General features: G+C 42.0%; 2 protein-coding genes across 2 annotated transcripts; both read left to right on the top strand.

Annotated features, from left to right (window-relative positions):
* Positions 1-9,293: 9,293 nt before the first annotated feature.
* Positions 9,294-10,771, top strand: LOC100338631 (mas-related G-protein coupled receptor member X2-like). Its single transcript, XM_051828003.2, has one exon. The coding sequence runs from the start codon at positions 9,397-9,399 to the stop codon at positions 10,255-10,257; it is 861 nt and encodes a 286-aa protein (XP_051683963.2). The 5' UTR covers positions 9,294-9,396; the 3' UTR covers positions 10,258-10,771.
* A 5,265-nt stretch (positions 10,772-16,036) lies between these two features.
* LOC100338380 (mas-related G-protein coupled receptor member X2-like) lies at positions 16,037-51,703 on the top strand. The gene is made up of 3 exons (XM_008272144.2): positions 16,037-16,145; positions 37,796-37,889; positions 50,683-51,703. The coding sequence occupies exons 1-3, from the start codon at positions 16,037-16,039 to the stop codon at positions 51,701-51,703; spliced, it is 1,224 nt and encodes a 407-aa protein (XP_008270366.2).
* Positions 51,704-60,948: the final 9,245 nt, after the last annotated feature.

Here is a 60,948-nt window from a genome sequence, read left to right on the forward strand (position 1 = left end):
TATGAGCTTCCTGTACTAGGATTTCTCTGTCCTTCTCCAAACCTGGGAAGTTTTCTGCTAGTATCTCACTAAAAAGGCATTCTAATCCTTTCTCTCTCTCCATGCCTTCAGGAACTCCTAGAACCGAATTTTGTTTTTTTTTTTTTTTTAAATAGTATCCTGTAGATTCCCAACAATATTTTTTAGATTTCTAATTTCCTCTTCTTTTCTTTGGTTTGACTGTATACTTTCCTGTGCTCTGTCTTCTAAGTCTGATATTCTCTCTTCTGCTTCACCCATTCTGTTTTTAAGGCTCTCTAATGTGTTTGTCATTTGATCTATTGAGTTCTTCATTTCATTTTGATCTCATAACTATCACAGTTTGCTGTTCTACTAGTTGCTTCATTTCATTTTTATTCTTCCTTAATATTTCTTTTACGCGCGAGAGATTTTCTATCCTGTCCAGTAATATTTTTTGTATTTTAAGAATTTGTTTTTTAGAACTTCTTAATGTTCTTATCAATTTTTTGAGATTCACTTCTTGCATTTTTTCTATCTCGTCATCTTCATAATCTTGAATTGGGATGTCTTTATCATTTGGGGGCGTTGTAGTGTCTTCCTTGTTCTTGTTACCTTGGTTTCTGCATTTGTTTGGCATTGTGGAGATATTCTTTGGTTTCATCACTGTGGTGTTTTTTTCTAGTTATACTATGACTCTAGATTAAGTGGACTGTCTGCTTTTAATGGATCCTTAGAGGCTGTGATGGGTATGACCAGAGAGCTCTGTTTGGTTCTTCAGGGTTAAGGGTATAACAAAGGTGACTCACCCAGTTTGTTCTCTCTCTCATTCACTCTCTCTCTCTTTTTTTACTCAGAAGGGAAGTAATTCTGTGCAGCTGAGTGGAATTGAGGGTAGTTGATGTATGAAATCTGGCCCCTGTGGGTATTAGTCTGCTCTACCCCAAGGACCACACAGAGGGTCTATGCAGCCCTCAGTGTGGTCTTAAATTTCTCAGCAGTCTCTCACCGGGTTGCCAAGGTTACCGAGTTTGTGCACTCAGTGAGTTCTCTCACCCATTTTTAGATTTTCACAGTCTCAGTTCATTAGCTCCACTTTCACTAGGTTCTAACCTCCAGTTATTTCTCCCCCCATAGTCAGGTTTTTCTGCTTGGCTGATGGCGGGCACTGCTTACGTGTGTCCAAAATGGCACCTGCTCTTTGTCTTGCTCGGTTTTGTAAGGTGCGTGGAGAGAAAGGCTAGTTCCGTGCCGGTTTCCATTATTCGTTTTTTTTTCTCTTGTCCAGTCAGCCTGGTGAACTTTCCCCAGTGGGGCTTCAAGCCTCGTTCTCTCTAGGCTCTTTCTGCCTTTCCCCGCCAATGACTCGGGTTACCAAGGTTTTTGTCTCATCTCCCCTTCCAGCGCTGGCGCACAGACTCTGCAGCTCAGCTTTTGTGGCTTGGCTTCCATGTCTCAGCTTCCGCGACTCGGCTTCCAAGCTGTGAGTGTCCTTGCTCTCCCTGTAGGTCCTCTGTGTCACATCCACTAGATCCAGAAGAGTTTCCTCTGCAATTTTTTCCAAAGCCTTTTCCTGAGACTATAGTAACTCCACTTTTATTAAACTATCTTTTCCCGGACTATCAGTGCGTGCCCTCACTATCCCACCATCTTGGCTCCTCTCTCTCCTCCACTCACCTTACAAAGGTGTGTGAGACAATAGAGCATGTGCCATTTTGGACATACGTAACAGCTGCACTAGTTCGGGGCTGCACCCACGCTCAACCAAGCAGAAAAACCTAACTCTGGTGGAAAGTAATAACAGGAGACCAAGATCTAGTGAATGTGGAGCTTATGAACCGGGACTGTGAAAAAAAAAAAACCTGAAGGTGTGTGGGAGAACTCACAATGTGGCTGAGATGTGAGTAGTCTCGCTGGGAGATGCCACAAGCTCGAGCAGCCTTGGCAACCTGGTGAGAGACATTGCAGGGGAATCTGAGCTTACATTGAGGACTGCACAGATCCTTTGTGATCCTTGGGACAGAGCAGAGAAATATTATACACACTGGGGCTAGTGCTCAGGCACTGATTGCCATCAAGGAGAAGAGCTCAGCTGAGTGGAATTACTTCCCTTCTGAATAAAAGAAAGAGAGAGAGAGAGATTGATTTACCACACCAAACCTGGGTGTTTCACCTTTGGCACACCCTTAACCCTGAAGAACTGAACAGAGCTCTCTGGACACATCCATAACAAGCCTCTAGAGATTCACCAAAAGCAGACAATCCACTTAATCTAGAGTCATAGTATAATGAGAAAAGCTGCCACAGTGAAAAAAAAAGAAGAAACCAAAGAATATCTCCACAATGCCAAACAACAAACACAAAAACCAAGGAAACAAGAACAAGGAAAATATCATAATACTCTCAAATAAACATGACTCTCCAATGCAAGATTATGAAGATGACGAGATAGAAAAAATGCAAGATACGGACTTCAAAAATTTATGATAAGAAAATTTAGAAGTTATCAAAAACAAATTCCTGAAATACAGAAATCCATATTGGACAGGACAAAAAATCTCTCTCCTGAAAATGAAATATTAAGGAGAAATCAAAATGAAATGAGGAATTTAGTAGAAAATGAAATTGTGATACTGAAGAGAAACCAAAATGAAATGAAGAACTCAATAGATCAAATGACAAACACATTAGAGAGCCTTAAAAACAGAATGGGTGAAGCAGAAGAGAGAATATCAGACTTAGAAGACAGAGCACAGGAAAGTATACAGTCAAACCAAAGAAAAGAAGAGGAAATTAGAAATCTAAAAAATATTGTTGGGAATCTACAGGATACTATTTAAAAAAAAAAAAAAAACAAAATTCGGTTCTAGGAGTTCCTGAAGGCATGGAGAGAGAGAAAGGATTAGAATGCCTTTTTAGTGAGATACTAGCAGAAAACTTCCCAGGTTTGGAGAAGGACAGAGAAATCCTAGTACAGGAAGCTCATAGAACCCCCAGTAAACATGACCAGAAGAGATCCTCACCACGACACATTGTAATAAAACTCACCACAGTGAAACAGAAAGAAAAGATTCTACAGTGTGTAAGAGAGAAACGTCAGATTACTCTCAGAGGATCTCCAATTAGACTCACAGCAGACTTCTTATCAGAAACCCAACAGGCTAGGAGGGAATGGTGAGATATAGCCCAAGTACTAAGAGAGAAAAGCTGCCATCCCAGAATATGATATCCTGCAAAGCTCTCATTTGTGAATGAAGGTGAAATAAAGACCTTTCATAGCATACAGAAATTGAAAGAATTTGTCACCACTCGTTCAGCCCTGAAAAAGAAGCTTAAAGATGTGTTACACACAGAAACACGGCCATCAGTATGAAAGAAGGTAAAGGAAGAAAACCTCCCAGTAAAAGATCACAGAAAGTGCAAAGCATATAGTAGAAAATATCTTGGGAAAATGGCAGGGTAAAGTCACTACTTATCAATAGTCACATTGAACATTAATGGCCTCAACTCTCCAGTTAAAAGACACAGACTAGTTGAATGGATTAAAAATCAAAACCCATCCATTTGCTGCTTACAAGAAACACATCTTTCCAACAAAGATGCATGCAGACTGAAAGTGAAAGGCTGGAAAAAGATATACCATGCCAACAGAAATGAAAAAAGAGTGAGCGTAGCCATATTAATATCAGACAAAATAAACTTTACCACAAAAACTGTTAAGAGAGAAAAGAGGGGCATTCTGTAATGATTAAGGGTTCAATTCAACAGGAAGATGTAACTATTATAAATGTATATGCACCTAATTACAGGGCACCGGGTTGTTTAAAAGATATGTTAAGGCACATAAAAGGGAGACTTTAATGCAATACAATACAATAGTATTGGGGGACTTCAATACTCCACTTTCAGCAATATACAGATCAACCAGACAGAAGGTCAACAAGGAAACAGCTGATATAATTGACACTATAGTCCAAATGAATCTAACAGATATCTACAGAACTTTTTATCCTACACTTGAAGAATACACATTCTTCTCAGCACTACTTGGAACCTACTCCAGGATTGACACATACTAGGCCATAAAGCAAGACTCAGCAAATTCAAAAGAATCGAAATCTTACAATGCATCTTCTCAGAGCACAGTGGAATGAAGCTGAAAATTAGCAGTTCAGGTATTGCTAGAGCATATGCAAACAGACGGAGACTGAACAACATGCTTCTGAATGAACAATGGGTCATAGAAGAAATCAAAAGAGAAATCAAAAACTTTCTGGAAGTCAATGAATATAACAACACAACATATCCAAACTTATGTGATACAGCAAAAGCAGTTTTGAGAGGAAAGTTTATAGCAATATGTGCCTACATCAAGAAATTGGAAAGGTACCAAATAAATGAGCCTTCATTGCATCTCAAGGATCTAGAAAAACTGCAGCAAACCAGACCCAAAACTAGTAGGAGAGGAGAAATAATTAAAATCAGAGAAGAAATCAACAGGATTGAATCCAAAACAACATTACAAAAGATCAGCCAAAGAGTTGTTTTTTTGAAAACATAAATAAAATTGACACATCATTGTACCAACTGCCTAAAAAAAGAAGAGGAAAGACCCAAATAAATAAAATAAGAGGTGAAAAAGAAAACGTAACAACAGACACCACAGAAATAAAAGGCGTCATCAGAAATTACTACAAGGACTTGTATGCCACAAACAGGGAAATCTATCAGAAATGGATAGATTCCTGGACACATGCAACCTACCTAAATTGAACCAGGAAGACATCAAAAACCTAAATAGACCCATAACTGAGACAGAAATTGAAACAGTAATAAAGGCCCTCCCAACAAAGAAAAGCCCAGGACCAGATGGATTCACTGCTGAATTCTACCAGACATTTAAAGAAGAACTAACTCCAATTCTTCTCAAACTATTCAGAACAATTGAAAAAGAGGGAGTCCTCCCAAATTCTTTCTATGAAGCCAGCATCACCTCAATCCCTAAGCCAGAAAAAGATGTAGCATTGAAAGAAAATTACAGACCAATATCCCTGATGAACATAGATGCAAAAATCCTCAATAAAATTCTCGCCAATAGGATGCAACAACACATCAGAAAGATCATCCACCCAGACCAAGTGGGATTTATTCCTGGTAGGCAGGGATGGTTCAATGTCTGCAAAACAATCAATGTGATACACCACATTAGCAAACTGCAGAAGAAAAACCATATAATTATCTCAATAGATGCAGAGAAAGCATTCAATAAAATTCAACACCCTTTCATGATGAAAACTCTAAGCAAACTGGGTATGGAAGGAACATTCCTCAATACAATCAAAGCAATTTATGAAAAACCCATGGCCAACATCCTATTGAATGGGGAAAAGTTGGAAGCATTTCCACTGAGATCTGGTACCAGACAGGGATGTCCACTCTCACCACTGCTATTCAATACAGTTCTGGAAGTTTTAGCCAGAGCTATTAGGCAAGAAAAAGAAATTAAAGGGATAAAAATTGGAAAGATGAAGTCAAACTATCCCTCTTTGAGAAGATATGATTCTTTATTTGGGGGATCCAAAGAACTCTACTAAGAGACTACTGGAACTCATAGAAGAGTTTGTCAAAGTAGCAGGATATAAAATCAATGCACAAAAATCAACAGCCTTCGTATAAACAGGCAGTGCCACAGCTGAGAAAGAACTTCTAAGATCAATCCCATTCACAAAAGACACAAAAGCAATCTTGTACAATTAAAAACAAACCCAGAGGCATCACAATACCAGATTTCAGGATATACTACAGAGCAGTTGTAATCAAACAGCACGATACTGGTACAGAAACAGATGGATAGACCAATGGAACAGAATTGAAACACCAGAAATCAACCCAAACATCTACAGCCAACTTATATTTGATCAAGGATCTAAAACTAATTCCTGGAGCAAGGACAGTCTATTCAATAAATGGTGTGGGAAAAACTGGATATCCACATGCAGAAGCATGAAGCAAGACCCCTACCTTACACCTAACACAAAAATCCACTCAAGCTGTATTAAAGATCAAAATCTTTCTTTTTGACTGCTGTATTGTATTCTATAGAGTACATGTCCCATAAGTTCTTTATCCAGTCTACTGTTGATGTGCATTTGGGTTGGTTCCAGGTCTTAGCTATTGTGAATTGAGCTGCAATAAACATTAAGGTGCAGACCACTTTTTTGTTTGCCAATTTAATTTTTGGGTAAATTCCAAGGAGTGGGATGGCTGGGTTGTATGGTAGGGTTATATTCAGGTTTCTGAGGAATCTCCAGACTGACATCCATAGTGGCTTAACCAGTTTGCATTCCCACCAACAGTGGGTTAGTGTCCCTTTTTCCCACATCCTCGCCAGCATCTGTTGTTGGTAGATTTCTGAATGTGAGCCATTCTCACCGGGGTGAGGTGAAACCTCATTGTGGTTTGGATTTGCATTTCCCTGATAGCTAGTGATCTTGAACATTTTTTCATGTGTCTGTTGGCCATTTGGAGTTCCTCTTTTGAAAAATGTCTATTGAGGTCCTTGGCCCATCTCTTAAGTGGGTTGTTACTTTTGTTTCCGTGGAGTTTCTTGATCTTTTTGTAGATTCTGATTTTCAACCCTTTATCTGTTGCATAGTTTGCAAATATTTTTTCCCACTCTGTCAGTTGCCTCTTCACTTTCCTGATGTTTCTTTTGCAGTACAGAAACTTCTCAATTTGATGCAATCCCAAATGTTAATTTTGTATTTGACTGCCTTCGCAACAAATTGGGGGATTCTGGAACACATCATACTGAGTAATTAAGGCAGTCCCAAAGGGACAAATATCATATGTTCTCCCTGATCAGTGAGAACCCACTGAGCACCAAAAAGGAAACCCATTGAAGTGAAATGGACACTATGATAAGCTGTGAGTTGATCAGCCCTTGTCCTGACTGTTGATGTACAATGTAATACTTTATCCATTTTAGTTTTTTTTGTTCTACTTAATACTATTGGTTGAACTCTGTAATTAACACACAATTATTCTCAGGTGTTCAAATTTAACTGAAAAGTGATCCCTGTTAAATATAAGAGTGGGAATAAGAGAAGGAGGAGATGTATAGTTTGGGACATGCTCAAGCTGACTTGCCCCAAATGGTGGAGTTAGAAATGTGCCAGGGGATTCCAATGCAATCCCATCAAGGTGGCATGTACTAATGCCATCTCACTAGTCCAAGTGATCAGTTTCAGTTCACAATGGATCACACTGATAGGTCTAAGAGTCAAAGGGATCATATAGACAAGACTAGTGTCTGCTAATACTGACTGATAGAATAAAAAACGGAGAGAACAATCCAACATGGGAAGTGGGATACACAGCAGATTCATAGAACAGCAGATGTCCTAAACAGCACTCTGGCCTCAGAATCAGCCCTTAAGGCATTCGGATATGGCTGAAGAGCCCAGGAGAGTATTTTAGGCATGGAAAGTCAAGACACTTTGGCAAAAAAAGAGGACCTAAATGAAAGATCTCTGCGAATGAGCTTCAAGTAGAAAGAACGTGGCCATCAAAGAAGGAGGTACCTTTCTCTGAAGGGAGGAGAGAACTTCCACTTTGACTATGACCTTGACTAACTAAGATCGAAGTCAGTGAACTCAAAAGACTTCCACAGCCTTGGCAACTCATGCCTAGAGCCAGGGGGATTACTGATGCCATAAACAAGAGTGTCAAATTGTTAAGTCAACAACAGGAGTCACTGTGTACTTACTCCTCATGTGGGATCTTTGTCCTTAGTGTGTTGTCCAATGTGAATTAATGCTATAACTAGTACTGAAATAGTATTTTTCACTTTATGTTCTGTGTGGGTGCAAACTGTTGAAATCTTTATTTAAAATATACTAAATTGTTCTGTATATAAAGATAATTGTAAATGAATCTTGATGTAAATGGAATGGGAGAAGGTTTTGGGAGGTTTGCGGGTGGAAGGGAAGTTATGGTGGGGAAAAATTCATTGTAATCCATAAACTGTACTTTGGGAATTTATATTTACTAAATAAAAGTTTAAAAAAGAAGAATAAGCTTAACCCTGGATGTCAAAGATATGTACGGTGAAATTTTCTTATTGTAAATTTTAAAATCCAAACTTTTATATTTTATCTGTGATTAGACCTTAGCATTACTTGTTGGGTTTTCTCTCCATGTGTAATAATGCTATACCTTGGCAGGGTGCCTGAAAAGCTGGTTAAGGAGAAGGACTCATACAAAGACCTGTGGATTCAAAGCCAGGCTCTAACACTTGTTTGCCCAATACCTGGATCACATCACTCAAGCTCTTTGTGCTTCTGCCTCTGTACTTGTAAAATGAGAGTAAAAACTGTACTTACTTCATGGGCTCTGAGATGCATTAAGAGTGGTTATGCCTGACAAGGAGTCCATCAGCTGCTGTTACTCCATCAGCTGTGAATGAATCCTCCTTCCCCAAGCAGAAACCACATGAGTATCTGTTATTTCACCCATGCTTTGCAAAATGAACAAATGAGTCCGTTTTCTATTTCCACCAATCCTTACAGAATCCACTTCACAAAAACTGCAATAAGCAAAGCACATTCGACCAAAAATTACCTGGAGTAGACAACAAGTGGATTTATAATGTATGTCTCACAGAAAATTCACTCAAGAAGGCCCTTTCTCTGTTTCCTTGACTCGTCTCCCTCATCTCTAACAGTTTCCTCTCCTCCCCTCCCCTTCCCTCCCTTATCCTCCCCTATCCCCCCTCTCTTCACCTCTCCTATTCCCTACCCTTCCTTCCTTTTCTCTTCCCTTACCTTCTCTGTCTCACTCTGTGTGCTGTGGTGTATGTATGCGAGTGTGTATGTGTGTTGTGTGACTGTTCCTCTCTATTCTTCCAAGCTTCCCATTTACTACTCAGTGTGCAGGAAATTGAATTCACCCCTGAATCCTTTCCCTAACCTATGGGTGCACACTCTTCTAAGTGCTCAAAAGCCATATCCTGTCCCTGCCTGAGTCAAAGACATGACTGCAACTCCATTAGCTTTCTGTGAGGGCTGTGGAATTTTTGAGAGCAGGAAAGAGCTGGATTTCATCCAGGGTCCAGGCCAGTCCATCTTTTGGCTAATTATTTACTTTCTTTAATACTTTTTCTGTCTCCAGTGGCACAAGGACAGTAATTCCCACACCGAAGGGTAGTTTTTAGAATCAAAGTCAGACAGCAGGTTCTCAAATCTTTTTTGTGTTTCCAGGGACACCCCCACCCCTGGTGGGTTTCCGAGCACGAATTCAAGCAGCCCAGACTGGGAGACCGAAACGACAGCACTGGACAGAAGCAATGGGACCACGACTCCAAAGCCTGACAAACTGCTTCTGGTCTCTAGCTGGCTGATGCTCTCCATTGCCCTCGCTGGGCTGGCTGGAAACGCGGCTGTGCTCTGGCTCCTGGGCTTCCGCATGCGCAGAAACGCCTTCTCCGTTTACGTCCTCAACCTGGCAGCAGCGGACTTCTTCTTCCTCTGCGTCAGCGTTGTGCTTTCTCACTTCAGTTTGTTCTCCACCGCAGTCCCTCATTTCTTAACCTCTGTGTGGAATTTTTTCTACCTTACCGGTCTGAGCATAATCAGCGCCATTAGCACCGAGCGCTGCTTGTCCGTCCTGTGGCCCATTTGGTACCGCTGCCACCGGCCCAGACGCCTGTCAGCTGCCATATGTGCCCTGCTCTGGGCCCTGTCCCTGGTGTTGAGCTTCCTGGAAGGGTACAGTTGTGGTTTCCTGTTTAGCGATTGGGAACCTTCTACATGTCGGTCATTTGAATTTCTCGCTGCAGCGTGGCTGATATTATTATTTTTGATCCTCTCTGTGTCCAGTCTGGCCCTGCTGCTCAGGATCCTCTGTGGCTCACAGAGGTTTCCCCTGACCAGGCTGTATGTGACTGTCCTGCTCACAGCTCTGGTCTTTCTCCTATTTGGCATGCCCGATGGCATCCATTGGTATCTCTTATTCTGGATTGCTGGATTTTATAATAATTCCCATGCCTATTTTAACCAGGTTACACAGGTCCTGTCCTGTGTTAACAGTTCTGCCAACCCTATCATTTACTTCTTCGTGGGCTCCTTTAGACAGCAGCGGAGGGGACAGACGCTGAAGCAGGTTCTCCAGAGAGCTCTGCAGGACGCTCCTGAGATGGGTGAAAGTGGAAGCGGGCTTCCCCAGGGAACCCCAGAGATGTCGGGGAGCAGCCTGCTGTAGCGATGGAGACCCCCCTCTGCACTCACGGAGACACGGCTTCCAGAGCCAGTCCTGCTCCTATCACATCAGGAAATTTTCTGTCCTCCTCCAGGCCTTCACCCATCCTAGTGCGAGCTTTGTAATCTCCAGAATCCAGGACTTTCCCCACTTTTGAGGACCCTATCTTTAGTACAAGACTTTAAGCAAGTGCAGGAAAATTTTGAATTCCTTTGGCTATTGTACCTACAGGAATTCAGGAACTCTAAGAATTTTCTATTTTGACAAGTATCTTTTGTTTCTGTCCCATAATTTCTCTCTAAATAAAATTAAGACTATTCCATTTCAATCCATCCCCAAAAGAGAGGTCTTCCTTAATTTTGTCAGTCCTTAAAATATCCCCCTTACTTTAATTAAATATTTATTGAATAAATGACTTGGTTGACAAGTATAAGCTGATGGATTTTTTTCCGGTGACTTTTTTGCTTTTTGCTTTGAACATCAGCATTAAGTGGGTTACTGTACACATCCAAAGGCCCAGCATCTCGGGGTGGGTGGGGTGGGGGGATCACTGAGCGGCACGCCTTGTACCAGAGTCTCACAAGAATGAGATATACAGTGCTACGCTGAGTGGTTAAAAGTACACAAAAAGTAGTTTTAACAATCTATAAATTTTTATACTTAAAACCATGATTGAGTTGAAATCTAAAAAGTACATTTCAATTTCTTAAAAATAATATTGGTTCAGTTACCTCAGGGTGACGGGGGTCAGTACACAGACGCCGGGAAGCAGATGCCACTTCACTGCCATTCCCAGGCTGGGGGCCCCTCCCCGGAGTCCTCCCCCCCTTGAGAGCACCTGTCCTACCCACCTACCACCTCCCCGACCAAAAGCCTCCTCTGCACCTGATTTTTAAGTCAAGCTAGTGGGAAACATCCATTGATTGAACATAGATCATCAATTTTTGGTTTATTGCATTCACGACTTTCAGCTTTTGCAAGCATGAAGTTTTATAACTGCAAAAGTGAACACCATGCATTTTTAAAGTTGGAGGTAGCCTGTCTTCAGGTGGTTTCCTCTCACTTGCCCTCCAACAGTCCCACCTTCTTCCCTCCCCAACCTTTCCCTATGCCTTTGCCCTGTTTCTCCCTCTCTGGGAGCTCTGTCACTCCTCCTGCAGGTTTCCAATGGGCCTTCTTAGTGTTTTATGTTCCCTGAGAGCAGGATCTGTCCAGATTTACCTTTTATTTCAAATAATAACAATGTTTATCATATTAATTTACTATATGCAAATGTTTAAGCTACATGATCTATATCCATATATTGATTTTAAACCTGCATATTTAATAGTTTTTAATTGAGGCATAATTAAGAGAGAGTGAAATGGGAAGGTTGCAAATGTACAGTTGAGGAGGTTGTTGAATTTGGCAAATGAATGCGTCCATGTGACTCAAAAAATGACCTCAACATACAGCATTTTCGATTTCAGTTAGTCTCTTCTGCCTCTCCTAGTATTTCCTACTGTCCCCAGAGTCAATCAAGGCTACTGTTTCATTATCAAGACTAATTTAGTCTGACCTTTGAGAGCATACATTTAGAATTTAGATAAATGTACATTTGTCTTCTCACTCATCTTTCACTGAGAGTAATATTTAGTAGGTTTATCCATGCCATTGCATTGCATCACTGAGCATTTACAAAGCCAGGTATTGTTATATTGTATAAATGTACCACCCTAACCTTTTCATATTGATAAATATGTGTCTTCTTTAATTTCTTGATATTATAAATAAAACTGTAAACATTTGCATTCAAGTCTTTGTGTGGATGTGTCTTATCATTTTGAATGAAAGATCTAGAATGAAATTGCAGAAACACAGGAAGATGTGGGGCTAACTCTATAAGAAATTGCCCAAGTATATTCCATCTTAGTGGTATTTTAGTACATTCTCACCCTACAACACATGAGAGTTCCAGTTGCCTCACAGGCTCCCAGCAAACGTAGTAATGCCAGCCTTTGAGTTCTAACCATTCTAATGAGTGTGGACTAGTATACCATTATGTTTAATGTGTACTTCCCTAATGACATGATTTTGAGCACATGTTCTTGTGCATATTGGCTATTCATGTATTTTTGAAGTGCCACAATAGAGAGCTGGACTGGAAGAGGAGCAACTGGGACTAGAACCCAGCACCCACATGGGATGCTGGCGCTGCAGGCAGAGGATTAGCCAAGTGAGCCATGGCGCCAGCCCTGGATGTGAGTACTTTATTTGGGATATCTTAGTATCTCATTTTTTTGCATGCATTTCTCTATCAATATATCACAATGAGCATTATTTTCCCTAACTTATTAACTTTCTGAGCAGCTTCCTGGATGAGGTGTCTTCAAAGATCCTTTGTCCATTGTGTATTTGGATTGATTGTTTTCTTATTGTAGAGTTTCAAGCGCTATTTTAAAATGTGGAAAAAATCCTTTTCAGTTATCTGTTTTACAAATATTTTACCCTGGTTCATGGCTTATCTTTTAGTTCTGTTAAGAAAATTTTTAAAAATTTCATTTTAACAAACTTCTCTGGGTCCTGTTGGCACTTGTGGCAATTTGGTGTGGAGAATATTGACTTAAGTGCAAGACCTCCAAAAAGCTGGATTGTGTACTTTCGATTGGTTGGTTTGCATGTGAAAGACATGCTCATGGGATTTATTTGCTAAAAATTAGCTAGGTCTAGGAAAGGAAACGTCTCCCAGCTCAGCATGATCCCACAATGTCAAAGGAATACAGAACATGGAAAATTAAAAAGCAAAAACATGCCTAACAGGAACTTTGATCACAATCATTGATGGAAACTAGATGCTCTTCCCACTAACATCTTTGTCTGGTGTTGGTTTTAGGGCACTGCTGACCTGAAAGAATAGGATAGGTAGTGTTTTCCCTGTGTCTACTTTCTGGAAAAGGTTACATAAAAGTATCATTCCTTCTTTCAGTACTTGGCAGAATTCACCAGTGAACTCATGTTGCCACAGGGCTCTCAGTTTTGGAAGGCTTTTAATTGTTTAAAAAATTCTTTAATAAGTATAAAGATCTCTCACAAAGATCTTGGAAAATTGTCATTAAAATATAAATTTATTTTGATGCAAAAATTTTAGAAATCCATTTATAGTTTTTCCTAACAACACTTTTTCCCATGAACTTTTTAAAAAGATTTATTCAGAGAAACGACATTATAGAGACAGAGAGATGGAGAGAGGGAGAGAGAGAGAGATTTTCCATCTGCTGATTCACTCCCCAAATGGTGACAGCCAGAGTTGGGCCAGAGTGAAGTCAGGAGAATGGAACTCCCAAGTGGGTGCAGAACTCCCGGCACTTGGGCCACCTTCCATTGCTTTCCCAAGTGCATTGGCAGGAGTTAGATCAGAAGTTGGGCAGTTGGACTAGAACCAGTGTACATAGGGGATGCTGGCCTTGCAGGTGATGGCTTAATCTTCTGCACCACAACAATGGCCCCTCCCATGAGCTTTTTGAACATGTCTTTTATAAGACCACTGCAGGAGAGATCTAACGTAGGCGAAAAGGGGAAAGATATGCTGATTTTGACCACAAGAAGACACCAGAAGAACAGAGGAGGAACTGTGTTCCCAGGGGACAGTTAGACGGACGTCTGTAGGGTCTACAGAAAGAAAAGAGACTCATGTCACAGAGGAGATGATATAACCACACAACAACTAGTGGGACATCACCAGTGAATACTGAAGTGGGCAGCTAGTGGGGACACCACCAACTCTGCATGAGGTGAGAGGAACATGCAGCAGCCCTCATGCCACCATCGATATTGTCTGAGGGAGAACCTCATGGTCCCCACTGATTTTGAGTCTGGTTGAGTTCTGGCAGGGGACAGCCTTGTTTTTCTCCCCTCCTGAAACCAAGGAATCCAGCATCCATGCAAGACAAAGCCTCATCTTAATAATGCAAGTGGTGCTGCTGCAGCCTTTGCACCACTGGTGGATTTTGTCAGAGGGATAAATCTGCAGTCCCCACTGACTCTGAGTCTGAACTGGAGTGTTGGTGAGTGGCAGGGTGCCCACTTTGATCCATGAAGTTAGCATACATTTCTCCCCTGCTTCCACCAAGGCACAGGACTCAGATTGCCAAGGCAGAGAGCACTGACCTCTGTTGGGCAGGCAGTTGGCTTTGGGAGCAGGGTGGCCCATTTTGAGGATGGGGAAGCTCATATGGCAGAGAGTGGATGCCATACTCCCTGTGACTTGAGCCCTGAGACTGTGCAGTGGGGTGTGGGGTGTTGCTGGGTCTTTGGATACTCATTTGGTTCAGCTCCAGAGGCTCAGAGTTCCCTGAGTACTGGGGAGGGTCATCACAAAGGGCTCCATACTCACACTGAGAAATCAAATATCTTCTATGTATACCATGAGCCCAAGTGGGTGGGGTGCGCAGGCCTCGTGGGCTCACCCTGGGCTTTCTGTTCATGTTGGCAGAGAGGGGCTGGAACTTTGAATAAACCAGCCAGTGTGTTCCTAACAGCTCCCTTGCTGATGATGGAGGAGATCTACCATGACCAACTTGGGTGTCACTCTGAACTCCTGCCCCACCCTTGAGCACTGACTGGAAGTCTCTGGCCCCATGCAGCATACACTTCTGGGTATCCGCAGAAGGAACAGACATTTCACTGAGACCTCGAGGCACATTTCAAAGAACAAAGCCCTTAGAGGAGAAAACTAACAAATGGTTCCATAGATGCCTAAAAAATATAAAAATACTAGACACATGAACAATGAAGACAATATGACTCCCCAAAAGGAGCACAATACCAGCTCAATATTAGAAAGCAAAGATGAAGAGACTGATGAAATGCTTTAAAAGGAATTCAAACGAATGATTATAAGATTACTTAAAAACAGAGAAGCAAATACATGAGTTAAAGAAATCCATAAGTAACACAGATGAGAAATTCTGCCTAGCAGATAGAGATATTGAAGAGAAATCAAACTGAAATATTAGGAAGAATTCAATATGTCAAATTAAAACTACAATGAAACCATTAACAACACACTTGGTGAAGCAGAAGAATAAATATCCAAGCTAGAAGGAAAATCTTTGGGAATAGCTCAATCAGACAAAAAAAAAAAAAAAAAAAAAAAAAAAAAAAAAAAAAAAAAAAAACAGAAAATAGTGTCAAGATTTATGGGGTATCATCAACTGGACAAATATGTGTGTCCTAGGAATTCCTGAAGGTATGGAAAGATAGAATGGATTATAGTGAAATAATGAAAATGTCCCTAATTAGGGGAAAGTTATGGACATTTAAGTACAGGAAATATATAGACTTCATGATAGACATGAAAAAAATCTTCACCATAATATATTTTAGTCAAACTATCAAATGTAAGCAATAAAGTAAATATCCTAAAATGTGCAACGTAGAAATGCCAGATTACCCTCAAAGTATCTTCAATTAGGTTGACATCTGACTTCTCATTGGAAACCTTACAGGTTAGGAAAGAATGAAGAGACAGAGTCCAAGTCCTAAAAGAAAAAAACTGTCAATGCGATACACAGCACCCAGTGATGCTCTCGTTTAGAATGAATGTGAGGAGGGATTCCAAGATGACAGAATATGGACAGGGCAGACTGCTCTAGGCTAGGATAAACAGTTTTAAAAAGGGCAGGGGGAGAGAAAGTGAGTTCTCAGGGGAGAGTTGGAGGGCAAACTGCAGTGGAGATTTTGTGGAAGGAGGAGAGACACAATGGAGCTGTGCGGAAGGTGCAGCTGCACAGCATGAACAAGCATGAGCACAACATACAAGCCCAGCAGCCCTGAGCCTCAGAAAGAGCCAGCTTTGGAGTGCAATCTGAGGTCACACTGCATGGCCCATGCCACTGGTGATGCAGCCAGAGGTAGAGGCTAGCAGACTACACTATGATTCTGGCCCAGAGCCCCAAAGGAAATAGCGTGCCTGATCACCCAGAGAAAAAAAGGGGGGCATGTTTCTCTCTCTGCATGTTCCCCACAATGGCACCCAGCAGCTGGCTGAGAGAGCACACATGCATTTTGGACATGAGTAGCGAACAGCTGCATCAGTTCTTAGGCACAAACCCAGCAACTGGCGGGGATCAGGCACCATCTTGTCATCAGAGGCAACTGGAGCAGCTTGGGTGCACATAACCGCTGACAAAGTGCAGGGAGAAGGAACCATTCTGACTCGAGTAATGGCCACAGAGACTCTTTTTTTTTAAAGATTTATTTATTTATTTATTTGAAAGTCAGTTGGAAGCATACCAGGGGATTCCAATTCAATCCCATCGAGGTGGCATGTACCAATGCCATCTCACTGTTCCAGGTGATCAGTTTCAGTTCACAGTTGGTCATGGTGAAGGGACTGGGAGTCAAAGGGAGCACATAGACAAGTCTAGTACCTGCTAACGCTAACTGATGGAGTAAATAAAGGGGAGAGTGATCCAACATGGGAAGTGAGATACTCAGCAGACTCATAGAATGGCAGATGTCCTAAATAGCACTCTGGCCTCAGAATCAGCCCTAAAGGCATTCGGAGCTGGCTGAAAAGCTCATGAGAGTATTTCAGGCATGGAAAGCCAAGACACTCTGGCAAAAGATCTCTGCGAGTGAGATCCCAGTGGAAAGAACAGGCCATCAAAGAAGGAGGTACCTTTCTCTGAAGGGAGGAGAGAACCTCCACTTTGACTATGAGCTTGTCTAAACAAGATAAGAATCGGAGAACTCAGAGGGCTTCCATAGCCTTGGAAACTCATGACTGGAGCATAGGGAGATTACTGATGCCATAGACAGGAGTGTCAATTGGTAAAGTCAACAACAGGAGTCACTGTGCACTTACTCCTCATGTAGGATCTCTATCCTTAATGTGCTGTACATTGAGATTTAATGCTATAACGAGTACTCAAACAATATATTTCACTTTGTGTTTCTATGGGGGTGCAAACTGTTGAAATCCTTACTTAATGCATACTAAACTGATCCTCTGTAAAAAAAAAAAAAAAATTATCAATTCCCAACTTGACTCTCACTGGGATTAAACATGACAATAGGTCTGCTCTGATTTCATCATCATTTTAAAAAATCATCTATTATTTTTCACTTTATGTTTCTGTGTGGGAGCAACCTGTTGAAATCCATACTTAATGTATACTAAGCTGATCTTCTGTATATTAAGATAATTGAAAATGAATCTTGATGTGAATGGAAGGGGAGGGGGAGTGGGAAAGGGGAGGGTTGTGGGTGGGAGGGACGGTATGGGGGGAAAGCCATTGTAATCCATAAGTCGTACTTTGGAAATTTATATTCATTAAATAAAAGTTTAAAAAAAAAAAAAAGAAAGTCAGTTATACAGAGAGAGGAGAGGCAGAGAGAGAGAGGTCTTCCATTCGATGGTCCACTCCCCAGTTGGCCGCAACAGCCAGAGCTGCATCTATCTGAAGCCAGGAGCCAGGAGCTTCCTCTGGGTCTCCCATGTGGGTGCAGGGGCCCAAGGACTTGGGCCATCTTCCACTGCTTTCCCAGGCCATAGCAGAGCTATGGATTGGAAATGGAGCAGCGGGGACTAGAACCGGTGCCCATATGGGATGCCGGCGCTTCAGGCCAGGGCGTTAACCCACTGCGCTACAGTGCCGGCCCCTGCAGAGACTCTTGTACACACCCAGCAACTGGTGGAGAGAAGGCACAGTTGTGAAACAAGTAGGGTTCAGGCTATTGTGCACAGATGCGATCCAGGAATTTTACTAGAGAGAAAAATCCATATTTCCCAACGACTTTGCATCTAGCTGGGAAGATTGACAGGGGGCTAGGCACCCTCGTATGACTGTAAGGTGACCACAGCCTCTCAACATATCACAGGTTCTGGGACTCAAATCGTTTAGGTGGAGCACCCTCAGGCAGCTGGCTCTGGGAATGTCTCTGCCTCTCAGTTGACAGGACAAGCTAGGGGACAGAGTGGATCCTATGTACCCCAGGATTGTAGGAGCCCTGTGTGCTGAAACTGTGGGAACATTGTGACTGCATGAGAGGGTGCAGGCTGTAGCTGTGAATCTGGGCACTGTGTGTGACTCCACATACCCAGAGCTCCCTGATTGCCTGGGTTGGGTTATTACAGAGGGTTCCAGGCTCACACTGAGGACTGCACAGATCATTTTTTGCAGTTTATGTGGAAGTACAGAAGTGAATTACACCCACAGAAGGCTAACACCAGGTATTGATCACCTTGGAAGAGAGGATGTGAGGGTGTAATTAAACCAACAGAGGTGACCATACACCCCTTCTATTAACAAGAGATCTACCACACCCAACTTGGGTGTCACCCTGGATACTCACCCCATCCTGGAGCACTGACCAGAGCTCCCTGGCCACATCTGACACACACCTCTGAGTAGTCACTGAAGATGTAACATTCCACTAAGCCACAGAAGCATAGTTCAAAGATAAAAGCTATCAGAGTAAACAACCAAAAAGTAGTCCCAAAAATTCCTGAAAATAAACACAGATATTCAAGAAACAAGATTATGGAAGACAAGAAACCAGCCCAAAGGAACACAAAAACACTTCAACATTCCAATGGGAAGATGAAGAGATTGATGAAATGCCTGAAATGAAATTCAAAAGATTAATTGTAGGATTACTCAGAAGACATAAGAAGCAAATCCATGAATTAAAGACATCCATACATGATGTGAGTGAAAAATTTTACCATGAAATTGACATTTTAAAGAGAATTCAAAATAAAATATTGGAAATGAAGAATTCAATAGATCAAATTAAAAATGCAGTGGAAAACCTTAACAACAGGCTTGGTGAGGCAGAAGAACGAATATCCAAGCTAGAGGACAAACCTTTGGAAAATTTTCAGTCAGACCAAGAAAAAAAAAAAAGAAAAAGGTAGAAAAACTGAAAACAGTGTTGGAGATTTATGGGACACTATCAAATAACCCAACATACAGGTCTTAAGAGTTCCTGAAGGTATGGAAAGAGAGATTGGATTAGAAGGCTTATTTAGTGAAATTATTAAAGAAAACTTCCCCAATTTGGAGAAAGAAATGGACATCCAAGTACAGGGAGCTCATAGAACAGCTAATAGACATGACCGGAAAAGATCTTCACCATGACACATTGTACACAAACATTCAACAATAAAACATTAAGAAAATATTCTAGAATGTACATGAGAGAAACACCAGATTCCTTTCAGAGGATTTCCAATTCCCTTCCATTCATGTTCTAATTTGTTTTCTTTCCATAACACAAAATATTTTAAAACCCATATTCTATACTTATTGTCTTCATTTCAACTCCAACACTCTCTCCTCTGTCTCAATCCCTTGCTTTCACAATTCATACCTTCTCATATCTCTCCCCTTTTTTAGATAGATCGTTAAATTTATTTGCCTCGTATTAAAGTTTGTTTTTGAAATTGCAATACACCACTTCTTTAAATACATACATTGATAATCAACATTACTACTCCAAATTCAGTTGTTTATGTATTCTCCTTAAAGACAAGCACATTAAAGAACTTTTCTGATACTTGAAATGGTTTCTAATGTAATGACATTTAAAAAATGACAACTAGCCTAATGTGGCTGTGGCTTGAAGCATAGGAAGAAAAATCAAGGAAATAAGACCTAAAATATTCAACATTTACACCAAACAAACATAAATAACAAACTTCATGAAGTGGAAGGAGAAAGAATGATACACTAAGCATTTCCAAAAATGCACACTTTTAAGTGAGGTAAGTTGATCCACTTGTTAATATTAATAAATTAAAAACATAAATATAAATTTACTATTCAGAACTAATAATAATACAATAAATAGGAATGAACAGGATAGCAAGGGGTGGCTTCTGGGGGTTGGAAGTCAACAGACCTAAAACTTTTATTTATTCTTCTATCATTCGGGGTGAAAACATATGTGCAATGTATTACTGCTTTTTTTTTTAACTTTTATTTAATGAATATAAATTTCCAAAGTACGATTTATGGATTACAATGGCTTCCCCCACATACCGTCCCTCCCACCCACTACCCTCCCCTTTCCCACTCCCTCGCCCCTTCCATTCACATCAAGATTCATTTTCGATTATCTTAATATACAGAAGATCAGCTTAGGATACATTAAGTAAGGATTTCAACAGTTTGCTCTCACACAGAAACATAAAGTGAAAAATAATAGATGATTTTTTTTAAATGATGATGAAATCAGATCAGACCTATTGTCAGGTTTAACCCCAGTGAGAGTCAATTTGGGAGTTGATAATTTCTCTTTTTTTTTCTTTTTTCTTTTTTTTTTACAGAGGATCAGTTTAGTATACATTAAGTAAAGATTTCAACAGTTTGCACCCCCATAAAAACACAAAGTGAAATATATTGTTTGAGTACTCATTATAGCATTAAATCTCAATACACAGCACATTAAGGACAGAGATCCTACATGAGGAGTAAGTGCACAGTGACTCCTGTTGTTGACTTTACCAATTGACACTCCTGTCTATGGCATCAGTAGTCTCCCTATGCTCCGGTCATGAGTTTCCAAGGCTATGGAAGCCCTCTGAGTTCTCCGACTCTTATCTTGTTTAGACAAGGTCATAGTCAAAGTGGAGGTTCTCTCCTCCCTTCAGAGAAAGGTACCTCCTTCTTTGAAGACCTGTTCTTTCCACTGGGATCTCACTCGCAGAGATCTTTTGCCAGAGTGTCTTGGCTTTCCATGCCTGAAATACTCTCATGGGCTTTTCAGCCAGCTCCGAATGCCTTTAGGGCTGATTCTGAGGCCAGAGTGCTATTTAGGACATCTGCCATTCTATGAGTCTGCTGAGATTCTCACTTCCCATGTTGGATCACTCTCCCCTTTATTTATTCCATCCGTTAGTGTTAGCAGGTACTAGACTTGTTTATTTGCTCCCTTTGACTCTTAGTCCTTTCATTATGATCAATTGTGAACTGAAATTGATCACTTGGACTAGTGAGATGGCATTGGTACATGCCACCTTGATGGGATTGAATTGGAATCCCCTGGTATGTTTTTAACTCTACCATTTGGGGCAAGTCAGCTTGAGCATGTCCCAAATTATACATCTCTTCCCTCTCTTATTCCCACTCTTATGTTTAACAGGGATCACATTTCAGTTAATTTTCAACACTTAAGAATAACTGTGTATTAATTACAGAATTAAACCAGTCATATTAAGTAGAACAGACAAAAAAAAACTACTAAGAGGGATAATGTATTAAGTTGTTAATTAACAGTCAGGGCTATGCTGATCAAGTCACCATTTCCCATAGTGTCCGTTTCACTTCAGGAGGTTTCCTTTTTGGTGTTCAGTCAGTTGTCACCGATCAGGGAGAACATATGGTATTTGTCCCTTTGGGACTGGCTTATTTCACTCAGCATGATGTGTTCCAGATTCCTCCATTTTGTTGCAAATGACTGGATTTCGTTGTTTCTTACTGCGGTATAGTATTCCAAAGAGTACATATCCCATAATTTCTTTATCCAGTCTATCGTTGATGGGCATTTAGGTTGGTTCCAGGTCTTAGCTATTGTGAATTGAGCTGCAATAAACATTAGGGTGCAGACCGCTTTTTTGTTTGCCAATTTAAATTCCTTTGGGTAAATTCCAAGGAGTGGGATGGCTGGGTCGAACGGTAGGGTTATCTTCAGGTTTCTGAGGAATCTCCAGACTGACTTCCATAGTGGCTTGACCAGTTTGCATTCCCACCAACAGTGGGTTAGTGTCCCTTTTTCCCCACATCCTCGCCAGCATCTGTTGTTGGTAGATTTCTGCATGTGAGCCATTCTAACCGGGGTGAGGTGAAACCTCATTGTGGTTTTGATTTGCATTTCCCTGATTGCTAGTTATCTTGAACATTTTTTCATGTGCCTGTTGGCCATTTGGATTTCCTCTTTTGAAAAATGTCTATTGAGGTCCTTGGCCCATCTCTTAATTGGGTTGTTGGTTTTGTTTTTGTGGAGTTTCTTGATCTCTTTGTAGATTCTGGTTATTAACCCTTTGTCTGTTGCATAGTTTGCAAATATTTTTTCCCATTCTGTCGGTTGTCTCTTCACTCTCCTGACTGTTTCTTTTGCAGTACAGAAACTTCTCAATTTGATGCAATCCCAATAGTTAATTTTGGCTTTGACTGCCTGTGCCTCCTGGGTCTTTTCCAGAAACTCTTTGCCTGTGCCAATATCTTGAAGGGTTTCTCCAATGTTCTCTAGTAACTTGATGGTGTCAGGTCGTAGATTTAGGTCTTTAATCCATGTTGAGTGGATTTTTGTGTAAGGCGTAAGGTAGGGGTCTTGCTTCATGCTTCTGCACGTGGAAATCCAATTTTCCCAGCACCATTTATTGAATAGACTGTCCTTGCTCCAGGAATTAGTTTTAGATCCTTTATCAAATATAAGTTGGCTGTAGATGTTTGCGTGTTTCAATTCTGTTCCATTGGTCTATCCATCTGTTTCTGTACCAGTATCATGCTGTTTTGATTACAACTGCCCTGTAGTATGTCCTGAAATCTGGTATTGTGATGCCTCCGGCTTTGTTTTTGTTGTACAAGATTGCTTTAGCTATTCGAGGTCTCTTGTGCCTCCATATAAATTTCAGCACCAATTTTTCCAGATCTGAGAAGAAGGTCTTCGGTATCTTGATTGGTATTGCATTGAATTTATAAATTGCTTTTGGGAGAATGGACATTTTGATGATATTGATTCTTCCAATCCATGAGCATGGAAGATTTTTCCATTTCTTGGTATCCTCTTCTATTTCTTTCTTTAAGGTTTTGTAATTTGCATCGTAGAGATCTTTAACGTCCTTGGTTAAGTTTACTCCAAGGTATTTGATTGTTTTTGTAGCTATTGTGAATGGGATTGATCTTAGAAGTTCTTCCTCAGCCATGGCATTGTCTGTGTATACAAAGGCTGTTGATTTTTGTGCATTGATTTTATACCCTGCTACTTTGCCAAAATCTTCTATGAGTTCCAATAGTCTCTTAGTAGAGTTCTTTGGGTCCCCTAAATAAAGAATCATGTCTTCTGCAATGAGGGATAGTTTGAGTTCTTCCTTCCCAATTTGTATCCCTTTAATTTCTTTTTCTTGCCTAATAGCTCTGGCTAGAACCTCCAGAACTATATTGAATAGCAGTGGTGAGAGTGGACATCCCTGTCTGGTACCAGATCTCAGTGGAAATGCTTCCAACTTTTCCCCATTCAATAGGATGTTGGCTGTGGGTTTTTCATAGATTGCTTTGATTGTATTGAGGAATGTTCCTTCCAAACCCAGTTTGCTTAGAGTTTTCATCATGAATGGGTGTTGTATTTTATCAAATGCTTTCTCGGCATCTATTGAGATAATCATATGGTTTTTCTTCTGCAGTCTGTTAATGTGGTGTATCACATTGATTGTCTTGCGCACATTAAACCATACCTGCATACCAGGGTTAAATCCCACTTGGTCTGTGTGGATGATCTTTCTGATGTGTTGTTGCATTCTATTGGCGAGAATTTTATTGAGGATTTTTGCATCTATGTTCATCAGGGATATTGGTCTGTAATTCTCTTTCAGTGCTGCATCTTTTTCCGGCTTAGGGGTTAAGGTGATGCTGGCTTCCTAGAAAGAATTTGGGAGGATTCCCTCTTCTTCGATTGTTCTGAATAGTTTGAGAAGAATTGGAGTTAGTTCTTCTTTAAACGTCTGGTAGAATTCAGCAGTGAATCCATCTGGTCCTGGGCTTTTCTTTGTTGGGAGGGCCTTTATTACTGTTTCAATTTCTGTCTCAGTTATGGGTCTGTTTAGGTTTTCGATGTCTTCCTGATTCAATTTAGGTAGGTTGCATGTGTCCAGGAATCTATCCATTTCTGATAGGTTTCCCTGTTTGCTGGCATACAAGTCCTTGTAGTAATTTCTGATGATTCTTTTTATTTCTGTGGTGTCTGTTGTTACGTTTCCTTTTTCATCTCTGATTTTATTAATTTGGGTCTTTTCTCTTCTTTTTTTAGTTAGTTGGGCCAATGTGGTGTCAATTTTGTTTATTTTTTCAAAAAACCAGCTCTTCGTTTGGCTGATTTTTTGTAATTTTTTTGGATTCAATCCTGTTGATTTCTTCTCTGATTTTAATTATTTCTCTTCTCCTACTAGATTTGGGTCTGGTTTGCTGTAGGTTTTCTAGATCCTTGAGGTGAATTGAAAGCTCATCTATTTGGTGCCTTTCCAGTTTCTTGATGTAGGCACCTATTGATATAAACTTTCCTCTTAACACTGCTTTTGCTGCGTCCCATAAGTTTTGGTATGTTGTGCTGTTATCCTCATTTACTTCCAGAAAGTTTTTGATTTCTCTTTTGATTTCTTCTATGACCCATTGTTCATTCAGGAGCATGTTGTTCAATCTCCATGTGTTTGCATATGCTCTAGGGATTCCTGAGTTGCTAATTTCCAACTTCATTCCTTTATGGTCTGAGAAGCTGCATGGTATGATTCTCATTCTTTTGAATTTACCAAGACTTGCTTTATGGCCTAGTATGTGGTCAATCCTAGAGAAGGTTCCATGTACTGCTGAGAAGAATGTAAAATCTTTAGCTGTAGGATTGAAAGTTCTGTATATATCTGATAGATCCATTTGGGCTATAGTGTCGTTTAAATCTACTGTATCCTTGTTGATCTTCCGTCCTATTGATCTGTCTATTTCTGAGAGTGGAGTATTGAAGTCCCCCAGTACTATTGTATTGGGGCCTAAGTCTCCCTTTAAGTCCGTTAACAAATCTTTTAGATAAACCGGTGCCCTGTAGTTAGGTGCATATACATTGATAATTGTTATATCTTCCTGTTGAATTGATCCCTTAATCATTATGTAGTGTCCCTCTTTGTCTCTCTTAATGGTTTTTGTGGTAAAGTTTATGTTGTCTGAAATTAAGATGGCTACGCCTGCTCTTTTTTCATTTCTGTTGGCATGGTATATCTTTTTCCAGCCTTTCACTTTCAGTCTGTATGGATCTTTGTTGGAAAGATGTGTTTCTTGTAAGCAGCAAATAGATGGGTTTTGTTCCTTAACCCAATCAGCCAATCGGCGTCTTTTAACCGGACAGTTAAGGCCATTCACGTTCAATGTGACTAATGATAAGTGGTAACTTTGCCCTACCATTTGCCAAAGATAAGTTCTAATATATGCTTTGAATTCCCTGTGATCTTTTGCTGTGAGGTTTCCTTCCTTGGTTTCCTTCCTTTACCTTCTTTCATATTGATGACCATGTTTCTTTGTTTCTGTGTGTAACACATCTTTAAGCATCTTTTGCAGGGCTGGACGAGTGGCAACAAATTCTTTCAATTTCTGTTTGCAATGAAAAGTCTTTATTTCACCTTCATTCACAAATGATAGCTTTGCAGGATATAATATTCTGGGCTGGCAGTTTTTCTCTCTTAGTACCTGGGCTATATCTCGCCATTCCCTCCTAGCTTGTAGGGTTTCTGATGAGAAGTCAGCTGTGAGTCTGATTGGAGATCCTCTGAGAGTAATCTGACGTTTCTCTCTTGCACATTTTAGGATCTTTTCTTTATGTTTCACTGTGGAGAGTTTAATTACAACGTGTCGTGGTGAGGATCTCTTTTGGTCGTGTTTATTAGGGGTTCTGTGGGCTTCCTGTACTAGGATTTCTCTGTCCTTCTCCAAACCTGGGAAATTTTCTGCTAATATCTCACTAAAAAGGCCTTCTAATCCTTTCTCCCTCTCCATGCCTTCAGGAACTCCTAGAACCCGGATGTTGGGTTTTTTAATAGTATCCTGAAGATTCCCGACAATATGTTTCAGATTTCTAATTTCCTCTTCTTTTCTTTGGTCTGACTGTATCCTTTCCTGTTCTCTGTCTTCTAAGTCCGATATTCTCTCTTCTGCTTCACCCATTCTGTTTGTAAGGCTCTCTATTGTGTTTTTCATTTGATCTATTGAATTCTTCACTTCAGTCACTATCCCAGTTTCCTGTTGTACTAGTTGTTTATTAATAAATTTACTATTCAGAACTAATAATAATACAATAAATAGGAATGAACAGGATAGCAAGGGGTGGCTTCTGGGGGTTGGAAGTCAACAGACCTAAAACTTTTATTTATTCTTCTATCATTCGGGGTGAAAACATATGTGCCATGTATTACTGCTTTTTAAAGATAAATGAAAAAAGCCGGTGCCACGGCTCACTAGGCTAATCCTCTGCCTTGAGGCGCCGGCACACTGGGTTCTAGTCCCGGTCGGGGCCCCGGATTCTGTCCCGGTTGCTCCTCTTCCAGTCCAACTCTCTGCTGTGGCCTGGGAGTGCAGTGGAGGATGGTCCAAGTGCTTGGGCCCTGCACCCCATGGGAGACCAGGAGAAGCACCTGGCTCCTGCCATCGGATCAGCACGGTGCGCCAGCCGCAGCGCGCCTGCCGCGGCGGCCATTGGAGGGTGAACCAACGGCAAAGGTAGACCTTTCTCTCTGCCTCTCTCTCTCAGTGTCCACTCTGCCTGTCAAAAAAATAAAAATAAATGAAAAAAAATGGTAGTCAAGGCATGGGAAACCTCAAATGGCCTTATAAAATGCTTTATTCTTTTTCTACAAAGCACCACCATGAAGGCTTATGTTGCTTGATGTCACTGCTTAGGCTTCAAAACAGCAATTACTTAAAGGGATTACTTAAAGCACTTACAATGTGCTACTTGGCAACTAAAGTTTCCAGCACAGTAATTATTATAGAGAAATGGACCAAAGGGGACAGGATGGATGAGAAAGGCTAATATGTGAGTGGAAATGGAGCAGATGCAGAAAAACATCTCCGTGCGGGATTGTGTCTCAAAGGGATCTGGTCTTTCAGTTTCCTGCAGTTTCTGTAAAGGAAATCACAGACGCTCTCCAGGACTGTGTCCAGTCTGTGGTCACCAATTTCCACTGAATCTCCTGGAGGCTCTTCCCAAATGAGAGGACAGAGAAGGGTCCTGTGGAGTGTCAGTCTCAGAAACTCTCCTCTCCAGCAGAATTCAGTTCTCTAACTCTGGGGAAAACAATAGAGGCAGGTGAAGGCACATCCCAAGAGCTGTCTTATTTACAGTTAGAGTTTGTGTGCTAAGTTTAAAAAAAAAAAAAAAACCTTATGCTTCCACTTGGGATGCTGCAAGCAGTTAATCATGGAACTTCCTTGAGGAAAAGGCAGGAGACATGAAGATTGCTTCACAAATCTGAGTGCTGCCAGCCCTCAAATGTTGGATTTCTGATTGGGATCCACCAGATACTTCCCCCTTGTGAGCCATCTCCTCATATTGTTCTGTTTATCCTTGCCATTAAGATCTGATGTGGGAAGAATGGTTTCCCTAACATTTATTTAAGAAGGAAGGTGCTATGCAGGAATTCTTTCCCAGGGCGGAACTGATGAAAACCCAGGTTTCATGTTTAGTTGATCTCAATGTTATTTTCATTTTTTTATTTGGAAAGTTCTCAACAGGAAAGAGATGTCCCAAACTTGAAAATTAATATGCGCTATGTAATGAGACTATGTACAAATACGGACAGATTTTTTTTTTTTTGATAGGCAGAGTGGACAGTGAGAGAGAGAAAGAAAGGTCTTCCTTTTTCCGTTGGTTCACCCCCTCAATGGCCGCTGCAGCCAGCGCACTGCAGCCGGCGCACCACACTGATCCGAAGCCAGGAGCCAGGTGCTTCTCTTTGTCTCCCACGCGGGTGCAGGGCCCCAGGACTTGGGCCATCCTCCACTGCACTCCCTGGCCACAGCAGAGAGCTGGACTGGAAGAGGAGCAACCAGGACAGAATCCGGCTCCCCGACCAGAACTGGAACCAAGAGTGCCGGCGCTGCAGGCAGAGGATTAGCCTATTGAGCCGCGGTGCCAGCCAAATATGGACAGATTTAAAGGAATGTGGCAATGCATCAAGAAACACCTGACGGCAAAAAAAAACAAAAACAAACAAAACAAAACAACGAGTGAAGCACTATTTCCACCCTTAGGCTTAAAGGGCCAGGAAAGGAAGAGCTACAAAGGAAATTGTAGCCATAGTTGTCGAGGCACAAGAGGATTGCCTGATGGAGGAAGAGCCATTGTTCCTATTAACACAGGGCATGACAGTGAGGTATCCAGGGGCTAGTAATAAGAATTTTTAAAAGTACACTCCTTTTGACCGCCAGGATCTAGATAAGGGCTTTCATGGGAAACAAAAATAAAAGAATTCTACTCATCAGGAACCTAGTAGTCACCCTTTGGGATACCATATGGGACAGAGAAGGATGAAATGGAAATTGTCATGGCAAATGAGAGTACCACTGGTACCTTTTAAAAAAAGATTTATTTATGTATTTGTATTTGAAAGGCAGACTCAACAGAGACAGAGAGTTAAATTCACTTCCCAATTGGCCACAATGGCTGGGGCTGGGCAGATCTGAAACCAGGATGCAAGAGCTTCTTCTTTGTTTCCCACTTGAGTGCAGGAACCCAAGCACTTGGGCCATCTTCTACAGCTTTCCCAGGTACATTAGCAGGGATCATACATGGTTTAGCTGGGACTTGAACCGGTCCCAATATGAGATGCTGATGCCATAGGAAGTGGCTTTACCCACTATGCCTTAGCACCACCCCACCCTATACCTTTTTATATCTTCCTATTTCTTGAGTTTTTCTCTATCTCTATGTCTTGGAACCAAACCAGTGCCCATATGTGATGCAAGTGCTGCAGGCTATGGCTTAACCCACTGAGCCACAGAGCTGGCCACTCCTTCTTTTATTAGCTTTTTTCCTCTCTGTTTCTGGAAATTACTAAGGTCATATATAATGTTAATCCAGAATTTGACCGCCATCTTGGATTTTCTTTAAATATATATTTTATTTACTTGAAAGACAGAGTTACAGAGAGAGGTAGAAACACAGAGAGGTCTTCCATCCGCTGGTTCACTCCCCAGATGGCTGCAACGGATGGAGCTGCGCTGATCCGAAGCCAGGAGCCAGGAGCTTCTTTGGGTCTCCCATGTGGGTGCAGGGGCCCAAGGACTTGGGCCATCTTCTACTGCTTTCTCAGGTCATAGCAAAGAGCTGGATATGAAGAGGAGCAGCCGGGACTAGAACCGGCACCCAAATGGGATGCCGGTCTTCAGGCCAGGGCTTTCACCCGCTGCACCACAGCGCCGGCCCCACCATCTTGGATTTAACCTGGGAATTACTTCTCTGCTTCTCTGCTTTCTTCACCCATTCACCCATATGTAATTGACACAAAGTGGCCATAGGTCTGATGGTTTGCTCAAAAGTGTGGACTCTGAAAAAGTCTCTCCAGATTAGAATCCACACTGTGTGAGACCAGAGACAAATTATCATTCTTACTGGGTTCCAATGGTATCCTCATCAGAAAAATACTCAATTTAACTCACAGGATAAAAAGATTGAAAGAGGAAAAAACTGGTAACTCTCACTCACCTGCTTTAAGTCAACTGGATGTGAGTTGGTATTCTGTCTAGCTGATGTCTGCATGAGCATCACTCTCTATATATTAAGTCCTAGATCTTTTCTACTTTTCCTCATAAACACTTCTCTCAAAGGCCTTCAACTGCAAAGGAAGCTCCACTGAAGGTCTCCTGGGAAACAGAATAGAATAAATTTATATTGTATACATGATAGCACACCACTTAGTACTCCTCCATAAACATCCCAGTATTTCTAATACTTCTTTCCAGTGGCACTCAGACCTCACCCACATTTACTCTCTCCTCTTGAGATCGATGAGAAATTCAGCTAGTGCTTTTCCCACAATGTGCTCTCAATATGCTTCTAGGTGTTCATCAAACCCATACTGAGTCATCACTTCAAAGACACATCAGTATTAAAGTTCAGTTATTTAGACACACAGGAGCAGTTCTTCTAAACACACACAAATCTGTTTACATACAAAAAATTAAGTTGAGTACAATTTTCTTCACCTCATTATACATGACTCTTCTCATAGCTTTAGTTGTGTTTTCATTTTTATTTTCCATTTAATCCAAATTTTCCACCTCTCTTAGGATCATTATTCATGCATTCATTCCTGGAGTAAATACTGAGAGCACAGGGTACTACACACACAGTTTGGCAATGGGGATATTTTTGAAAATGCTCCTGTCTTCCATGGCACACAGAGCAATTGTTTGGTCATGTGACCAATGATCCTCCTAATTGGCCTAGCACAGGGTCACGATTCCCTCGTGTTCCTCAGGCAAGGTCTTTTTTCTCTTCCTTTAGTGCAGAACTCCAGTCATGAGGGTGCCAAAATTTCCTCTTATCTGTCTAAATTTTTGCACCTGAAAATTTCTTGCCCAGGACAGAATAACACTTGAGTGCGTAGCCCAAGCCTTCCGAATTGAGGTGTTGGGACCATAGAACATTTTCATGGTATTAGAGCACATGGATTGAAGTAGAGAGAGGCTAGGCTTTAAGTAACATGAACTGGGTTTGAATTCGGATTCCAGGACTCCCCAGTTCTTAACAAATTACTTATTCTCCACAAGAATCTGTTTCCCTCCCCTGTAACTGAAGCACAGTAATCCCCACTTAACAAGGCAATCCTGAGAATCAGTGACCGTACAGCACATGCTCAGGCCTTACTTATATCCCAGGAACATCTTTGTGGGATGGATGTGCATAAATTTTCCTTGGAAGATGAAATTTGCACCAAGGAATGGAAATGAAATGAAACTTCTCCAACTTCATGGTGCAAAGACTCTTATCCTTAACTTGCTGAAAACCATCCTGGATGTAGCTAGGCTGATGGACTGATGGTAATGAAATGGGCTTAAATCAAGCTACTTACTATCTCCGTAACCACACTTACCTTTTATTTTATATGACAGGACATTTGAGATATACTATTACTTATTTTGAAATATACACACCATTACAATTTGCTATAGTTTAATTGATATATAGTAGATCTCAAAAGCTATTCCTCCTGTCAATCTGAAATTCTAAACTCTTTGATCAACAAATTCCTGTTCCTTTTCTCCCCAGCCATTGTTCTACTCTCTGCTTCCGTGAATTCAACTTTACTGGGTTCCACATATAATATAGATCATGAGATATTTGCCTTTCTGTCCCCGATCTATTTCACTTAACATTCTTCTTTTTAAAAAATATTTATTGATTTATTTTAAAGGCAGGTTTACAGGGTAGTGGTAGAGAGAGACAGAAAGAGACAGAGACAGAGACAGAGGTCGATCTTCCATCTGTTGGTTCACTCCACAATGTGGGTTGGGCCATTCTGATTCTTCCTGAAGAATTGAAGCCAGTCTGATTCTTCTGCATCTCCCACGTGGGTACAGGAGCACAAGCACGTGGACCATCTTCCATTTTCTTTTATAAAATATTTTTAAAGGAATAACATAAAAAGTTCCCATCTTGGCTGCCATAGAGATCTTTAAAAGTTTAGTAAAAGTGAGATTTCCCAAAACAAAGGATTGTGTCTCAATTTATTTTTTAATGTAAATTGTTTGATTCTGGTATTTTTGTTTTTTCTCTTTTTTGAGATAATGTATTTTTAATTTAACTGTAGTCAATAAGAAGGAACAGAGCAGAAATAAATGAAATTGAAACTAGAAAAATACAAAAGACCAATAAAGCAAGAAGTTGAGTTTTTGAGAAGATAAACAAAATAGACAAACCTCTAGCCAGATTAACAAAGAAGAAATAAAGAAAGAAATCGGGCCGGCGCCGTGGCTCACTAGGCTAATCCTCCGCCTGGCGGCGCCGGCACACCGGGTTCTAGTCCCGGTCGGGGCGCTGTATTCTGTCCCAGTTGCCCCTCTTCCAGGCCAGCTCTCTGCTGTGGCCAGGGAGTGCAGTGGAGGATGGCCCAGGTGCTTGGGCCCTGCATCCCATGGGAGACCAGGAAAAGCACCGGGCTCCTGGCTCCTGCCATCGGATCAGCGCAGTGCGCCAGCCGCAACGCGCCGGCCGCGGCGGCCATTGGAGGGTGAACCAACGGCAAAGGAAGACCTTTCTCTCTGTCTCTCTCTCTCACTGTCCACTCTGCCTGTCAAAAAAAAAAAAGAAAGAAATCAAACTGTTTCTTCAGTACTGTGAAACTCTCATCTCACTCCCTTCATACTTCAAAGGTTTCGACTGAGGTTTTGAAAATAAATGAATTGAGACCCTTTTATATGTTGTTTCTTTTCTCTTGCATCTTTTGGAATATTCTCATTATTTTCAATCTCAGTGAGATGAATTATAGCATGTTTTGGGTAGACTTGACTGAATTTAATCTGACTGGTGATCTCTGGCTTCCCTGTACCTAGACATTCATATCTTGCCCTACATTATGGAAATTTTCTGGTATTATCTCTTTGAGTATGCTTTCTACCCCTTGGGCATTCTAAAGTCCCTACTGAATCCCAATTGATCAGACACGTGCCCTTTGATGCTGTCCTAATGTTCCCATAGGCTTTTTTCATTCCTCTCGATTCTGTTTTTTTCCTCTCCTCCAAATGTTTATTTTCAAGAAGCCTTCCTTTGAGCTCATAGATTCTTTCTTCTGTTTGATCTACTCTGTTGTCAATGCCTTTTGTGAATTTTTAATTTGAAGAAAGTACGTTCAATTTTTAAAAATAAACTCTGTCTCTCTGTGAAGTCTCTCCATTTCAATATGAAGTCATTTCTCTGTTATATTGAAGTTTGTTGGGTTTCTTTCTTTCTTTTTTTTATTACAGAGTTAGTGAGAGAGAGAGACAGAGTAAAAGGTCTTCCTTCTTTGGTTCACCCTCCAAATGGTTCCCACGGCCAGAGCAGTGCCTATCCGAAGCCAGGAGCCAGGTGCTTCTTCCTGGTCTCCCCTGCGGGTGCAGGTGTCCAAGCTCTTGGGCCATCCTCCACTGCCTTCCGAGGCCACAGCAGAGAGCTGGACTGGAAGAGGAGCAGCCAGGACTAGAACCCGGTGCCCATATGGGATGCCATCACCGCAGGCAGAGGATTAGCCAAGTAAGCCATGGCACCGGCTGTTGGGTTTCTTTTAAAAATACATAAATTCTTCATCCAAGAATTTGAAAACATCAGATCCTAAGTGCTTCATTGCTGGCACTTATTTTGCTCATTATGTGAGGCCACGATTCCCTGACAGCTCTTAATATTTGTTAGTACATGATAGCATCTGCACACTGAAATATTCATTATTCTTTTCCAGTCTTCTTAACCTGACCTCATTTGTAGCTGTTCTTCCAGAAATTTAAAGCAGTCTGGTTATTTTCTCTGAGCCTGTAGACACTTCCACCACTTAAGCACAGGTGGCACCTTAAGTTAAGGTCTTTCTTTTTCTTTCTTTCTTTCTTTCTTTCTTTCTTTCTTTCTTTCTTTCTTTTTCAGGCAGAGTGGACAGTGAGAGACAGAGAAACAGAGAGAAAGGTCTTCCTTTACCGTTGGTTCACCCTCCAATGGCCACTGCAGCTGGTGCATTGCGGCTGGCACACCACGCTGATCCGAAGCTGGGAGCCAGCTGCTTCTCCTGGTCTCCCATGTGGGTGCAGGGCCCAAGCACTTGGGCCATCCTCCACTGCACTCCCGGGCCACAGCAGAGACCTGGACTGGAAGAGGTGCAACAGGGACAGAATCTGGTGCCCTGACTGGGACTAGAACCTGGTGTGCCGGCGTAGCAAGGTGGAGGATTAGCCTATTGAGCCGCAGCGCGAGCCAAAGTTAAGTTTTTTCTATAAATCTGCTGCCAGTGCACTGTCACCAAATGCTCTGGGCTCAAGTTTGTCCCAAATTCACAGTTGATGTGTGACTCCAAATGAATCAGCAGGTTTCTGAAAGAGGGAGTCTTGACCACAAGTCTCTTCTCTGGGCTGTAGCAGGGTCAGGTACCTAGTCTTGAGATCATGAATAGTACAGTGCTCTTAAACATCCAGATATCACAGGCCACTGAGACTAGCACAGCACGGCACCAAAGTCCATGCTGCTATAGTCTGTATGTAGATGAGATGGGACAACAGCCCAGGACACAAGTGATATTATCTTAAATGATGGAAATCTGTACTATTTGGGTATTTGGCCTCCAACCAGCACTTGAGCAGGTTCAAAGGCTCCATCCACAGGAACTTGTCTAGGGATAAAGACGGCTTGTATCTTCCGCATGTTGTATTGTTTTTTTGTTTTGTTTTGTTTTGTTTTTACAGGCAGAGTGGACAGTGAGATAGAGAGACAAACAGAAAGGTCTTCCTTTTGGCATTGGTTCACCCTCCAATGGCTGCCGTGGCCGGTGTGCTGTGGCCGGTGCAACGCGCTGATCCGATGGCAGGAGCCAGGTGCTTCTCCTGGTCTCCCATGGGGTACAGGGCCCAAGCACTTGGGCCATCCTGCACTGCACTCCCTGGCCACAGCAGAGAGCTGGCCTGGAAGAGGGGCAACCGGGACAGAATCCGGCACCCCGACCGGGTCTAGAACCTGGTGTGCCAGCGCCGCAAGGCGGAGGATTAGCCTAGTGAGCTGCGGTGCCGGCTTGTATTGTTTTTTATGATTTATTTATTTGAAAGGCAGAGTTACAGAGAGGCAAAGGCAGTGAGACAGAGAGATCTTCCATCCACTGGTTCACTCTCCAAATGGCTGCAATGGCTGGAGCAGGATCAATCTGAAGCCAGGAGCCAGGAGTTTCTTCAAGGACTTGAACCATCCTCTACTGCTTTCCCAGGCCATGGAAGAGAGCTGGATTGGAAGTGGAGCAGCTAGGTCTTGAACCGGTGCCCATGTGGGGTTGGTGGCACCACAGGCAGTGGCTTCACCCACTACACCACAGTGCTAACCTCTTCGCCCCCATCGCCGTGTTGGATCTTAACAGCTCTGTACTCACTATCTACAGCTGGGGAGGGGTGATAAATGCAGCCTTGTCTGCTCAAGCTGACAGAAAGCTGTGACCTGAGTATCAGAGTTACCCATTTCTTTCTAATTGTGACATATTTGATCCATTAATCAGTTTCTCTGTGTATGCTATACTGGCTCCCACAGACATCTCTCAGATCTCTCTTTTCAATTGTTATTTACTTTCTGAGGGAGCTCATTGAGCTTCCAAGGGTAAGTCCTAAAAGTCCATTTTCTAGTTTTGTTCGTACTGAAACTCAAAAGCCTGAGATAATATCTGGATATAGTCAGTTCTATTAGTCTACGAGAGCTTTAGGAACAAACTATTACCGACTCAGTGATACAAGCAAAAAAGTTTCTATTGACAATTATGAATGATGGAAGTCAGAGATTAAAGTGTTATCAAGGTTAGTTTTATCTGCAACTTCTCTCCTTGGCTTATACATGGGATCATCTCTTTTGTGCCTTTATGTGTTCTTCCTTCTATGTCTCAATCTGCTCTTCTTATGCAGACACAAGTCATATTGCATTAACTAAATCACCTTTTTGTAGACAAACCCAATGCAAGAACCACCATATTCTGAGATATTAGAGGTTAGGACTTCCATGTATGAATTTGGAGAGAACATGTTGGGAGCAAGCAAGAACTGAACAATCAAGTTCACCAACCAAAAATAGCTCAATAGTCTACTATTGCAGAGATTTTTAAATGATTTTATGTTACTAGCTATTTTGAGTTCAATAAAAAAGATCAAGATATAATAATAATAATAATTATAAAGAGTTCCAGGAATCAAGTCCTGCCTCCAATTTCCATCCAACTTTCTGCTAAGGCATACATTGGGAGACAGCAGACAAAGGCGTTGGTATATGATTCCCTGCCATTTGTGTGGCAGACCTGGATGGATTTCCTGGGTCCTGGATCCAGCTTTGCCAGCCCCAACTCTTGAAAGATGTTGAGTGAAGCAGCAAATGGAAGACCTTAAAAGCTCAAATGATATCTGTTAAAAATGACAAGTAGCCTAATATGAGTGTAGCATGAGGTTCATGAAGGGAAGTCATGAGGGATAATACTCAGTATTTTGAATAATGACACAAATAAATCAAAATTTCATGAAGTGGAGGGAGATACACAGAATATACTATGTGTGATAAACTTATTATATTTATATTCAGATAATAAAAGAAATAAGAACATTGAATATCAAGTGTATGCTTTATGAAAATGAGAGTCAGGGAAACTTTCATCCTGGGTACACTTTTTGATCATTTGGAATCAAAGCAATGAGTTCATTGCTACAATGTAAAGAAAATTTGCAAAAGACAAAAGAAGAGTCGGATCATGTTGAGCCTTCAATGTCTTATAGTAAATTTATTAAACCCCAAAATTCAAGTAATGCTTACATTGCTTGAAATTGCTTCTTAGGCTTGTGGTTGGCAATGGAGGTCCAGAACAGCAATTACTCCCAAGAAAAGTGGACCTAATGGGATGGGATGAGAGGGGAGAGGCTCATATGTGAGTGTAAACAGGGCAGGTGCTGAGAAATATCTTGGTGAGGGTTGTGACACAAAGGGCTCTGGTCTCCAATTTGCTCTAGGTCCCTGTACAAGAAACCAGGAAGTGCTCCAGAATCTTGATCAGCCTCACTTTGTCACCTGTTTTGATACCAACTCCTGTAGGAATCTCCTGATTTAGAGGACAGAGAACGATCCCTATCAACAGAGCTCTTCAAACTACAGAGAGAAAAAAGGAAGAAAGGTAAGAGTACTATCAAGAAATGTCTGATTTCCAGTTACAGTTTTTTTTTTCATTTTCAATTCTCTTTATATACAGAAGATATGCTTAGCATACATTAAGTAAAGATTTCAACAGTTTGCTCCCACACAGAAACATAAAGTGAAAAATAATAGATGATTTTTTAAATGATGATGAAATCAGAGCAGACCTATTGTCATGTTTAATCCCAGTGAGAGTCAAATTGGAATTGCTAATTTCTTCTTTTTTTTTTAACAGAAGATCAGTTTAGTATACATTAAGTAAAGATTTCAACAGTTTGCACCCCCATAGAAACACAAAGTGAAATATACTGTTTGAGTACTCGTTATAGCATTAAGCCTCAATGTACAGCACATTAAGGACAGAGATCCTACATGAGGAGTAAGTGCACAGTGACTCCTGTTGTTGACTTTACCAATTGACACTCCTGTTTATGGCATCAGTAATCTCCCTATGCACCAGTCATGAGTTTCCAAGGCTATGGAAGCCCCTTGGGTTCTCCAATTCTTATCTTGTTTAGACAAGGTCATAGTCAAAGTGGAGGTTCTCTCCTCCCTTCAGGGAAAGGTACCTCCTTCTTTGAAGACCTGTTCTTTCCACTGGGATCTCACTCACAGAGATCTTTCATTTAGGGTTTTTTTGTTTTTGTTTTTGTTTTTTTGTTTTGTTTTGTTTTGTTTTGTTTTGTTTTTGCCAGAGTGTCTTGGCTTTCCATGCCTGAAATACTCTCATGGGCTTTTCAGCCAGATCGGAATGTCTTTAGGGCTGATTCTGAGGCCAGAGTGCTGTTTAGGACATCTGCCATTCTATGAGTCTGCTGAGTATCTCGCTTCCCATGTTGGATCACTCTCCCCTTTATTTATTCTATCGGTTAGTATTAGCAGGTACTAGACTTGTTTATGTGCTCCCTTTGACTCTTAGTCCTTTCATTATTACAGTTTTTCCTCAAACCTCATATCCATGGTTTCTACATAGAGGCACAAAATTCAGGAGTCATGGAGTTTCTGCCAGAAAGGTAGGCAACACAATCTTTTCTCTGAAAACTGGGTAGCCGCAGTCCCAACTGTGGTAATTTCAAATGGAGACAAGAACTTTCTCCCTTCTGATCCACTTCTTCATCTTCTCTTCTTAATTCTAATCATTCAAGTCTGAAATCATGGAGAGACGCTGCCTCCTACATTCTTTTTAGGAGAAGATGATGTGCAGGCGTTGAATCTTGGAGCTGAGCTCCTGACAACTCAGACGTCTTCATTTTACTTGCTTTTCCAAGTTATTCTATTTTGTATATCTGGCAGTCTCCAGGAGGTAATAGAGTACTTAATGAGAGGACTGTTTACAGAGAAATGTAAGAAAGAATGGCAATGCATGATCAAGCATGCTAAGGCTAGAAGCAGTGAAGCACTATTTTCAATGCTAGACATAAGGGACAGGGAGAGGAGGAGTTACTACAAAAAGCATAGCTACTACAGAAAATTATAACCATGACTGTAACTGTAACATCAGGGCAGGACAGTTGGGCGTATAGATATAGAGAAGCATTGCCATTGCCAACTCACATCTCACAGGTATACAGCCAGGAGATATTCTTTAAAACACAGTTATTCTGGCCTCTACTCTCCAGCACATGCTTGCCAGCTGCTCAATTGAACCAGAAACTAGAGGGAAAATGGAATGATTCCGCTGATAAGCTCCACAGAAACTAATCCCTTGGTTCCTATCAGGGCAGAGAAGCATGGAAAGAAAATCTTCATGGGAAATGAGACCACCTCTCACAACTCCTGAGAGCCTCTCAGTCTTTGGTCTTTTCCTTTCTGAATCTTACGGAATAATTTCTCCTGCTATCTCCACCAAAGTTATTCTTTTTCCTATTTGCACCTTATTTTTTTTTTTTTTTTGACAGGCAGAGTGGACAGTGAGAGAGAGAGACAGAGAGAAAGGTCTTCCTTTGCCGTTGGTTCACCCTCCAATGGCCGCCGCGGCCGGCGCGCTGCGGCCGGCGCACCGCGCTGATCCGATGGCAGGAGCCAGGAGCCAGGTGCTTCTGGTCTCCCATGGGGTGCAGGGCCCAAGCACTTGGGCCATCCTCCACTGCACTCCCTGGCCACAGCAGAGGGCTGGCTTGGAAGAGGGACAACCGGGACAGAATCCGGCGCCCCGACCGGGACTAGAAGCCGGTGTGACGGCGCCACTAGGCGGAGGATTAGCCTAGTGAGCCACGGCGCCGGCCTGCACCTTATTTTTATAATGTCAACTTAATGTAGGAATCAGCAACATTGACAAAAAATGCATTGAAAATGCAAAACAATAAGTCTGGCTATTTTAATAAAGACTCAATAAAACAGTAACGTTAATATGTTTATTAGACCAACATCAAGGCTCTGAAACATCAGACACTGAAGAAGAATAGATATTTGAGAGAAGCTAGGAGTCTCTCCAGTCCCTGGTGGTTTCCTAAATTCTGTGTTCATATGAAGATTTTGTTAGGGAGCTTTTATGTAAGTAAACAACGCTGGAGCAGAAGCAGTGGGACAGTCTCCAACAGGGTTCCAAGAGTCGAGGGCTGATATTGAGTATGTTTACGACGATGTGTTCTCAGGAAAATTCCTTTGTCTTGTAATCCTCAGATTCTTTCTGTGTTATCTGAGAATATTATCATGAATGTTCTTTAAGGAACACATATATAATATTGGAATACAATAGTAACAAAGCAGGTAAGCTTTAGTTCTTGTAGAGCTTCAGGTGTGATAAGGAAGACAAATGTACCACACCCTAAAAAGAGAGGTAGGAACTGGGAAGTGCTCGGACTGGAGACAGTAGAGCCCCGGTTTTACTCCCCTTCCTTTTGCTGGCCAACCACAGTTGGGGACATTTGTTTCTCTGTGACAGCTCATGATGGATGCATTTGCATTGGACTTCGGAGAAGGATATAGATTCTGACTACTTAGGTGTGTCCTGCCCAGGTAACCCTCGAAATCCCAAAGGCTCAGCCTCCTTTGTGAGAGAGCAGAAGGCTCCTGGCTTGTGCTTGCTGCTCCTATTAGCTTCCACCCAGATTTCTTTTGCTCCAAGTTGATGGGCTTCACCTCTCTTTATATCTGGAGTTTGCTTCTGCTAGATTTTATTTCCATCCACAGTTTTTTTATTTGCCATGTTGAATTTAACTCAGGAGTCTCTCCTCTGCTTCTCCCACCCCTAAAAATCCACATTTAATTCACATGCACTGCGGGTGGGCTGGACAATGAAGCAGCTCTACTGAATTCATATCCACAATGTCAGGTTAGGAGCAGATCAATCAGTATTTTTGTGCCCAATTCCATCCTCTACAAAATGGGGAAAAAAAGTGAATTCACGCCTCATAGAGGCTTAAGAGGATTTTTTAAGATTTATTTATTTATTTGAAATCAGAGTTATAGAGAGGAAGAGACAGAGAGAGGGAAAGACAAATGTTTTATCTGCTGGTTCCCTCCCCAAGTGTCTGCAACAGCCAGGACTGAGCCAGTCTGACACCAGCAGCCAAGAGCTTCATTCAGGCCGCCTCCCACATGGATAGCAAAGGCCCAAGATCTTGGGCCATATTCCACTGTTTTTCCCTGGTTATTAGCAGTGGGATAGTTTGGAAGTGGAGCAGTGGGGTCACAAACCAGCACCCCATATGGAATGTTAGCATCCCAGGCAGCAACCTTGCATGCTATGGCACAACACTGACTCCTGCTGGAGAGGGTTAAATTTGAGACAACCTGGTAAACTTTCAATTACTGGCTCTTCATCATGCAGATGTAAGCTGGTCCTCTTTTGACAGTGACACCTGCATGAACATATCTTTAAATTCCAAGTGCTGCACTTTTCTGCCTCCCTCCCTTCACAGTCTCCTCTCAGGAAAAAAAAAAGCTTTCATTCACATAGGACACTCTAAAGATATCTTTAGCAGGCTCACACAGCACACTATTTATACTCCTCCACAGATATCCCCATCCTTAAAGAAATAACTCTTCTCAGTGGTACTTGGGCATCACCTCCACCCTCCACCCTCCACCCTCCACCCCTATGTTGCCTAGCAATGCAGCTCACACCCAGATCCATCCCCCACACTCTGTACCAAATGCTTCTGGATGCTCAGCAGAGTCATCGAATCATCACTTCAGTGGTCAACTCAGCCACCTGAGCATATATTCATCATTCCAAACAGCACAGAGCTAGTCCCAAAAAGGATTATGATCAATGAAATTTTCTTCATCTCATCACAGGTGTGTACTCATGCCTCAAATGTATTTTCATTTTTATTTTTCCTCTCACCCAATTTGTTCACAATGGTAGTGCTCCTCACCCACATCTTCACTCATTGAATACTGAGAACATAGTATGCTGCACACAGAGCTAGGAACCAGGGAAGTAACAAGTACTCCTGCCTTCAATTGCTGAACAACTGAGACATTTCTGGTCAACAGGGCCTTGCCATCCTCACACCTGTGCTAACAAGAGATGATCTCCACCTCGTGGGCTTAGAGCAACATCTTCTTTCTCCTCCTTGGGTTGATCATTCTTATCACAGGGATGTCATAATCACCTCTGTGTCTTTTTTAATTCTTGCACCTAAGAGAAAGAATTCCTGTCCCAGGACAGAGTAATACATAGGTATTACAGCTCTAGCATAGTCTAGAGGTAATAAAGCTCTAGCATACTGAACAGAGGTGTTTGGACCATAGACTATTCCTATGTCTTTTAGAGAATCTGTGTTGAAGTAGAGAGAGCCCAGTGTTTAGAGACAACAAACCAGCTACAAATATGATTTCCAGGATTCCCCAGATTTTGATAGAATAATAGGACACTTCATCTTGGCCAACCTCTATTTCTCCTCTGTGTAACACAAGAACAGTAATTCCTGCATAATTGGATCATTCTGAGACCCACAGCTCATACAGTGAGTATGTAAGTCTTGTGGCATGAGTGGTGGGTTTCTGAACATAATTCCAACCATCCCAGCCTGGGAAATGTAACTCACAGCAATGGATGGAGCTAGTCAGAACGTTGGTCTAATTTATGACCTGGAGCCCCTAATCCTGGGCTCACACATCTCCACCATCACCCTGATTGGGCTGGCAGGAAATGTGGCTGTGCTCTGGATCCTGGGTTTCTGCATATACAGAAACACCTTCACCAAATATACCCTCAACTCAGCCTGGGCCAATTTCCTTGTCCTCTTGCTGCCACATTATTAGAATCCTGCTGGATGAGTTGGCCTTCTTCTACCCCTTTGTCATCTCCTCCTATATTGATCATTTTAAGCACTTATTTTTTTAAGATTTATTTATTTATTTGAAAGGCAGAGTTACAGAGAGACAGATGCAGAAAGAGAGATCCTCCACCCGCTAGTTCATTCCCCAGGTGGCTGCAATGGCCAGAGTTGCACCGCTCTGAAGCCAGGAGCCAGGAGCTTCTTCTAGGTCTGCCACACAAGTACAGGGACCCAAGGACACTGACCATCATCTACTGCTTTCCCAGGCCATAGCAGAGAGCTGGATCAGAAGTAGAGCAGCCGGCACTCAAACTGGCACCCATATAGGATGCTGGCAATGCAGGCAGTGGCTTTACCCACTGTAAGAATGTTGGTTTTATAATATCCATCTAGTCATTTTTAAAGATGTATTTATTTATTTGAAAGACAGAGTTACACAGAGAGAGGAGAGGCAGAGAGAGAGAAAAAGAGAGAGAGAGAGAGAGAGAGAGCTCTTCCATCCGTTGGTTCACTCCCCAACTGGATGCAATGGCTGGAGCTGCGCTGATCCGAAGCCAGGAGCCAGGAGCCAGGAGCTTCCTCCAGGTCTCCCACGTGGGTACAGGGGCCCAAGGACTTGGGCCATCTTCTACTGCTTTCCCAAGCCATAGCAGAGAGCTGGATCAGAAGTGGAGCATCCGGATCAAGAACTGTGCCCATATGGGATGCTGGCACTTCATGCCAGGATGTTAACCTGCTGTGCCACAGCGCCGGCCCCTCATCTAGTCATTTTTTTTTTTTAATTTGTGATTCTCTTTGGGTCCAGCTTGGACCTGCTGGTCAGTGTCTTTATGGCCCCCACTGAATGCTGCTGACCAGGATGTATTGATGATCCTGCACACAGTGCTGGTCTTCCTCCTCTGTGGCCTGCACTTGGGCATCAGGGTTCCTACTAAAATGGTTTCAATTTAATCTGCTCCCTTATCAGTATTAGTTTCAATTATCCTCCCTCTGTGTTAACAGCTATTAACAACCTTATATTCTATTTCTTGCTTGGCTCCTTATGGCAGGGGCAGGTGCAAACTCAAAAGTGTGTTTTCCAGAGGACTCTGCAGGACACCCCTAAGGTGGATAAAAGTGGAGGCAGCTTTCCTAAAGAATCCCTGGAAATGGCAGGGAGCAGCCTGATGTAGAAGGAGACCACTTCTACAAACTCACACAAATGTGACTTTCCAAGCCATCTTTGCCTCCATCAGTTTGGGAAAATTTCTTAATTTCTGTTGTCTTCAGACCTTGATCTTCAAACAGTTGAGATAATAATCCTCCTTGTGAGGGTTAAGTGAGACATCACCAGCTAACCCAAGATGCAGTTCAACTGAAATCAGCCTTCTAAGGGGCTCCACCCCATCCCATGAGGAATGTGTGAACTCCAGAATGCAAGACTATTCCTGATTTTCAGGAACCCCACCTTCAGAAAAAGCTCACAACAGTGCAGAAAAGATCTACATGTCTTTCATCATTACACCTGGCAGGAACTAAAATAATGCTCCAATTCTGACAAGTGTCTTTAGTCTCTGCCTTATAATTTCTGTCTTGACAAAATTAGTAGGATTACATTTTGGCCGGCGCTGCGGCTCAATAGGCTAATCTTCTGCCTGTGGTGCTGGCACACTGGGTTCTAGTCCCGGTCGGGGTGCCGGATTCTGTCCCGGTTGCCCCTCTTCCAGTCCAGCTCTCTGCTGTGGCCCGGGAGTGCAGTGGAGCATGGCCCAAATCCTTGGGCCCCGCACCTGCATGGGAGACCAGGAGGAGCACCTGGCTCCTGGCTTCGGATCAGCGCAGCGCGCCGGCCGCAGCGGAGACTGGGGGGTGAACCAACAGTAAAGGAAAACCTTTCTCTCTGTCTCTCTCTCTCATTGTCCACTCTGCCTGTTAAAAAAAAAAAAAAAAAAAAAGGATTAGATTTCAATCAATCTCCCAAAGAGAGGTCCTCTGTAATTTTGGCCAGCATTACAATATCCCCCTGGTTTAAGAAATTTTAATGAATAAATGACTTGATTGATGACTATTAACTGATGAAGTTCAAGTTAAGCCTCTAAGAAATCTTCATCGACCAGACCTGGATCAGCATCTTTAAGTTTAGTACTTTACCAATTTTCAACTTTGGCAAGCAAGAAGTTTTTTTTATTATTATTTGACAGATAAAGTTAGACAATGAGAGAGAGAGACAGAGAGAAAGATCTTCCCTCCGTTGATTCACCCCCAAATGGCCGCCATGGCCAGAGCTACGATGATCCAAAGCCCCGGGACCATAACAGAGAGCTGGACTGGAAGCGGAGCAACCGGGACTAGAACCCAGCGCCCATATGTGACGCTGGTGCTGCAGGCAGAGGATTAACCAAGTGAGCCATGGCGCCGGCCCAGCAAGAAGTTTTATAATCACATAAATCAACATCCGTACATGTTTCAGGTTGGAAGTACTCAGTCTTCTAGAGGCTTCCTTTCACCTGTCCTCTCTCAGAATCCACTTGCTTCTTTCCCCATCCCTTCCTTATTCTTTTGCCCTGTTTCTCTATCTGGCAACACTTCCATCTCTCATGACAGGTTTCCAATGGATCTTCGTAACACTTCTGTGATCTCCGAGGACAGGGTCTATGTCAGATATGTTTTTATTATAAATAGTTCACAGCTTTTTATCATATTAATTTGATTATATGCAAATATTTAGCTTACACATTCTATATAAAGATATTTGATTTTAAATGCTGCATATTTAATACTTTTCATTATTTTTAATTAAGGCATAATTAAAGGAGAATGATATGAAAAGACTGCCAATGTTCAATTGATGAGTTTGGTGAATAAGTAAACCCGTGTGACTCAACTTCAATCAAACCACAAAGCATTTTCAGTTTCTGATACCTCAGCTTTGTTCTACTTATCTTTCCTACGAAGCCCAAGGACAATCACAGTTACCTTTTCTATAACCAAGATTAATTTTGTCCGATCTTTAATATTTAGAATTGAATAATATGTAACTTTTCCATCTCTGACTTTCAATAAACATCATATTTGGGGAAGCCTCCATGTCTCTGATTTGCATAGATGAGCATTAGAAAGCTGAGTATTACTTAATTGTAAACCTGTATCACACTGTAATCATTTGCACCTTGAGAGATATGTGTGCTTTTTTTCTTTTTTCTTTTGTTTAAGGTATAAAAATTTCAAGTGTTTCATATATACAGCTTTAAGAACATAGTAATACTTCCTACTCTACTCACCCTCCTGCCCATGCTTCCACTCTTCCTCCTGTTTCCTCTCTTATTCCCTCTCTCAATTTTTACAATTATCTACTTGCAGTTTAGTTTATACTCATAAAATTAACCCTACACTAAGCAAAGAAAAAAAAAAACTGTTCTTCAACATTAGAGACAAGGGCTGTAACATATGAAATCCCAAAATGTCAATTTCACTTCTATGCATTACATCTTTTTTTTTTAAGATTTATTTTACTTGAAAGTCAGAATTACACAGAGAGAGAAGTAGAGGCAAAGAGGGAGAGAGAGAGAGAGAGAGAGAGAGAGAGTTTCCCATCCACTGGTTCACTACCCAATTGGGCACAACGGCCGGAGCTGCACTGATCTGAAGCCGGGAGCCAGGAGCTTCTTCCAGGTCTCCCATGTGAGTACAGGGACCCAAGGACTTGGGCCATCTTCTAGTGCTTTCCCAGGCCATAGCAGAGAGCTGGATAGGAAGTGGAGCAGCCAGTCTTGAACCAGCACCCATATGGGATTCCGGCACTGCAGGCAGTGGCTTTACCCACTATGCCACAGCACTGACCCCTTCATTACATCTCTGATACTCTAGTAATTACCACAGTTCAGGAAAAACATGACTGGGGGAGACTTCTTATATCATTAAGTATAATGTTTTCCATTTGCATCCATTTTGTTGCAAAAGACAGAATTTCATTCTTTTTTCCAGCTGAGTATTAGTCCAGAGTGTATACATACCATACTTTTTATCCAGTCATCAGTTGATGGACATCTGGGTTGATTCCATATCTTAGCTATTATGAGTTGAGTCGCAATTAACATGCGGGTACAGATAACTCTTTCATATGTTGATTTCATTTCAATGGGTAAATTCCCAGGAGAGGGATTGTTGTATCATTTAATGTATCTATTTTCATATTTCTGAGGTATCCCCATACTGTCTTAATGGCTGTACTAGTTTACATTCCCACCAACAGTGGTTTAGAGTACCTATTTCCCCACATCCTCTTCAGCATTTGTTGTTTGTTGGTTTCTGTATGAAAGCCACTCTAACTGGGGTGAGGTGAAACCTCATTGTGGTTTTGATTTGCATTTCCCTGATGGCTAGTTATCCTGAGCATTTTTTCATGTGTTTGTTGGTCATTTGAAAATGCCTGTTCAAGTCCTTTGCCCATTTCTTAACTGGATTATTTGTTTTGTTGTTGTTGGATTTCTTGAACTCTTTATAGATTCTGGATATTAATCTTTTATCAGTTTCATAGTCTGCAACTATTTTTGCCCATTTTGTCGGTTACCTCTTACTTTGCTGAGTGTTTCCTTTGCCATGGAGAAGCTTTTCAGCTTGATAAAGCCAACAACAGACTTTGGCTCAAGATGTGTTGAAATTAGTCTAGTTAACAATGTCATATTGAGGTAGAGACATGACAGTGTGACACCAGTAGCAGCTGTGGTGGCTCATGTGCATGGCAACCAGATGGGAGAAAGCACCATTTTGACAGGAGTGGTGGCTACAGCAGCTCTCATGCATGTGTGTGATCCAGTGATCTTACCAGAGAGAAAGATCCATGTCCGCCCTGACTTTGAGTCTGGCTGGGAGAATTGACAGGGGTTGGGTACCAGTGTAGGACTCTGAGGTGCCTACAGCCTCTCAGCATACCCCACAGACTAAAGGATCAAACCACAAAGGCAGAATACCCATAGGCAGCTGGCTTTGGGAATTTCTCTACCTCTCCATAGATGGGACAGGTTAGCAGAGTAGAGTGGCTCTTCTGCACCCTGTGACTGTAGTTCCCTAAGTGCTGAGACAGTGAGAACGCTGTGACTGCACAATATGGTGAAGGGTGTAGCTTGGTCTCTGGGTAATCACTGTGCACGGCACCAGAGTCTCAGCACTCCTCAACTGCCTGGAGTGGTTCATTGTAGTAGGATCCACGCTCACACAAGGACTGCAGAGATCCACTGTTCCATTCATGTGGCAGCACTGGTGAGTGTTGCATCCACTGTAGGCTAAGCCAGGGCATTGATTTCCTTGGAAGAGAGGAGATGAGGGTGTGGTTACACCAACAGATGTGATCATACCTTTCCCTTGCTGTTAAGGGAGATCTACCATGCTCAACTTGGGTGTCACCCTGGATAATCGCCCCACCCAGAAGCACTGATCAGAGCCCCCTGGCCATCCAGTAGAGCATACCTCTTGGTATTCACTGAAACAGCAGACACTCCACTAAACTACAGAATAATGGTTAAGAGATAAAAGCTATTGGAAGAAAAAAACCAACAAATATTTCCACAAATGCCTAAAAATAAATGCAGAAATTAAAGAAACAAGAATAAGGAAGACAACATGACTCCACCAAAGGAACATAACAGCAATTCAATATTAGAATGTTAAGATGAAGAGATTGATGAAATTCCTGAAAAGGAATTCAAAAGACTTATCATAGGATTACTTAGAAGCAATGAGAAGAAAATTCATGAGTTAAAATAAATCTATTCATGACATGGAAGAAAAATTTTATCATGACAGTTAGTGTGTGCTAAATGCCCTATCTTTTATAAGATATCTTTTATCTTTTATATGCAACATATCAGTAGTTAATATTGATAAAGTAAAAATAAACACATAGTTTTATTACACAAAACTAGAATATCAGCTTTTAAAATGATTCATCATTAAAATTGTGCAAACTGGTGATTATTGGGAAATGAGATTATTGGAGACTTTACACTTCACTTTACACTTGAGTGTCATCTCAAACAGAACTAATGTACATCCATTCCTCTGTTATTCAATTAAAATATCAGGTAAGCCAAGCAATATGGTCTTTTAATGTCCAACAGAAAAGATCACAATCTCCTTTAGTTGTAAAAGCTCAAATTGCTTGATGGGCCTGCTCTCTACTTTCTGAAGTTTGCAAGGATCCTTACAGGGAGAAGGGTCAGATGGCACAGGATGTAGAAAGACCAAGATGAATGACTGGAGTGAGGGCTATTGCTGAGAAACATCTTCTGCCATTTCTTGTCTCACACTGTCATTTTCCAGTGTCGCTGTACAGGGAATCAGAGCCACAAGAATTCCCTCAATTTCCTGCAAACACCTTCCCAAGCGGAGGGTAGAAAAGCATCCTTTGTTGTTTGCCAACCTCAGGAAAGCTCCTCCTTTTCAACTCCCCACCACTGGAAGGAAGAATGGTGCCAAAGTAAGAGTTTGTTCAGGGATCATCTTCTTTGAAACACAGTTTGATTTTTCTGTCTTATTCCACCTGGAATACACTTATCACTCAGAATCATCAGCTTTGGATGCTGGGAGTACAAGCAGACAGCAGTTTGAATGGAGCCAGTTTATAGCATTCCCCTATAACCTCCCTTTCTTTTCAACCATTCAAATCTGAAACTATGGAGAGAAATATTTTATTTTATCTTATTTTTAGTTTGGGAAGTAAGGTTGTGTGCAGATATGGTTTCCCAAAGCCAAATCATATTAATCTCAATGTTGACATTTTCTTGCCATTCCAAGTTTTTTCTCATTTCATCCCTATTATCTGTAATTATCCCAGCAGAAAACGCAAAGTAGAGTCTAAAGATGTCATTTAGAGTAGTTCAATAAAAAGACTGTTTACAAAGGTGTGATCACAGCTAAGGAAAACCTACAATAAATGAAGTCCTATAATAAAAGCAATAGTGGAAATCTGTTACCACTAATAGATTTGAAGAGGCAAGGAGAAAATTTTTGAGAACACATAGTGAAATGCAGTTGAGGTTGTGGCCATAGGAAAGGGCTACAGAACAAGACTGATGTCCTTAGGCAAAGTGACACTGCCACACTGCCACCAGCAACCCACAGCCCAGCTGACAGCAAGCCAAGAAGTTTATAAAAAAAGGCAGGGGCAGCGCTGTGGCGCAGCGGGTTAAAGCCATGGCCTGAAGCATTGTGGCCATCTGGGGAGTGAATCAGCAGATGGAAGACCTCTCTCTCTCTCTACCTCTCTCTAAAACTCTGTCTTTCAAAGAAATAAAATAAATATTAAGAAAAAAACTCAATCTCCCCCTGCCCTTCAGTCTCTTCTCACCAGAAGAAAATAGAGTGAAAAGAATCCCACAGTTACCATACAGAGATGTCTCCTTGCATACAGAAGAGGGTGGAAACAAGCGCGCATGAGATCATAACAGCAGTGGAGAAAACTCCTGCCTTCCCATAGCCTCCTCACAGTCTGTAATTCCCAGAACTCAATGCAATTGGGTCAATGTCTCATTCTATTTCTTCCAACTTTCTATTTGCATGTCTATATCTGGTGTCACTTCTTGGGATAACCCCTCACTAACATCACAAATGCCTTGAGAAAGGAATGCAACTCAAGACAAAATTTGGAGTACAAAGGTATTTATAAGATTTTAAGTTGATGGTTCTGACTGTTATAAAAAGAACTATGTGTATGAGTGACTTCAGTAAGAAAGAAAATTGTTAGATCTAAATTCATGAATCCAAGACACCAGACACCATGTTTCCTTCTGGTTTTGTTCTCCACTGTCTGGAGAGAAGTAGGTCCAGTGCAGAGGGAAGCAGGAGGGGAATGGAAGTCTATGCTCCTACTATTAACCCACAACCCGCGGTTGCTTACATCACATCTGCTTACTTCCATCACTAGCACCTAGTCACGTGGTGTTATCTAGCATAAGGAGAGGCTGAAAAGTAGGATTCTTTATTTGATTTAAAACTACCAGGATCACTATGTAACAGAGAAGGAGAATCAATATTCAGGGAAACTAAGAGTCTCTGGAGCCCCTGATGATTTGTCTTGGGTTCTGTGTTTGTGTGAAGATCTCTCTCAGTAGCACCTCATGAATAACAAATGATGTGCCAGCAGAACAAACCAAATGCCAGTGTAGCAGATAAATCTTGTACAAGTGTCCAGGAAACCAGGGTTGGACCTGATCTTGGCATGGTGATCACAGGAAAATCTTCTGTAGTCCTAAAGCCTCAGATTCTTGCATAAAATAAGGATATTACAATTGATAATCTCTAAGCACAGGTGCTAGAGGATAAGAATAGTGTAATGAATAACAGTGAAGACCAGAGAGATCTAGGCATTACAGATCCTTGAGTTTAATGAGGGAGACAAAATAGATGATCAAATTTGAAAGCAGAGTTGTAAACAGAGTCCAATGCCATGAAAAGGTCAGCGTTCCCGGAGGGAGGTGAGAGGTTGTGATTTTCTCCCACTCATCCTCCCCTGTGGCTCAGGGACAGTAATTCCCATGTAGCCAGGTGATCTTGAGAATGAGTCACGCAGCAGGCATTCACGTCCCTCTTGTGTTCCCAGGGTCACCACAGGCGGCTTTCTGAGCACGAATTCAAGCATTCCAGCCTGGAAGATGGAAAACGGAACACTGAATGGAAGTGATGAGACCTCTACTCGAATAGGGAACAAGAAGACCCTGATCCTGGAAGTGGTGCTCCTCGTCACGGCAGTGGCTGGGCTGCCGGGAAACGCGGCTGTGCTCTGGCTCCTGGGCTTCCGCATGCGCAGAAATGCCTTCTCTGTCTACATCCTCAACCTAGCCGGGGCAGACTTCCTCTTCCTTTGCTGCCAAGTAGTTGTGTCCGTGCTGTTTGTAATGGAATTCCTCCATCTGTTCTCCACTCCCTTCCCTGTTGGCAGCTTCTTACTCACGGTAGCTGCCTCTTCCTACATCGTCGGCCTAAGCACGTTAAGCGCCGTCAGCACCGAGCGCTGCCTGTCCATCCTGTGGCCCATCTGGTACCGCTGCCGCCGTCCCAGACACCTGTCAGCTGTGGTGTGTGCCCTGCTCTGGGCCCTGTCCCTGCCTCTGAGCATACTGGAGATGTACACTTGTAGGTCCCTGTTGAACTATGGTGCTAATCACTGGTGTCAGATATTTAACTTCGTTGCTGCCGGGTTACTGATCTTAGCCTTTTTGGTTCTCTCTGCATCCAGCCTGGCCCTGCTGCTCAGGATCCTCTGTAGCTCACGGAGGTTCCCACTGATCAGGCTGTATGTGACCATCCTGCTCACAGTGCTGGTCTTCCTCCTCTGTGGCCTGCCCTGTGGCATTAACTGGGCTCTCTTAATGTGGAATAAAAAATTTCCATTTAATTCCCCGCCCCATTTTTACCTGGTTACACTTCTCCTGTCCTGTGTTAACAGCTCTGTCAACCCCATCATTTACGTCTTTGTTGGCTCCTTTAGACAGCGGCGGCAGGGACAGACTCTCAAGCAGGTTCTCCAGAGAGCTCTGCAGGACACCCCTGAGGTGGGTGAAAGTGGAGGCAGCCTTCCTCAGGGACCTCTGGAGATGTCGGGGAGCAGCCGAGCAGCCTAGCACCCTGATGAAGACTGTCCTGGTCAGTCAGGTGTAACTGAGAATCAACACAGCCCTGCCACACGTCACAGTTAGCTCTTAGTCTCTCAGCTTCAGGCCTCTGGAATGCCCCTAGTGACTCTTCCAGAAGGCTTACTTTAGCCTCTTCTTGTTTGTCTTTGAGAAGACCAAAATAAGAATATCTCCATCTTCTTGACATTATTAGTCAATTTCTCATCTTTTCTCCCACTGAATGTTTCTTATTGAATGCTTTTCAGTTTTGCAGTAATGGAAAGAACGTCTGTCAACACCTTAAACCTGTTGTTTGCAACTACTTTCTAACCACAGCTATAGAAAAAGAGTATTCCTTATTCTCTCAGATTATGTTGCCCTGAGAACCATGTCCAGTTATGTGATAGTGTCATTGGGCAAGAGAAAGCCCGGGTCTGAATCAGTGAGCTCTACTGCCTCAAGTCTTATTGACTTCTCTAAGTTTGGAGAAAATAATGTTCTTAGAGAAAGACACTTGACCTGCATAAAACAGTTTGGGAAGCTGTGTCTGTGAAATGTCCTCTAATAGCAGTTGTCCATGGCAAGATAATAAGTTGGGTGTTCCCACAGAAGTGGCTTGAAGGAACAACTGCTGTGAGTGAGGTAGCCACAGAAGCTCATGTCTCCTACACCACCATTGTGATGATGATGAGCGTTTAATCTCCTTAGCTATGGGACACCTTCCTGGGATTCAGAGAAATGGCCCTGATACTCTTTCCTTATGATAGTATTGTATGGATCAGACAACGACATTATCTTTATACCAATGCTAACCATGAATATACACGAAAGAGAGTTTTTTGTTCACCAGACACCTATAGTATACTGAGGAAGAAGAGATCCTACACACATCCTTTCTATTATTACTGTTGGCTCTGGGTTCTTCTATGTTGCAAACAGACAGGTGGGGAGAATGTAGGGGAGATCTCATCAGGAAGAAACAGCTTTGAAATGAATAGATCAGGAAAGTCTTATGAAATGCTTTAAATTTGAATCAATGAGTCCACAATTTACCAAGCAAAGATCCCGTTTGGAATTTTCTTTTTTTCTTTTCTTTTTTTTAGAAAGCCTTTATTTAATAAATACTAATTTCATATGTACAGCTTTAGGAATATAGCAGTTCTTTTTCCCATACCCACCCTTCCACCCCCACTCCCATCCCACCTCCTACTCCTTCTCCCATCCAATTCTTCACTAAGATTTATTTTTAATTATCTTTATACACAGAAGACCAACTCCATACTAAGTAAAGATTTCCCCAGTTTGCACCCACACAGACACACAAAGTATAAAGTACTGTTTGAAGATTAGTTTTGCCATTAATTCTCATAGTACAGCTCATTAAAGACAGAGGTCCTACATGGGGAATAAGTGCGCAGTGACTCCTATTGTTGATTTAACAATTGACACTCTTATTTATGACGTCAATGAATACCCAAGGCTCTTGTCATGAGCTGCCAAGGCTATGGAAGGCTTTTGAGTCCACAAACTCCGTCAGTATTTAGACAAGGCCATAAGCAAAGTGGAAGTTCTCTCCTCCCTTCAGAGAAAAGTACATCCTTCTTTGATTGCCCCTTCTTTCCACTGGGGTCTCATTCACAGGATATTTTTGCCACAATGTCTTGGCTTTCCATGCCTGAAATGCTCCCATGGGCTTTTTAGCCAGAACTGAATGCCTCAAAGGCTGATTCTGAGGTCAGAGTGCTGTTTAGGGCATTTGTCATTCTATGAGTCTGCTGTTTGGCCTCCTTCTGTTTGGAATTTTCAAGCCACTCCACCATCATAAGGTAGGCAAGGAAAGATAAATGGAATTTAGACACATAGAAATGAGAGAAGAAAGGCAATATAAATGAGCTACCCCATTTACTTGATAGCATTGCAAACTCTCCCAAGAAGGATAAGTCTGTAGTGCTGTGAACACTGAGAAGTATCTGTCATGGCTTGAAATAAAAAGGATTGGCATGAAGTTAACAAAATTAGTTGGATTCAATTTTATCATACTGTCAAATTTGGAGAGGGTTGGCCAGGTCACCTAGCAGGACAAACAAAGAAGATAACATGCTGCTTTCCTGACCCTCCTTCAAGGGTCTGTCCAACCCTGTAGGGTAGAGAAACTACAGATGAAGACCACAGACAGGGAAACCAGTATAAGGATTGGAAGCAAACAAAGAAGCAGCAAAATGTACACCTCGTATATATTGCATTTGCCTGCAAAATGCCTATTTGGGGGAAAGGGATGATGTTAACCTTTAAAATAAATTCAGCCTTTTATTAATAACATAAAAAATTCAACTCTAAACTTTTTAACAGTCTTGAATTGGACAATGTCTTAAGAGTTAGTACCCAAGCCGGCGCCGCGGCTCACTAGGCTAATCCTCCACCTCGCGGCGCCGGCACACTGGGTTCTAGTCCAGGTCAGGGTGCCGGATTCTTTCCCGGTTGCCCCTCTTCCAGGCCAACTCTCTGCTGTGGCCAGGGAGTGCAGTGGAGGATGGCCCAAGTGCTTGGGCCCTGCACCCCATGGGAGACCAGGATAAGTACCTGGCTCCTGCCATCGGATCAGCATGGTGCACCGGCCGCAGCGCGCCTACCGCGGCGGCCATTGGAGGGTGAACCAATGGCAAAGGAAGACCTTTCTCTCTGTCTCTCTCTCTCACTGTCCACTCTGCCTGTCAAAAAAAAAAAAAAAGAGTTAGTACTCAGTTAACAGACACCTCATTTTCAAGTTTTGCCTATCTTGCACCTCATTTAAAATCTGAGATTTGTAGTATCTTGGTATTTAGATTAAAACTCCTATTTTAATGACATTCTGCTACACATTTGAGAGAACAATGCATATCAACTTCAGAAGTTCCACATAGATCAGTGAGAGAAAAGATGCTTGCTTGAGCCTTTAGTGGATATGATTCAGGGGTTTGACCCTTGGGAGGCTAGGTTCAAGTTCAAACAGGTCTATTAAAAATAACCTAGGAGTTTTATAAATTCATAGCTCTTTCAAACACAGCTTCATGTAAAAATGTACACAGGCACACAACTGCTTGTCCATGGCAGCTGAATGGACTACAGAGGTATTCGTGCCCAACCATCTTTTCCTTCTGTGTGCTGGTCCCACTCCTATCCTAAAGAGAAACCCTTTACATAATTACCACATCTCTTCCTTGCAACTGCAATGTTTCCTTCTCATCTGGTCAGTGCCATAAAACACACTATCCTGTATCCTGGCCTAAATACCTCCTAAGTCCACCTCTTCCATCGACCATTTTACTTATTTTCTTTTTTTTTTTTTGAGAACCTTTGTTATTATTTATTTATATTTATTGACAATTAGTAATTGTACATATTTTTGGGGTACAATGTAATATTTTAATACATGCATTTTAATGATCATATTAGGATAATTAACATCTGTTGCTTCATATATTCAAGGTTTCTTTGTAGTGTGAACATTCAGAAGTCCTTCTTCTAGCTATTTATCTTCTTTTTTATTTTTTGCCAGGCAGAGTTAGACAGTGAGGGAGAGAGAGACAGAGAGAGAGAGTTATAGACAGTGAGACAGAGACAGAGAGAAAGGTCTTCCCTCCATTGGTTCACTCCCCCAATGGTCACCACGGCTGGTGCTGAGTCGATCCAAAGCCAGGAGCCAGGTATTTCCCCCTGGTCTCCCATGTGGGTGTAGGGACCCAAGCACCTGGGCCATCTGCCACTGCCCTCCCGGGCCACAGCAGAGAGCTAGACTGGAAGAGGAGCAACCGGGACTAGTATCCGGCACCCCAACGGGGACTAGAACCCAGAGTGCCAGCGCCACAGGTGGAGGATTAGCAAAGTGAGCCACGCTGCCGGCCTCTTCTAGCTATTTAGAAAAGTACGGTATGCTATTGCACGTCAGGCATGGAAAGCCAAAACAATGTGTCAAAAAGTGCCCTACATGAAGGACTCCTGTGGATGAACTCCAACAGAAAGAAGTGGTCATCAAAGAAGGATGGACTTTACTCTGAAGGGAGAACTTGCACTTTGTTTATGGTCTTGTCTAAATACGGAAGGAGTCAGTGGATTCAAAAGGCTTCAACAGCCTAGGCAGTTAATGTCAAGAGCCTGACATCATACAAAAGAGTGTTAATTTTTAAATTAACAACAGGATTCACTGTGAACTAACTCCCCATGCAGGACCTCTCTCCTCAAAAAGTTTGATTATGACAGTTAATAGTAAAATTCGATTGCAAAGATCTACCTCATTTTAATACATTAAATGGAGGACATCATCTATGTACCATAAGCTATAGCAATGTATAAGCCCTCACAAAAGATGCACCATTCTTGGGTTCTTCTCCAAAGTTAACTCCCTCAAAAAGTAAAGATAGATAGGTAGATAGGTAGGTAGGTAGATAGACAGATAGATAGATAGATATAGAAATATAGATAGATAGATAAGCCAAAACTCAGAAAGGTTTCCTTTTATTGAATTAAAAAGTACTTTTCCTATTGTAAAAACAATCCTGTTGGTGTTCTATTGAATGGTAGGGTAACAACAGCTAACAATAAATTTTTAAATTTCCCTTCAGAGAAAGGTACCTCCTTCTTTGAAGACCTGTTCTTTCCACTGGGATCTCACTCACAGAGATCTTTCATTTAGGTTTTGTTTGTTTGTTTGTTTTTGTTTTTTTTGCCAGAGTGTCTTGGCTTTCCATGCCTGAAATACTCTCATGGGCTTTTCAGCCAGATCAGAATGCCTTTAGGGCTGATTCTGAGGCCAGAGTGCTGTTTAGGACATCTGCCATTCTATGAGTCTGTTGAGTATCTCGCTTCCCATGTTGGATCACTCTCCCCTTTATTTATTCTATCAGTTAGTATTAGCAGGTACTAGACTTGTTTATGTGCTCCCTTTGACTCTTAGTCCTTTCATTATGATCAATTGTGAACTGAAATTGATCACTTGGACTAGTGAGATGGCATTGGTACATGCCACCTTGATGGGATTGAATTGGAATCCCCTGGTATGTTTTTAACTCTACCATTTGGGGCAAGTCAGCTTGAGCATGTCCCAAATTGTACATCTCTTACTTTGACTATGACCTTGTCTAAACAAGATAAGAGTCAGAGAACTCAAGGGGCTTCCATAGCCTTGGAAACTCATGACTGGTGCATAGGGAGATTACTGATGCCATACACAGGAGTGTCAATTTGTAAAGTCAACAACAGGAGTCACTGTGCACTTACTCCTCATGTAGGATCTCTGTCCTTAATGTGCTATACATTGAGGCTTAATGCTATAATGAGTACTCAAACAGTATATTTCACTTTGTGTTTCTATGGGGGTGCAAACTGTTGAAATCTTTACTTAATGTATACTAAGCTGATCTTCTGTTTAAAAAAAGAAGAAATTAGCAATTCCCAACTTGACTCTCACTGGGATTAAACATGACAATAGGTGTGATCTGATTTCATCATCATTTAAAAAATCATCTATTATTTTTCACTTTATGTTTCTGTGTGGGAGCAAACTGTTGAAATCTTTACTTAATGTATGCTAAACTGATCTTCTGTATGTAAAGAGAATTGAAAATGAATCCTCATGTGAATGGAAGGGGAGAGGGAGTGGGAAAGGGGAGGGTTGCGGGTGGGAGGGACGTTATGGGGGGGAAGCCATTGTAATCCATAAGCCGTACTTTGGAAATTTATATTCATTAAATAAAAGTTAAAAAAAAAGAAAGACTTACCAAAAAAAATGTTTTATATATCACTGTAACCTGTTGTCCTCCATATCCTATTATCCTAATTGTACTGTTCTCTGATTTGTATTTATGTCTTGAGACAGTAACTTTTTGAATAAAAATAAACAGTGTGTTGTAAAAAATTTTTTTTTAATTTCCCTCTTTATTTCTTTATGATCAAGTACTCTTGGTTATTCAGGAATATCCTGATTAATTTTCATGTGTTTATGAACTTTCTTAGGTATGTCCGTTAACTGATTTCTAATTTCATACTATCATGATCAGAAAAGGTACTTGATATGACTTGAGTATTCTAAATTTCCTGAGGCTTGTTTTATGAGTAACATATGATCTATCCTCAAGAATATTCCATGGGGCCAGCGCTGTGGTGTAGTGGGTGGAGCCGTCGCCTGTAGTGCCGGCATCCCATGTGGGTGCCCATTCAAGACCCAGCTGCTACAATTCCAATTCAGCTCTCTGCTGTTGCCTGGGAGGGCAGTAGAAGATGGCCCAAGTCCTTGGGCCCCTGCACCCGCGTGGGAAACCCAGAGGAAGCTCCTGGCTCCTGGATTCAAATCGGCGCAGCTCCAGCCATTGCAGCCAACAGGGGAGTGAACCAGCGGATGGAAGACCTTTCTCTCTCTCTCTCTCTCTCTCTCTCTCTCTCTCTCTCTCTTCTCTCTGCCTCCCCTTCTCTCTATGTGTAATTCTGACTTTCAAATAAATAAATAAATCTTAAAAAAAAGAAATGTTCCATGTGCATTTTTGGAAGAATGTGTAATCTGTTTCTGTTAAATGAGTGGTCTGTTTATAACTGTTAATCCATTTAATATAACATGCTGCTCAAGTCCAATATTTTCCTTTTAATTTTCTGAGTGGGTGATGTGCTCATTATTGAAAGTGATGTGTTGGCCGGTGCCACGGCTCAATAGGCTAATCCTCCACCTAGCAGCGCCGGCACACCAGGTTCTAGTCCCGATCGGGGCGCTGGATTCTTTCCTGGTTGCCCCTCTTCCAGGCCAGCTCTCTGCTGTGGGCCGGGAAGGCAGTGGAGGATGGCCCAAGTGCTTGGGCCCTGCACCCCATGGGAGACCGGGAGAAGCACCTGGCTCCTGCCTTTGGATCAGCGCGGTGCGCCGGCCGCAGCACGCCAGCCGTGGTGGCCATTGGAGGGTGAACCAACGGCAAAAGGAAGACCTTTCTCTCTGTCTCTCTCTCTCACTATATACTCTGCCTGTCAAAAAAAAAAAGTGATATATTCAAGTCTTATATTAATAATACTATTAATAGTACTTCTGCTACTAATAATACTGTCATAATTGAAGAAAAGCTTAATCTTCAACTAAATGTGATAGATGGTGGTGTTTCAAGTCTTATTAAGAATACATTTCCTGGGGCTGACAACGTGGCTCACTTGGTTAATCCTCCGCCTACTGCGCCGGCATCCCATATGGGCGCTGGGTTCTAGTCCCAGTTGCTTCTCTTCCAGTCCAGCTTTCTTCTTTGGCCCAAGAGGGCAGTGGAGGATGGCCCAAGTGCTTGGACTCCTACACCCGCATGGGAGACCAGGAGGAAGCACCTGGCTCCTGGTTTCAGATTGGTGCAGCGCTAGCCATACTGGCCATTTGGGGAGTGAACCAACAGAAGGAAGACCTTTCTCTCTGTCTCTCTCTCTCTCTCTATAAATCTACATGTCAAATAAAAAAATAAAAAAGAATACATTTCCTAAATCCATACTTGCAATAGATACAAATTTCTTTGATAGATCTCAGCAAAGTAAATTGAAAAACTTCTGGAAAGAATTCCCTACTCTGTTCCATTAAGAACATTTGTAATTCATTGAAGGACATAATAAAATAAATATTAACAAGATTTCAGAAGAAGTTGATTCTAATCTTATGAGTGACTTGAGAGCTCAAAATTTCAGTAGAGAATATAATTACAAATGTGGTGGAAAGAGTAAGAAAAGTTGAATAGAAGAAAAGGTAGAGAATCAAAGATTGTAGCTGAATAAGAGACTGTGGTGATCACCTGCCCAAACACCAATTTGAACAAATATTCCCTCACTAAGTTGCCTTCACAAGAGCTACAAAAGTCAAGTGAGAGAACATAAGTGTCAGGTTTTAGTGTAACAATAAGACACCATGAAGAAAGCAGGAAGGAAATAGTTGCCAGTGTCACCACTCTCCTGGCTCCAAATAGTGCTCACCTGGGACAGAGAGAGGCAATTAAATCCAAATTTTGAATTGCAATTCAGTACCAGGCCCACTGTGAATTTTTTTAAAGTGTCCAGAGGCCAGCGCCATGGCACAGTAGGTTAATACTCCGCCTGTGGCGCCAGCATCCCATATGGGCACCAGTTCTAGTCCTGGCTGCTCCTCTTCCAATCCAGCTCTCTGTTGTGGCCTACGAACACAGTAGAAGATGGCCCAAGTGCTTGGGCCTCTGCACCTGCGTGGGAGACCAGGAAGAAGCACTTGGCTCCTGGCTTCGGATCAGCACAGCTTCAGCTGTTGCCACCATTTGGGGAGTGAACCAACAGAAGGAAGATCTTTCTCTATCTCTCCCTCTTGCTGTCTGTAACTCTACTTTACAAATAAATAAATAAATAAAAATCTTTTTTTAAAAAAAAAGTGTCCAACAAGGCTCAATGCCTCTGCCTCCAGGCCTGGACCTGAAGACTGAATTATCAGACCCGACTTGGTAGCTAAGGAACTGCCTCCACCATCCTTCCCCAACCTGCAGCAGAGTACAGCAAGACTTCAACCACTGAGAAAGAGGGCAGGAAATGGCACTTAGGACTTTGGCTTGGCACTCAGCTTTGGTCAACTGCCTGATAAAATACAAAAGCCTCTACCTCAACACCAGGACTCACAGAAGGAGCCTCTGGATTGCCCCAGCACCAGGAGTATGTTGCTCAATGGCATGTACTTGTCTCTGCATGTATCAATGCCAGTCTCAGGTGGGTTTGGGACACACTCCTGATCGTGAATGTTCTGGTGACTGTGAGACCTAATTCTTTTTTTTTTGTTTGACAGGTAGAGTTTTAGATGGTGAGAGAAAGAGAGACAGAGAGAAGGGTCTTCCATTGGTTCACTCCCCAAATGGCTGCTATGGCCAGCGCTGCACCAGTCTGAAACCATGAGCCAGGTGCTTCTTCCTGGTCTCCCATGCGGGTGTAGGAGCCAAAGCACTTGGGCCATCCTCCACTGGTGAGACCTAATTCTGACCCAGGTTAGTGCCTGAGCAGCCAAGTGCTACCCTTTTCATCCCTCACCCAACATGGACAGACAGCAAAGTACCACATGACTGCGTCATGGAAATCATTGCTAAACTGGTAAAACCCAGCATGGGGAAGATCCTATCTGTCCCATCTTTCAGTCAGTGCACGGGGATGGAGATTTAGACTTGTGATTACATCAGACGGAGACATGCAAATTGGTGGAACAGGCTTTTCTCAGTGTGTGCAACTGCCAGCTTCAAGGGAGCCTGGTATTCACCCACAAG

The sequence above is a fragment of the Oryctolagus cuniculus genome, chromosome 1 (genome assembly GCF_964237555.1).
Source record: "Oryctolagus cuniculus chromosome 1, mOryCun1.1, whole genome shotgun sequence".
NCBI lineage: Eukaryota > Metazoa > Chordata > Mammalia > Lagomorpha > Leporidae > Oryctolagus > Oryctolagus cuniculus.

Coding starts and splice junctions, on each gene's coding strand:
- LOC100338380 (XM_008272144.2), top strand. CDS start 16,037: ATGAGCACAACATACAAGCCCAGCAGCCCTGAGCCTCAGAAAGAGCCA. Junction 16,146..37,795: donor CACTGGTGATGCAGCCAGAG/GTAGAGGCTAGC, acceptor TTTGACTCTTAG/TCCTTTCATTATTACAGTTT. Junction 37,890..50,682: donor ATGGAGTTTCTGCCAGAAAG/GTAGGCAACACA, acceptor TTGTGTTCCCAG/GGTCACCACAGGCGGCTTTC.
- LOC100338631 (XM_051828003.2), top strand. CDS start 9,397: ATGCTCTCCATTGCCCTCGCTGGGCTGGCTGGAAACGCGGCTGTGCTC.